This window comes from Cupressus sempervirens, chromosome 10 (assembly GCF_028749045.1).
Source record: "Cupressus sempervirens isolate cs-2001-9-10 chromosome 10, ASM2874904v1, whole genome shotgun sequence".
NCBI classification, from domain to species: Eukaryota; Viridiplantae; Streptophyta; class Pinopsida; order Cupressales; family Cupressaceae; genus Cupressus; species Cupressus sempervirens.
The window spans coordinates 103,952,798-104,024,886 of NC_143127.1; the positions used below are offsets into that span (position 1 = coordinate 103,952,798).

Consider the following 72,089-nt stretch of genomic DNA (forward strand, 5'->3'; position numbering starts at 1 on the left):
TTCTTAGATATATTTATAGCACTTTTGTTATCACATAATATAACAACAGGTTCAGTGATCTCTTCCTTCATTCCTTTCAATAATTGTTTGATCCACTCTATGATAGAACAATTAACTAATGATGCTACATATTCAACTTGTGTTGTAGATTGAGATATGTAGTTTTGTTTCTTGTTTTTCCATGAAACTAATCTCTTTCCTATAAATAAATCTTCACCACTTGTACTCTTTATTTCATCAACATTTCCAACCCAATATGCATCAATATGCACTTTTAGTTCAAACTTGTCATTTTTTTTGGAATACAGTCCATAGTCCTCTATTCCTTTCTAGTATCTCAGTATCCCTTTTACATCCATCATGTGGTTCTCCTTAGGATTTTCAAAAAATCTAGTAACAATCCCAATTGCTAATGCAATATGTGGTCTATTGTGAACAATATATCACAACTTTCCTATCATTGATCTATACGAGGTTTGATTCACATCTACAATGTCATCACTCTTTAAAAAATTTTGTCTAGTATCCATAGGTTTACTAACTAGTCTTGAGTCTTCCATTCCAAGGGCCTTCAATATCACCTTAATATACTTGGATTGTGTAATGTATATTCCCTTCTTTATTTGATATACTTGCAAACCAACAAAGAATTTGATCTCTCCAAACATAGACATCCCAAACTCTTTCTTCATTTCATTAGCAAATAATTTACACAATGAATCTTGTCCTCCAAATATGATATCATCCACAAATATCTTAGCTAAGCATATCCCTCTTCCAGATTCAATCTTCAAGTATAGATTACCATTATCATTAGTCCTTGCAAAACCAATATTTACCAAATATGTGTGCAACCTTTCATACCATGATTTAGGGCTTGTTTCAATCCATACAATGCTTTATGTAGCTTACATACCATATTACTCTTACGTGGATCAACAAATCCTTCAGGTTGTTTAATATAGACTTCTTCCTCCAGTATTCCATTCAGAAATATAGATTTGACATCCATTTGATACATTTTGAATCCTTTTTAAATAACGTATGCAAGAAAAGTGATCACTCCTTCTAACCTTACAAATGGGGAAATGTCTACCCATAGTCAATTCCTTCTTCTTGTGCATATCCCTTACAAACTATTCTTGCTTTGTTTCTTGTGACTTCACCTTTTTCATTCAACGTGTTTCTAAATACCCACTTTGTACCAATAAAGTTATTTTCCTTTGGTCTAGGTACCAATGTCCAAGTCCTCTTCTTCTCTATTTTCTCAATCTCTTCATTCATGGCTGCAATCAAATCTTCATTCTCAAGTGCATCCTTGACTAATCTAGGCTCATACTCACACAACAAGCATGTATCACTCCTCAGTCTTTTTCTTGTCATAACTCATAAATATTTGTTTCCAATGATTTGATCTCATGCATGATGTCTTCTTACATATTTTTCTAACATAGGTTCAACTCTCATTTCTTCTTGCACTAGTTCATTAGGTTCATCTTGTAAATTCATTTCAGGTAGCACTTCTTGTATCTCCTCTTCTTCTTCTAGTTGTTTAGCAATTACTTCCTAATGATTGGCTCCAACTACTTGATGCTTGGCAGTCTGCTATTGCAACTCGACATTCATTGTCTTTTGCTACTTGGAAGCTTTCTTTTTAGGCTTGAGTAGGGTACTAGGTTCTCCTTCATACACATATATGAAATTCTTGTCGCCTTTAGGTTCGTATTTTCATTCAACTTCATTTTCTGTACATATTCATCAACTCTAGCATTTGAATTTTCACAACTTTGTTAGTGTTAGAATTCAAATACTTAAATGCTTTTCTTTTAGTGGAATATCCTAGGAATAGGCCTTCATCACTTTTAGCGTCAAATTTTCCATGTCTATTGTCTTTTAGTATATAATATTTTCTTCCAAATACTTTGAAATACTTCACATTAGGTATATATCTATACCATAACTCAAATGGGTAACATGTATACCTCTCTTGACTTGTACTCAGCTCAAAGTAAATAGTTGTACTTACAACTTATCTCCAATACTTTTGTGAAATATTTTTCTCCATTATCAATGTCCTAGCACAGTCCATGACTGATCTATTTCTCCTTTCAGCTATACCATTCTATGGAGGGGTCCTTGGTGCTAACACTTTTCTTGTGATTCCTTTATAATTTTAGAATGTGTTGAATTCCTTAGAGATAAATTAACCTGCTCTATCAGATCTCAGAAACTTCAAGATTTTATATGTTTCCTTTTCAACACTAGCCAAATACTATTTAAATAATTTAAATGCATCATATTTTTCCTTAAGAAACATCACACTCATCATTCTAGAGTAATTATTAACAAATAGAATAAAATATTTGTCACCATAGTAGCTTTACATTCCAATAGGTCCACAAAGATCAATATGAACTAACTCCAATATATCATTAGATGAATATATCTTTCTCTTGAAACTAGACTTTATCATTTTACCCAATTGACATTGCTTACATATTACATTATCAAGTTTTTTCAATCTTGGTAGTCCTCTTACTCTTTTCATCATACTAATGCTTACCAAATTAGCAAAGTTGACATGACATAGCCTTTTATGCTATAACCAAACATCTTAATGTTGTGCAAATAAACATGTATCACTAGTTAGGTCTAGGTAGAACAAGTTACCTCTTGTTTGTTCTCCACTTCCAATAAGTTCTCCAGATCCATTATAGATCTTAGCCTTCTTGTGTTGAAACTCAACTTTGTAACCTAAATTGTTCAACTGTGCAACACTCAACAAATTTTAATTAAGTCTTACACCCAATAAGAATTATGATATCAGATCTTATCATTCAATCTTATCGATCCTTTACCTTTGACGAGACATAGTGCATCATTACCAAACTTAACACAGCTTCCTTTATAATGTTCTCAAACTTCAAACTTACTATCATCACCACTCATGTGATGTGATCAACCACTATAAACTATCCACCTATCACATTTTCTCACATATGAAATAAGTGCAATTTTTGCATCTTCCTCAAAATCATCTTTCATTGCAACATAAACAACTTATTCATCATGGCTACCAGAATCACTATCAGTTCCTTCTTCAGCAATGTAAAGATTTCTTAGCTTTTTCCTTGTAGTATTTGTATCCTTTGATGTCTCTTCTGTCTCTTCTTTCTTAGTACTTTTTGTCTTTATTTTCATCCTTGTCATCCTTGTCAAAACATCTTGCAACAATATGGCCAATTTTATTACATGAAAAATAAATTATAGGAAGTTTACCTTTGAATTTTCCTTTGCCTCGTAGTAACCTTCTAGCCATTAATGCTTCAAGATCCTCAAGATCATCATCAGATGATTCACTATCACTATCCTCATACTTTCCTTTCTTCTTCTTAGACTTATGTAGAAGCAATTATGACTTGAAAGTGGATTCAAATATTAGGGGTAGTAAAACTATCAAAATTTAAAAATTCAAAAGCAGCAAACCTTCCAATTAGACTATCCAAGGTCAGATTATTACCAAAATTACATCTTGATTCTTGTAAATAAAAAACTCTAATAGAAAAAATAGGAAGTATGGTTCTTAGTACCTTGCTTATCACAGTTTCATCATTGATTTTTCCTTCAACTCTTCTAATTGCATTCACCACTTCTTTGATTCAGCCATAGGATTATGAAATGTTCTCACCTTCTTTCATCTTCATGTCATCAAACTTGCCTCTCAAGCACTCTGACTTAGCTCTTAATACATTTTTATCTCCACCATGGATTTTTCCCAATTTCTTCCACATTTCTTTGTAGTAGTGCATTCCTTTATATCATCAAACTCTGAGTAACTTAGGAAAGATGCAATCTCCGACATTGCACGATTGTGTTCTTGTTTCTCCTTTATCTAATGGGTTTTCATAAGTGTTGATAGTACTACGTAGTTATACTCTAGGTAGTATACTATTGAACCTCCATTTCCAGAAATGTGTAGCTTCATTAGACTTTTTCGTGCAGGGAAGTTCTCCATGTTCATCTTGGGTACCACTTTTCTAAACATCTTGATCTTTAGCTTTAACTCCCTTCAAAATTTCCTTAAAATCACAACAAGCTCTGATACCAATTGTTAGAATGATTTTAGAATAATTGAGAGGGGGGGTGAATCAGTTATCCTCGGGTCTGAATGTCCCAAATAAACTTTTAACCACTTTTAACAACTCAGACTTATTCATTAGTCCACTCGATCTCTATATCAACTTATTAGTAGCATAAACTTGCAGTCCATTGTCCCAATATTAACCTACTTGCAGAACATAAAGCAATAAGAAATAAAATACACCAAATATCATTCACACAAGTATGACACCAAGATTTAACATGGAAACCCAATTTGGAAAAAACCATCAGTAACATGCTACCAATTTTTTACTCTTTTGAAGTGACCTCGGTTAAGAGCTAACCCTGTTAAAGGTTATAATACACATTATTAGGTGTGACCCTGTTAAAGGTTTAATCACCCTGTTAGGAGTGGTATGGTTCAAGGGATTAAGAACATCCCATTAGAATTTCACCTTTATTAAAGGATTTACAAATGACTATTAGGTCAAGCTTGAGTAAAGTATTTTAACTGATACAATGGTTAGAAAGTAACAACAGGTTGATTTGATAAGTACAACTCACTTTGCAAATACAGATCACAATGTAGCTCATCTACTAATCTACTGACTGGCTTTCATTAATATCTCCATTACTAATTTTCTTGGAAACCCTTCAAGCAATCACACTTCACCTCTACTCGACTCTTCACAGCTTTCTGTTCAAGTTCGCCAATCAACACAATCAACAATTTCTCCAACCTCTCTAGGTTATCCTTATGCCTCCTTAAATAGGTATCTTTGATCTTTTACCACTTAAACATCACTATTGATCTTAGGATTAGGTCAAATTCATCGAATCCTTCCATCATTTTGTTTCCTCCTTCTAGATACTTCTCAAAACTTATCTTTGAATCCATGTCTAAGAACACCCAAATACAATTTATCTTGCATTAAATGCTTTATCTCATCAATAATTATCTTTCACACACTTTGACCAATCCAAAAATTTGACTATGTTGGTTGGGAATCTAAATTCCTTCACAAACTATCAAATGTTGTCATGCGATCAACATTGGATTCCTTAGCCTCAGTCATCACTAGACAACTTGTTCAATACTAATTGTTTTGCTTGATATACTTTGTCTTTTCTCGGTCTAAATTTTCTAATATTTAGTCTTTTATTTATTCTTAATTGACACTATATTTTATCGGCTTGAACTATTCACTCAGTCGACACTAGCATAGCTCAACTTCAACTATAAGTTCCTTAATCTTCTGCTCTGTTACTTAGTTTAGCCTATGCATTTAGTCTTCCATTGATCATCACAACTAGACTTCAATTCAACTAACTTCTCCACTTAGTATAATGATTAAACAACACATTTTCTTGCCAATGTGCCAACCAATCAAGTGCCCATTGTAGTTCCACATAGCTCAACCTTTCCACTAGGTCTTCTTGTTATCTCTTCTTTTTAAATCCTCTTTGTCAATCATATGATATTGTACTCTACATAGGCAGCAAGTATCTCACCAGTACGGTTTAACATCAATGACAACATAACAATTGTTCCAATTATACTTTCCAAAAGTTACCTCATCTTGAGGTTATGCAAAGACATGTATCAACAAAGCTAAAGACTTGATCATTGCACATGGATTATCAATTGCAGATCACATGCTAGAACTTGTAGCCAAATTGAAAGTGGAGAAGAAAACACTTAAAATCCTAAAGAGAGAAGAAAACACCTAAAATCCTAAAGACCAACTAGGACACCACTATGATAGTTATGATGAAGAGTCACCAACAATTTCTTGATCATTTGGGCATGAGTTTTAAGTGGAAATTTCAAATTCCTGAAATTTTGTTTTTTGGCATAAATGTCAAAAAAGGGGGATAATTATGTATATGTTTTGATATAAGGAGTATATGAGTTTATATGCTATGTCAAGAGATATAAGGATATGAGGATTTAAATGTATAATCTTTGTACAAAATGAATTTTGAAAAACACATGCTATATTGAGTATCAAAACATGATGTGAAGGAAGTATATACTCAAGGGGCATGAAACTCATTTTCACTTAGTCAACTTTTGAGCTAGTATGTAGAAGGTTTTTCCACTAATGCCAAAGGGGGAGAATGTTACTCCTATATACATTCATTGTTGTCATTACTGCAAAATGGTCAGTCGGTGAATGAAGCTACCAAGTCACAGTATCAAACTAAGTCAAGGAAGAATATAAGCACAAGTATGAGATAGTTATAATTGATCTCTATGTACACTGAGAAGATACATGTTTATCAAGCACAAAGTTACCCAAGTGAGAAAAGATTAACTCAGTCATGAGGAAACCAAATGACAACATTACTACCTAGCTTGAACAAAGTATTGATCTAGTTACACAAGAAACACATAAAAGTTTGAAATGGTACAGATTACTATGTATTGGAATTCCACCAAGAAAGAAAAGATGTTTGTATAGATCAAGTAAACTATAAGTTAAGATTTATTGGGAATAGAAAAATAATTATTTATGATCCCAAGGTAGAATGGGGACCAATGAAACACAAGGAGGCCAATAATATGGAAAGGTTGATTCTAGATTGTTGGTTTAGATCAAGAGAAAATTTCAAAAAAATCCTAAACCCTAATTAGGTCAAGGTTCGAAAGAGGCAAAAAAAAATTTATTTAAGGACCTACAAGGAACAATTTAAGGTTGTTGAAAAAGTAGTTGATGTAATTACTACTAAAGTTGTTATTGTTGAAACTATGAAAGTGAGGACTGAGAATTTAGTTCTACTGCAAAGCAGAGTTACAAGTAGAAAAAGGAAGGATTTAATATATCAATCATTGGAGGTGATAGATCATTGAATAGAAAAGAGATTTGAGTAGCAAAGTAAGTTGCATCTAATCAAATCAAAGCTCATTGCTATTTTCCTACCATTGTAGCAGATAAATCCTTTAATAGGGTAGACTTAATAGTCTGATTGTAAATCTCTTAACCAAGTACACACATTGTATTGTGTTGTTAAATCCTTGAGAAAGGTAGATCTTTACAGATCTAATGTATTACTCCTAATAGAGTTAAGTCACCAAATGTGACAAACATTGTATCCATAACAAGGCAACCTCTTGTTGTAGTAGTGAAGGATTCATTGGTGCCATCCCCACCGTAGTTTTCCCTCTAACCAAGGGTTTCTATGTAACTAAATCATTGTGTCAGATGTTATGATGTTTTGAATTATATTTGCATGCATATGTTGAATTAGTTTAGTTATATTTACTTTCATTTTAGTGTTTGTGCATGTCTACCGAGCAGATAAAAGACAAAGGGATAATGAGATTTGAAAAGATATAAAAGTTTTAAAGGATGAGTTACCCCATCGGGTCCTCCTTTTTTGGGAAACCTAAAGATACTATTCCCTAGATAGTTGTTTTGATGTTATAGGAAGGAATACTATTCCAATTCTTGTTTGTCTACTCTTGTGGCATGATGTTGGCCCTTCCCATTAGAGCTTAGTCTTTGTTCTTGTGTTCTTCTTTTGTTGTCAATGTATGTTGTGCTAACTATGTGATGTTGATGACATGAAATTCTTCCTTCAGGTCAGGCCTTATCTATGTAAACTTCAAATCCCTCATTTGGTTTCTTAACTAATTAAAAAAAAAAAATTATTCCCTTCTTTTCAGTTGTATTTACACATCTTCTTGAATTAGTTTCCCTTCTTTAGTTTGAATTTTCAAATTGATAATTATTTTCTTTGATTCCTTTTTTATCTTATAAATCAATTATCATAATTTAGATTTATTTAAAATAATATTCATCATAGTTAGGCTTGATGCTTTCATCCTACTATGAGATTGATTGATTTATCACCATTTTCAGTAAACTTGATTGTGTTTCAAATGCCACAAAATGTGTTTCTTCTCTATAGCTACCCTATCTCTTTCATTGGATAATTCATCATCTCTATTAATAGAGATTCTCTAATTGTAGTCATAAAACTTCTTATTATTTTCATAAATGTGACTAAATGTGTTTTCCTTCCTCCTATAAGGTTCTTCTTTATTGTTGTCACTTTTTCTTAACTATGGACAAATTCTTAATTAATTATCCAACTTTTCTACAATTAAATTATTTAATCGGTAGCTTTCCCTTGTTCCTTTTACTTAACTTCTAAACAAAATAAGCTTCCTCATTAATTAGCTACTTCATAAAAACATATACTTGTAACCATTTCTTTGTCCTTTGATCTTCTTGTGGCTTTGAAGGTTGATTTTCCTTTTGATGATTTTTAGTCCTCATTCCATATGTTATAATGATTTCAAATAACTCATCCATGCTTAATTTATCCAATTTCCTCATTTTTCCTATAATAGAGAGTCTAGCATCGGATCTCACAAGAAGATATTTCAATATCTTTTGAACTATTGTTTATTCTTCAATTTGTTATCCAAGACTTCTTATGGAATTTAGTATCTCATCAACTCAAAGTAGATAGGCAATAATATTTTCTTCTTTGAACATCTTAAGGATTTCAAATTCCCCTCCATGGGTTTGAAGTTTTTCTTTATTCACTTTGTTGTCATCTTCATATATGTATCCCAACTTGTCGCATATGTGCATCGCACATTAATAATGCATCACTTTCACAAGTTTTTATCTTATCAACATAAAATTAAATTCTTTTATTTTTTGTATTATTTTCATTTGCCTTCTTCTCTGATGAATCTATTTGAGGATTTTATGGAGCTTTATACTTCCATTTTTCGTTGGTGCAATATTTAAAATCCTATGGCACTTATGTAAGCCTTCATCCTTAGGCTCCATAAAGAAAACTTTATTCCATCAAACAATGGAGTGTTGGTTTAGGATTTTGTGTTCTCCACTTGAGGGTGATTTTTAGATATTCCTTCTAATCGATTAGACTAATTTGAAGGAGTTGACTCTAATACCAATCGATAAGCAAATGGTTATACTGAGAAAAGGTGAAACAATGTAATAATATTTTTTAACCTTCTTAAAACTTATTTAATTCCTTTATGATTTAATTATAAATCAGGACATATAAGAAAACAATAGGAATCACAAAAACAAAATAGTTTGTTGAAATATTTGCAAAAGAAAACCAAGGAAATGTATTTCTTGTATTAATTTTCTTGTTACAAATTATAGAGGCATCCGCCCTTATTCATGTCACGGGCACTAACTCATTAAAAACCCCAATGTCTCACTCAAATTGTCATCACAAGAGCTACAACTCTTTTCTTCAATATACAATAATTTCGTTCTTAAATATGGTATAAACTAATCATAGATCTACCACAAAATGATTATAATCTCCTCTTGAAATTTCTCTTTAATATTATTCACTTCTTATGCTAATCTATATAGGTAAATCCATGATTTATTAAATAACTCCTCTTCATTTTTTATAAATTTTGGGAGTCAAAAATTAGTGAACAAAGTCTTTGTCAATGATATTTTAGTGTTAATGAAAACTTTTCAACAATTGGAATAACAGAGGTACCAACTTACAAGGTTTTCCTTGTGGTGTATGTAATCATTTTAAAAACTACTTATATTGGAATGGTTGTTAATGGGATTATGTTTATAAATGCTTCTTAGAGTGTTATGTTCCTTGAACATTGCACTAGCATTATCTTACTTGTTCAATATTTACTAGTGCAATCTTAGTTTTAGGCATGCTTAACAATGTAATTGGTACTAAAATTGTATATTGCATTTATATTAATATCACAATTTGATAGTCTTAGTAATACACTTCGATTCATGGATAAACTTTGTGTGTATGAGCACGTGTGTGTGTGTGTGTGGGTGTGAATCCTAATATTTGAACTAAGCAAAGAGTATTATAGCTATACCAAATTGTTGCATGACTAAATAGAAGGAAGCTATCAATTTAAGAAAACTAAATAAACCATTTGTAATCATTTTGTATGATATATCCTAATATATATTATTGACCATTAAGATCACAATTATATATAAGTGCTATGTGTAGATAACATATAGTCAAAGACTCATAAATATATTCAAATGTTAATTCAAAATAGGGCAACGATGACTCTAATCATTGGATAATTATATAAGGTGCTAGTTAAGTTTTCTGTGTATGAGAGAGAGAGAGAGAGAGAGTGTGTGTGTGTGTGTGTGTGTGTGCGCGCGTGCATGCGCGCAATTTGCAATCAATTTGTATGATATATCCTAATATATTATTATTGACCATTAAGATCACAATTATATATAAATGGTGTGTGCAGATAATATATAGTCAAAGACTCATAAATATTGATATTCAAATGTTAATTCTAAATAGTGCAATGTGTTGAGTTAATGAAAAACCAGCCCTACAGCTCCCAAGCATCACCTGCATGCAAACACCTATTATAAAAGAGAGAAGCAAAAAGCTATGGAGGCTGAAATTGCCAAATCCACAAATGAGACATTCTTGACGAGCAAAAAGATAAATTGCTATAATCAAAAGTGAACTGGTAAATAATTACAAAGAGAGATTGCCCTTATAAAGGATATCAAAACCCTAAAAAGGTCTAAACTAGGTTGCATCATAACAATTAATAAAAGAATTAATTATTAGATGCCTAAAGTTTAGCTTAAGCAAACTAGAGTTAATTAGGAAAAATCTAATTACTCTAATACAATGATGATTCTAATCATTGAATAATTCTATAAGGTGCTAGTGCATGTGTGTGGCATGTGTGTATTAAGTGTGTGAATCCTAATATTTGAACTAATACAAGAACTAAGCAAAGAGTATTATAGCTATACCAAATTGACTCAATAGAAGGAAGATATCAATTTAAGCAAACTACAAAACCAATTCTAATTATTTTGTATGATATATCCTAATATATTATTATTGACCATTAAGATCACTATTATAATATAAGTGGTGTGTGCAGATAATATATTGTCAAAGACTCATAAGTATTGATATTCAAATGTTAATTCAAAATAGTGCAATGATGATTATAATCATCAGATAATTCTATAAGGTGCTAGTTGAGTTCAGTTTTGCCAACCATTTCACCATGAAATTGGGTTTATGTGAATCAAGACAAAAAATAAATTGATTAATAAGCATAACCTTCTTTGTTGACAAGAGTAAGCTTAGAAAGGTCAATCTTACTTTAAAATAATAATGGTTAGAGTTTGATTTGAGACCATTTTTAGTCATTAATAATAAATGATGTATCTAGTGCATTCTATCAGAATTAACCATTTTACCATTGTTAGCCCATCTCATTCACAACACTTTGTTATATCAATCATTTGCAACAAAGAACTAGAATCCTAGAACTCGATGCTCCCTTGATATCACTTAGACCTATTTTTGTTCAAAATTCATAAAAAGATGGAGATCTTTAGACTTGCATTTATAAATCTTATAAACCTTAATTTTCCTTTATTACACAAGTAAAATTATAATTTGGTAATCCAACTTTAGAATTCAAATAAAAATCCAACCATTATTTTAGGAATCAAACTCAAAATTTAGAATTTATCATTTGAAAATTGTGGTTGTCTATTGCTACACTACCAAAATTTTCCAATTTAAGGAAACTCAAACAATGGTAGGGAGTGAGTTACTAGATGGAACTACCTTCCATGTAGTTGTGCACTACATATACATTGTCCTAGGGTGCATAAGTGATGAAATTTTATGCAAAATTTTACTTCACAATAATCATAAGTCACATAGTTTAGTGAAAATAAAAGGATATTGTAGGAATATCATTACGAGAGGGTGGTTTGTTGTCCTGAGAAGGGCATTTTCTAGTTGCCCTAAAATTGCATAGATCACACTTTATTGAAAAGATTTAAGGCATGAAAATGTGACTTCATACATTGAGGAGTGATGTGGATGCTAATGGCCTTTGAGGAGTAGACATTGGTTTTTATTCATTTCATTATTTTTGGACAACAATACTTGGATTATGCAACTCTTTTCAATGGCAGGTTGCACTATATGGTTTTCACATTTCTTTTGAATAAATTACTACATATGTCCTTGTATCTTTTTAACATCTTCACTTGGACTAGGAGGTGGTCAAGACTTCCTCTCATAAATATATGATGATAAGGTTCAAATGTGTGACCATTATGATCAATTGCAACTAGAAATGAGTTGTAACGAATTCAAGAGGTGGAATGATGTATTCACCATGAAATAGAACAAATAATTACTTGGCGACCTAGGCTAAATAATTTCACTAAAGGCACTTCAACTAGTTAGTAACGGCAGAGACCATTTCATTTAGTATCAAAGGTTTACATATATCAAGATTAATGGTTTTTAATGAGTTCTCTTATAAGCTGCCAAAAAATGCCTAAGTTAAATATGTTCTCAATGAAATCTATAAACAATGACCTAAGGTAAACAACATGTGTACAAGAAAAAAAGAGAAGGTTCTAAACTCCCAGTCAGTCTTGGGTACCATTCATCCAAATTACAATTTAATGCCCTCAACTTTGAGAAGAATGTAGTTAAATACAACATTCAATCTTATGAGATAAGATTTTCCTTTGATAGAAAGGAATTTTTCAGAAAAAAATTACGATTAGGTTTGGCTTTCCACTACACTCAACTTCTTAAAGATTATTATTTATTTACCTATGAGGTGAGGAGAAGGAGATGGATGAGGATGACACTCCCACAAATCGTCCTATTACAAGTTAAATTGGGATATCTTACATGTAGAGGACTGTGAATTAAACCTTATAGACACAACTTACATCAATGACATTCAATTACAAAAAAATGTAATCATAAGCTAGGACCTTAGGAAGCGAAAAGGATATTAAAATGAAAATTGGTAGTTACAATAACTCAAGGATCACTCACCAAAAAGAAAGTTGGATCTCCATCAAAGATGCAAACAAAAGGAGAGAGAAATATTGTATGCCAAAGTAACCATAGTAAAAATAGTAGATTCCTCAAGCATTGTATTTCTACCCAAAAGGTGATTGTACTAGCAGAAGATGGAGAAGAGCCTTCTAAAGGAAGAAAGGAACATTAAAAAAATGTGGGGATGGCCCACAAAAGAACAAGGAAAAAGAAACAAAAAAGGAGAACAAGGAAAAAGAAGCAAATTTAGAAGTTGAGATTGACTAGATAGCTCTTGATTCATCTAGGCCTCACCTTCCCAACTTGCTCCAAATGTAACTAATAAGTCAATTTTAAATAATAACTAGTCATCACTCTTCGCTTTTAATTTGTAAAACATTACTAAAGTGTATCTCTGAGGAAAGCTATGTAGTTCACATATACTAGTTCCCAATTAGTGACTAAAGTGGTAGATACTTCTTGACCTTCATGGTTGGAAAATACTCTTTCAAAGAAAAGAAAAATGGTTCCAATTAACTTGCATGATGCCAACATTGTGAGACAATTGCTACATATGACTCCTAAGTCTAAAAAGTTGAAAGCCACGTGTAGATCAATCAAAAATCATGACACCTAATGGCTTGTTTGTAGAAATAACACACCCTTCAACTCAAAAGGAACCCAGTCACATTACCTCTATTGATTTAATATAAGAAAGAATGACTTGGGACTGACATGCAAATATGGAGATGTTCGTAATTTTTAATTAAGAACTTTCATATTAGTAGAAAGTTTGAAAACGACAAGCAAGACAAGGTGATTTGAAAAGGGTTGTTCAACTCTTAAGGGATTGTTTGGAATTCCTAGTTGATGCTACTTGTTTGGAATTCCCAGTTGATGCTACTCCTCATCCAATAAGTGGAACAAATACATCCTTACACATAAGTTCAGCAATTGGAAAGAAAATGGTAAGCAAGGTGCAAAAAGATAAGTCTTATAAAAGGCTCACTCAAGAGTGGGTAAAGGGTTTAAAAACTAAAGCGGGACTTTTATCAAACAAATTGGAAAATATATGATGATTTGAATCTATTATAGAATGTTATAAATATAGAAATAGTGACCAAGCACGAAGTATCCTCATAGTTACAAGATGACCAAGAGTAGTAGGAGATGTTGAATGTGCATTTAGAAAGGCAACAATAGAATAGATTGTTGCAAGTGCAAATTATCTCTATGTTATTTTGGATTAGTCATTGTTCACCTAATTAAAAGAAGTGAAGGATTTCAATGGGCTATCTAAGATTTGATATGAGAACAATTGTATAGATAGTTGTCTTATTTTGAGGATAACAATAACCAAAGGTAACTAAGATTGTAAAGAAGTTAGTTAACATAACAATAAGATCACTAGGTGGCATGTATTATCACTAAGGTAAGCTATAACACATAAGTGACCAATATCAAGTGCTACCCAAAATTGTGAAGAAGATAGTTGACCACAACTAAGGTTACTAGGCCACTATTGCCTTTGTGATTCCTACATGAGCCACTTACTATGTATTTGTGGTGTAAGTCAAACATATTCACTATGCATTGATAAGGTGCTCTAGAGAAGTTGCTATATATTTGTGATGAATGCTAAAAAACTGTCATTGTGTACTTGTTAAGTATGAGGGAGCTAGTCATTGTACATTTGTGATGTATGAGAGAGCTAGTCCTTGTGCAATTGTGATGTATTTTGGCATCGATCACTATGTATTTGGGATTTTGGTGGAGCTACTCAACTTGTGATATACATGGTTGGTCTCATGTTTATACATTACATGCTCGAGACAATCACTGTGTGATCTAAAAATTATGGTGTTAGATGACCCCTTTGTATTTATGCATTTTGCATTTATGATTGTTAATATATTTTTTTGGACCCAACACTAATGGAAAATTCATTATCATATTATAATTGGACTAAATTGAAAGATTACACCGATAATCAATCACAATTTAAAGAGAGATCATAAATCTCAAACAAGAGAAAATGAAATCCACATTCTTTTTGCGGACACCATCTGGTGCTCCCCTGAACTGGTGTTTGCCCTTTGTACCGTTTCCAGTCTCTTAGACCCTCATTGGTCTCCTGTTGGACATTAATAAATTTATCTTATCTTATCTTAACATTTGTGGAAAAATCATAAAACATATATTTACCTTGAGGATGTAGGCAAAGTCATCACAAATGAAGACTTAAGGATTAGCTTTGGATTTTGGGATGACCCTAATAGTGAAAGGTTAAAGCTTTTGAGCATAAGCATGTACAAGGGATTATTGAGTTGTGGCCGTGTTGAATGTGAGACAATTAAAAATTAGTACATCTAACTTACATGAAAATGTTTGTTTGACTAAGTGAATTGTATCTACTTTCAAAAATGTAGTGATCAAGGTGCAGATTTTAAAACTGTCTAAATAGAAGCTTTGAACATGTTAAGGGACTAAATCATGGATGGACTCCAAAAAGGCTCAAATAAATTCATCTTCATCAAGCCCAAATTAACACTGAAAAGCTCAACATTTGCAAGGCTTAGTTATCTATGCATATCAAACAAGAACATCAAAAGTAGGAAACTATAGAAGAGACAAAAGTTGTGCACAAGAAAACTACTTTTATTATATTTTAATGATAAAGTATAGCAAACAGAAGTAATTGGGTATCTAGCAAGGATAGATCATTATTTAATAAATTCAATGAAAACTCTTATATCACGGTTAGAGTCAAAGACTTCGTATGAGAACTAAAAACATAACATCTTTCTCTTTCTCTTCTTGTTCGTGAGGATATTATTTGAGAAAAAACATTATTTATAATGTGAAATCTGGGAATACCATAAACTATTTACAACCAACCCCTTGAAAACCCATTCTTAGAAATAGGCCAGCTATAAATTTTTTTTTTTAAAGGGTAAGTAGGAGATAATTTCCACAGCAAGTCAAATTGTGATATTGCTATCAGGATTTAATTGTGATTTTGAGTCAAACTCATTGACCCATGTTTCATGAGTAGTGATTCAACAGGAATCCATCTCTCATGAGAATAAATGGAACACTTAGTTCTCATTGGATCTAGGTGATGCTCACAGGGGTGAAGCACCGAGACTTCCCAGAAGGTCACCCATCCCAATAATAATTGGAGTAAACTCCGTAGTTAAGCGCACTCAGGCTTAGTACTAGGATGGGTGACCTCTTGGGAAGTCTCAAGGCTTCACCCCTGTGAGCATCACCTAGATCCAATGAGCACTAAGTGTTCCCAGTACTACTCCAACTTGAGCGCGCTTAACTACAGAGTTTCCTCCATGGTTTAACCATGGAGCCAGCTTGAGTGCGCATAACTACGGAGTTTCCTCCATCGTTAGAGGAAACTCCGTAGTTAAGCACGCTCAAGCTGGAGTAGTACTAGGATGGGTGACCTCCTGGGAAGTCTCGAGGCTTCACCCTTGTGAGCATCACCTAGATCCAATGAGCACTAAGTGTTCGTTGAATCACAACACATGAAACATGGGTCAATGAGTTTGACTCAAAATCACACAGTTAAATCCTAATAGCAATATCACAAAAGGGTAAGTGCTCTCTGTTACTCGTGACTTGGAAGGTTTGCAGATTTTCCTAAATGAATTTTTTACTATTTTCAGCATAAAAGTAACATTTTTTATAATTATAAATCTAATTCAAGATAATGGCAGATTCCGGAGCAATTTCCAATCCCGATTCTAGGTTCCTAATGCTCTTTCTAACCCTGCCGATACATCTCTCCTATACCTCATTTGTTAATATTTCCATCATCCCAACGCTGTCCCCACTTCCTAAAGTTAGCCATATCTGTTTCAACTAAATGAGTTTCTTAAGTTTTATCTTGAACATTTATGTTGTTCAGTGGGACCGACTGTGAAGCCAATTTGCAACATAGCGGAAACAAGTGCTAAAGTACATCAAAATCCTTCATGAAGCATAACCTAAAATAAGCCTTCAATAGTCCCATAATATGTGGAAAAGAAATAGCACACCCTCTATCACGTGTGGTCCTATTTTAAAGTTCTTCCAGCTGATCAGTAACTTTAATTAAACACTAAATAGTCAGATAAAACATGCAAATAGGTAGGTGGAGGGGGCGAAAGGAGGTAAGGATAGCGCGGATGAAGGTTTGGCATGCACCCCCTACTCATTAAATGGATCCTAATTTACATTACTTCCCACTGACCCCTCCTATCAATATTATGGGCTGTAGTAATGCTCTTTTATCTCATCTTTTAATTCTCAACCTGTAAGAAGTTTGTTTCGATAATTAAAAAACTAATTAGCTTTGACCAAGTTTCTTGGCAAAAGCCACAGTTTTTACTTGGACTCATTATCCAGCAAAAATTGGCAGACTTAAAATATACTTAATCCATTAACTTGCTAGAAACTCGTCAAAACTTGGCATACGCAAATCAATAACCAAGCTTCTTGGCCTTCTTTGACTCATGAGTACTTATGATTCCTACATATTTTGATTTAACTTTTGAAACTATGATTAAAACAACCAAGTGACATTTTAGCCATTTCATGTTCACCTGATAACATAAGAATGCACATTTAAGATACCTTCCTTGTCAGCCCTTTCTTTCAGAAAAGTTTTTGTGAGTTTCCCTCGTGAATATTCTCCTAGTAACATATGTATAGTAATTTTAGGGAACAAACTTTCTCTCACAGGTAGAAAGAATTATTTAACTACACACATGAAATCTGCATGTGCAAATTTCATCGAGCAGAGAAGACTTCTTTCAACAAAACACTTCAAATTTATTATGGTGGGAACTTATTTACATACAACACATGATGCTACTGGTGCAATAAGTCTCTCTCAAGCTGAAAGAGAATCTAAAATAATACTGCATGTCATTCCTGAACCTGCTATTATAGGCTCCTTACAAGTGAGGAAGGCTGAAGCTCAGCTGCTATTTCTGTCTTGCAGAGACTTTGATGCTGTTATCACGCAGTTATTCTCTATATTTAGTCACTTTGTACTTCTATAGGAAGTTGATTAAGATTCGTACATGAATTAGAGCACATTATCTATGCTTCAGATTAGGGTACTAATCTAGATAGAAACCACAGAAATAACAGGTAGAACTAGCTATAATATTCAAAGCAATCCAAAATTCGTCTTATGTTCTAAATGGTTCAAATGAAGAGAAAAAGACAAAACCAAGCATATGCAAGTATTTGCACTGTACAAAGACTAGTATTAAGAGCATATACCATCATGTACTTCGTAGCTTTCAAGAATTAGTGACTAGGAAACTAATAGAAACATCTAAATTGCTTTAAATAGGATTCGAACCTAATTGATTTCTTTTAATAAAACCCAACATATAGCATGGACAGTTCATAAGAAAACGTAAGGGAAAACAATAACTAAATCTCGAACCAACATACAACTGATCGGAAGAAACTATAATCCAACATTCTTGTATACAATAGCTTCTCAAATGCATCCATAAGTCTCTTAAAGCACTTTTATTCACCTCATCCAACCATATAAATTAGTGGTAAAAACAAGACAACATTGCATGATCACCCTATGTGCCTGAGCCTTTAAAGAGCATTTTACTCCAGAAAATCTTATAATTACAAGTCCATTGTAAGAGAGAATAAAATCAAATTTGTATATTCCATTTCAGGTTCTAGAAGAGGAACTTGTTGAAAGCCTTTCTCTCCGAGCTTTTTCTGCTCTGTCCATGTAATCTTGATGGGACGCATGTTTTTTACCTGTCAAATGGATAAATAGATGAGTAGCGAATGCTAAGTTTACTTTTGTTGTTTGGCCATAAATGATCATTTCAGCAATTGGAGTCAACCTCATTATGAAGATTTTCATTAGTGATTTGTACTTGAATCAAGCAAGACAGCTTGAAAAGATCAAGATAATTACCCAAGAATCGAAAGGAATTTCAATAAGTACAATAAAATTGACAGACAGAGAATGAAATATTTTAAAACTCTATCAACTTTCAAGGCAACAATTTATCATGGTGCTCAACCTCTGGCATGTGAACATCATTATGAAATAGAGGGGAAATAGCATTGAGGTTTTGACTTCCCATGTTACAAAGGTTAAAATGCTATATAGTGACTATTTAATTTTTTTCCCCCTACAATAACAGGAATTCTATCAAGAGAAAGACTAAAACCAACACAGGTACCAATAAAGTTACAAATGGGCAACTCTGGTGTAAAGAAATGAAATTAACTTAGAAGCAGCACCTCCAAAATAGTCCAAGGCTGATCAGCGCTAATCATATAAGAAGGGGAATAAAGCCGATGACATTCACTCATACTGATATCCAACATTGTAAATATTCTACTTTATCGCAAATATCCACATGTAAAATACCTAATTAATGTGCATTTTGTATCCTCAACTCTTAAGCAATTTTGTATAATGATATCAAACCTTGTAAATATCCTCCCTCAAAAATACCTAATTAATGTGGATTTTGTATCCTCGGTTCTTCAGTAATTTGTATGTGCTGGGGAGCTTGCTAAGAGAAATAAGGCTTCTTTTATTTGAAAGTTTTTTGCTATGTACCCAAGGATACCTTCTCTTATTTGAAAGTTTTTTTGATATGTACCCAAGGATACCTCCCCTATATATTTTGGCCCATTCCCTATGGAAGACATTTGATGGATCTAGAGACAGTTGAAAAGCGTGTCCAAATCGTAACCAATTTCAAACACCAAAAAGGGAAGCATTTTGGGGATAGCTGACTTGAGGAAAATTTACTATGTTCCATTGAGTTTCTGTGAAGGGATTCACACAATAACATAACATTGATAAAATTGCAAATGTACTGAGTAAAACAGGAGAATAGAGTCAACATGAGTGATGAGAGTCAAAGAAATTAGTAGTGCTACAGCTACTTAATTGCTTCCATAATTCATGTCAAACAGTCCATCTGCATATGATAATAAAATAAAATGCCCAAAGGCTACAAGTTTGCACTCATATGTCAAAATGACAAAGTAACAAATGTCAAAAACACAGTAATAGAAAATACATGGCTGCCTCTAACGAACATCTGCCAACATTGCATCAAAATTCGACTTCAGAGTCCAAGTCACTGCCACTATGAGTATAAGAGACTGGCTCATCTAATGCCTCTTAAACTTAAGGTGCATCGACGATAGAGGGAGTGCACGGAAACATTCGTTCCTTGGGGCGCCAATGGTGGGGGCCAATTTTTTGTTTTTTAACAATTGAAAAGATGAAGCAAAAATGCATTTACAGGGCAAAATTATGACTTCTGTTTCTTTGAATACAGGAAAAAAGGGGATATCTGGCATCCCCAAATGTGTACTGGGGATGTCCAGCCATCCCATAGGTTTGCCTACAACGATTCCACCAATCGAGGCATCGCCTAAAGAAAAACAATTTTGGGAAATCAGGAAAACAGCGCCAACATCCCTTGTCCACAAAATGTCCCAGGGATGAGGACGGACAAGAAATTCTAGGGATGCATCCCCATCTACCCCTGTAAATTTAGTACCCATTTTTCATTTATTCAAATTCCTCATAGTTTTTTTAAAGTTCTAGACCTTCTAGAGGTGCTATTTCACTTGCAGCTGAATATACATTTTCAACACACGAAAATTAACCCAATTGAATGCTCTTCTAAACTCCCTCAAAACCTATTTAAAATGCCCATTTATTAAAATTTAAAAATATTACAACATGCAACAGGCATAGACAGAAACAAGAAAGAAGAAATTCAAGGGAAAGTAAGGATGCCGATATCATTTGTATAACAAAAACTATATGGGGCAGTTAACAAGAGATGGGCAAAAGGTTTGGGAAAAAATTCCCCTCCCTGAGAAGGCCAAAGTGATGAGGTTGTGCATACAAAGGGAGGTTGTAATCTCCCATTTTTGTCCACATTAAAAATAATACTTAATTCAATTATTGTTTGTTTTAAAGGCAATTATTATAATATAAAGTGATTTTTGAAATCAAAAATGAAAATATCATTAAAGTCACTTAATAAATATTCAATTGATTTAATTTAATTTTTATTAATTGAACAGTTACATAAATTAATAATTATAAAAGGTGGCAGAAGGGAAGATTATGCATACAGGAAATTATTTTATGAACTTTGGAAAACTTGGTCATAGATCAGGCCTCGAGGATGGAAAGCCTTGGAATTTTGGGAAGCGAACAAAAACCCATTCCTTACTGGATGTGCCAATAAGGTACTTCACAGTGAACTTACAGGGATTCAAATCTGCAGAAAAAGGTATTTTCAGGAATATTTCACTATTTCCAGAATAAAGATTTACGTAGTTTCACAATTAATTTATATGGTTGTTGGAGGAAAAGTTTGACATTAAGTGAATAAAAATTAAATATCTGATGGAACAAAATTCAATGCTGGAGAGAGAAATTATCATTTGGATAAATATCTCATGTCTGAAGATTGATATAAATCATGGATGGGCCCCTTGTTAGACAGTAAAGTCCACCAAGATAATTGAGAGGATCAGGGGAGCAGGGGATTGAATCAGTTACGCATTTAACACAACTCTCAATATCTTTATTAATTCTGAAACATGTAAACAGTAGATGCAACAACCACCGAAAGATAACCATGCACAATAAAACCAGATACGTTAACTAGGGAAACCTTTGATGAGAGGGAAAACCTCGGTGGGAATGATGCCCACAAGATGGTGTACTAATATAAAAGCTCCTTGTGGAAGGCTAGACCCTGTTAGGAGTAAATGAAATACAATCAGTACACATGAGTCCCTATTAGGAGTTGAAAGGAGGACAACTTAACCCACTGTCCAAATACCCTAAGAAACAGTCTTCACTAGACAATCTTCTAGATAAGCATATCCAAGATCTCAGAATTGACTAAAATACAACTCCTTTGCCAATACAGTTCCTTTAAAGCTCACAACACATCAAACCTCATCAATCTCCGCTCTGATCAAAAGATATTCGCATTCAAGTCCGCTTACACAAAAATTGATCTCAATGATCATACAATACAATGATACACACTCTACCACAAAGAAATGAGCTTTCCTTTATACCAAGTCCTAAAGCAAGTTATTGAGTCGGCCTTGAGGCTTTCCCACTTTACAATAAGAATATAGGACATCCTTAAGATACTACAATACATGTTATATTATGATTTTACGCTTGTCAAGATTAACAACAATTGTCGGCTCACAGTCTTCATAACTTTTTCACACAATGATCTAGTTATGCCCTCTTAACCAAGGCATCTCTGTCATGTCTTCAACCTCTGTCTCAGTCTGCTTAAGCCAATTCCATCCTTGTGAGGAGATAGAGTCAAAACAACAGTACCCACTTTCTAGAGACACTGTTTGAAAGTTGCCTTCAGTAAATCCTTCATAACTCGAACTAGTCTTCATATTTTCGTACGCGCTCATGGTTGTAGCATCTAGACACACTGATGAACATATCCTCAAGTGCGCATAATCTGATCTTCATTCCTCGAACCATGCTAAACACTACTTCATTTCTAACTCTGCCAATCTTCACTGAATAACAAGTATGTTGACATCAATGACAAACACTGTCATGAATGCAACACATAACCATTAAATCATGTCTCCAACAATGCTAATATACTCCTCCATAGGAATATCATCAGAATTCATGCTAACAATCTCCCCCTTTAGCATTGATGGCAACATAGATGAAAAACATCTAAGTACAATGAATAGAAAATATACTTCTTCCTCATCTGCCTATACTCCCCCATTCATGTTGCCCATGAATGTAAAGATACATCTCAGTCTCAGACACAAGGAAGGTTTTAATCTCCCCCATTCAAAAGCATCTATATTCTTTCCATTGACATCAATCAATATATCAGAAATAATGTTTTCATGTATACTACACTCTCCCCCATTGACATCAATGACAAAGGTATCATTATGTCAATTCTCCAAGTTCAATCCTTTCCAAAACAATCTGTTCAAGCTCAAGTGTCCAAAGATGCTGTTAAATTCCAATACCAAGAGTCCTCAATGACTCATCTCAAGCACAAATACTCCCCCATAGGATAAGAATCAAGCATCTAGTCTAGATAAACAAATAGTGCTCTGCTACTAGCTGGCCTAATGCAATCTCTGCATCAAATACTCTGAAGTAAGTTGGGGCATAACCCCAACCATACCTCTCAAGTACTCAAATGTGTCCTTAGCCAAAGGTTTTATAAATATGTCTATTATCTACTCCTTTGTGCTAACATATTCCAATCTGATTTCTTTATCTGCAATTTTTTCTCAAAAAGTGATACTTAATAGATATATGCTTAGTCTTTGAATGTAAAACTAGATTCTTTAGCATACTCACTATTGATGCATTGCTGCACTTTGGAATGTCTTTCGTGGATAAATTCAACACAAAAAGGCCTCATCAAAGGCTCAAACTCATCAAATTGGGGATCCGTGCACTTATCTTTCCCTTCTACTCTTTTTGTTGCAGGAACATACTTGGCTATAAGAGAATAGAACATTAAACACTCTTCTTGGTTTACCTTCACAGGGACAAGAATTAAGACAAACACTTATCATGCAACCAGCAAAACAAAGATCATAGTTCAAATATACAAAACCAATAGTGCAAAATCCTCAAACTCTTCAAGAACTTGGTGAATCAGCAAACTTCTTTAGTAACAATTACTTCACTCCTTCAATATTGCAAAAACATCAACAAATTTGTAGAATAAATCCACTGTCACAGTCACTCTTCAAACATACAAAATCAACTCATGGTTGTTTTGGCTGACTGGATAGTACCCCAATAAAACATCTGTAACTTTCGTTCCTGAACATATTTTTAAATTTCCTTCGATAGAAGTCTAGAGAATTAAGCTTACAATAACATATCCAAAAATCCAACGGTGGGTTAGGGAGAGATGATCCCTGTAACAGCACCCAATTTTCTATCAAAATATATTCAGAAAATTTGTTCTGGCTGACTGGATAGTACCCAAATAAAAACACCTGTAACTTTCATTCCTGAGCATATTTTTTAATTTCCTTCAGTGGAAGTCCAGAGAATTAGGTTTACAATAACATATTCGAAAATTGCAAAAATCCAACGGTGGGTTCGGGAGAGATGATCCCCGTAACAACACACAATTTTCTGTCAAAATACACTCAGAAAATTCACAATTGAACCAGCAATAGCATCAAATTTCTCACACACTATAACCATTCCATTCCAAATTGATATTAATGGAACCACATATCATGAAATGCAGATGATTGTCAAAAACACAATGGGTAGACACATAGAGATTTCACCCACTTAATTCTGCATGTCCATTTGATTCTCCTGCAACAAAAGTAATAATACAGCACTAGAAGAAAACATAAAATTATTAATGATCCTCCAACGGCTGACAGAGACCATCGAAGGATCTTCAAAAACCCTCCATGTGAAGACCACTCTCACAAGAAAAAGAGAGTTCTGAAATGCTAAAGATGAAATGAAAATGAATCTAAGCTACAGAGATTTGGAACTCAACGACTATCAAATGAACTACAAAGCATGATAGAAAACATGCATGCAAAACCCTACACAAAGACAACCAAGAAATGTTGTATGAATGCTGAAAACTCAATAGGTTGCAGGAAAAACCAAGAAAACTTTAAACTATTCTCTTCTCCAACTGGTTACAAGATGATTCCATTCCTCTTTTTGAAGAATGACCCATTCTGTAACTTCCAAGAAGCCGTCGAATTCCTTCCTGCAATTACATTCAAATACCAACTATTTCTAAAGATTGTTCATGTTATTTTGGCATTCTTTTCCCTACCTAACAATTAAATTGGAAGCTTTTAGATTTTTCCCCCACACACTTAAAATAAAACACAAATTAAAACAGTCGAAGCATAAAAAAGAAACTAAAGCCTAAGTCCCAAGTGGCTAATGTCTGGATGGCTTATATGGGATGCCACCATGGCATTGGCACCACATAGAAAATGGACTTTTATTGAAAACTTTGAAACACACACACACACACAAATTTAAAACTATTTAATCTTCCTAATAATTACTTTGTGCCCCTGCACCATACTCCCCAATAGGTTTGATCTCGAGTCCACTTGAGATGAGTTGCTCCAATGAAGCACCATGCTTCTTAATCTGTTTTTTATCCATCCAAATGACCTCCGATGCTGGCTTATCTTTCCATCTGATCCAATACTAGTTATACTGTTTCCTCCTTGTCTTCTTTATTTTGGTATCCAAGATGCACTCAATCTGAGGTGATTTTGGTTTGGATAAGTCATGCAAGTCTGTTGATACTTCTTTTTCCTGCAAGGACTGATACGAGGTTGCTGCCCCTTTGTAAGTAGTAAGATCACATATGTTAAGAACTAGAGAGATACCAAAATCTGAAGGTAGTTCTATCTTGTATGCATTCTACACATACTTAGCCAATACTTGGTGGCAAGGTCCTACCTTCTTTGGTAATAGTTTGGTGTGTTTGGACTGAGGTAATCTTTCCTTTCTCAAGTAAGCCCATACTAAATCACCAACCTTGTAACTCTCTTCTTTTCTGATCAGCAAGTTGTTTGTATTTCTGATTTGTTTTCTCTAGCTGCTTCTTGAGTTGGTCTTGTACTTATTTGATAGCTTCAGCAAAACTCTCTCCATCAGCACTAATTGGGGTTGAATTTAAAAGATTGCTAAATTCAAAAACTCCCCTGGGATGTATACCATACACAATCTGAAATGGAGACTTTCTTGTGCTCCTATTGACTGTGTCTGTCATATCTCCATTTTAAGATAGAATTTTTATAATAATTAGATAATACAATGTTATTAAATAAATAATAAAGGTGTATTAAAACTAATACTAAAATATAAAACAAGGAAATAATATTTATTTAATCTATATTATTAATAAAATAATATTTAGTATGATATTGTAAATAATTAAAAAATAATAAAGTTTCAATGAGTAAATAAAAAAAGAAAATTAAATACAAGAGACAATATTGCAGAAAGTATGTTAACTTTATAAATAGAATTTAATAATAATTAAAATAAACATAAATAATTAGGTAAATAAATAATATAACATATAATAATATAAATTAATTAAATCTAATGAAAAGTCAAGATATTTAACAAAGAGACATGACTCCTTAAAATTAAGATATAAAAGGGAGGAGAGTTTATTTTAGAGAGGAGAAAAAGAGGAAGAGGAGAAGATAGGAGTTCAAAAAGGAAAAATGAAAGAGGAATATAATATGAAAAAAATAAGAAAGTGGCTTTTTGAAAGGTATTAATGATATTGAAAGGATGTGAACCTTCGAAAGGGTCATAATTATGAATGGTTGTGACTATTCAAGAATATTTTAATTATAAACTATTTGGACTTTTCTAGAGGATCTTGATTATGAAGTGTTGCAACTTTTCGAAAGGATTATAACTATGAAGTGTTGTGACTTCTCACAATATTTCTATTATGAAAGGTCGTGACTCTTGAGAAAGAAGAAACAAAAATGGCTAAATAAGGATCCAAATGGACTACGCAAAGAGGAAGGTTATGAATCATATTTTCTTAATTATAGTTATGAATTTATTTATATTAATTAGTTTGAAATGGATAACACACATGACTTAATATTTAAAGATTTAAGATCAAGAGAGTCCCTTTTGAGGGAAGAGAGGGATCTTAATATGGTTAATTGTTTAAGATCAAGAGAGTCCTTTTGAGAAGAGAGTGATCTTAATAGCTTAAGATCAAGAGAGTCCCATTAGGAAGAGAGTGATCTTAATTCAATTATAAGGCCAGAATATTCCGTAGATGTTAACATATGCATATGTGTCAAGGGCCCTGGATAGAGAATGTCTCTTCTAGGAAGAACTTTAAAGGGAGCACTTCATAGAAGACGAAGAAGTAACTAGGGATCCAACAATCCTCAAGAGGGTTATTGATCTCGACGTGGAGACGCCTTTAAGGTTGGGTTAGGATAGAGGGTAGAATAGTTAAATATATTTTATTATTGTATAAATTCTAACATTGGTTTTGCACATATTATTGTCCTTGCTAGTGGGGACATTACAGTGTCATTGTAAGAAAACTCAGATTGTGCTAGTATGTTGTCCCACTTCTCTCCATGTTGCTTTGTAAGACATCTTAGCAAGTTGCCAAGTGACCTATTAACAACCTCTGTTTGACCATCTGTTTGAGGATGGTATACAGATGAAAAAGATAAATTTGTACCAAGTTTCCTCTATAAAGTTCTCCAAAAGTGACCTATGAACTTAACATCTCTGTCAAAAACAATGCTCAAAGGTAATCTATGTATTCTAACTATTTCATTGAAAAATAAATCTGCAATATGAGAGGCATCGTTTGTAGATTTACATGGCAAGAAATGTGTCATTTTGCTTAACCGATCTACAACAACATAAACACTAGCATACCCCTTTTGAGTTCTTGGTAATCCCATGACAAAATCCATACTAATGCATTCCCATGGTCTTGAAGGAATGGGTAGGGGCTCATATAATCCTACATTTGTACTCTGCCCTTTGCCCTTTTGACTAATAGTACATTCTTCCACAAACTTTCTTACATTTGCCTGTAGCTTGGGCCAAAAATAATGCCTTCTAACCAGCTCTAAAGTTTTATCTAGTCCCAAATGACCAGATCTTTTTCCTATATAATGTTGGCTCTCATTGAGCACTTAGGAATGCAAAGGTGTCCACCTTTGAATAGTAGTCCTTCTTGAACCAGAAAATCAGAATATTCATGATTGTACCTATCATCCAGGTTAGTACATGCTTGATAAATATCTTTAAAATCATTGTCATCAGCATAAATATTCAAGCCTGAAATAAAAGACTGGTAAAGCTCCTCTACTTAGGGCCTCTGCAACCTTGTCAGCAATTCCTTTTTTATACCTTATGGAAAAGGTAAAAGCTTGTAATGTCTCCACCCATTTAATGTGCCTATGACTGAGTTTTTCTTGACTATTTATGAAGCTAAGGGCCTGGTTATCCGTGTATACAACGAATTCTTTGGGCAGTAAGTAGTGTATCCACTCCTTGAGGGATTGGACAAGGGCATACATTTCCAAATCATATGAAGAATACCTCTGTATAGCTTCATTGAATTTTTGGCTAAAGAAAGCTATAGGTCTGCCCTCTTGGCTAAGTACACCTCCTATTGCTATATGGCTGGCATCACATTCTATTTGGAACACTTTGTTAAAATCTGGAAAAGTGAGGACTGGCTGTTGTGAAACCTTCTTCTTAAGAAGTTCAAAAGCTTCATTTGCTTCTAGTGTCTATACAAACTTACATTTTTGCCCCCCTTTTATAGTATTCAATATAGGTGCACATATCAAGCTAAAGTTCCTTATAAACTTCTTGTACAATGTTGTTAAACCATGAAAACTTCTAACTGCTGCAATAGTTCTAGGAGTTGGCCAAGAAAGAATAGCACTTATCTTGATCCATTTTGAGGGTCCCTTTGGAAATCACAAAGCCAAGGTATGTAAGTTCTTCCTTCATGAAGGTACACTTTGCCAAGTTGATCATTAGCTCCTCCTCATGCAATCTTTTCAGCACCATATCTAAATGTTTCAAATGTTCATCCTTAGTGTTACTAAAACTAGTATGTCATCCAAATACACAATGACAAACTTGCCTATAAACTCTTTAAGGACCTCATTCATAAGTCTCATAAAAGTACTTGGTACATTGGATAATTTGAATGGCATCACCTTCCACTCATATAGTCCTTCATTTGTTTTGAATGTTGTCTTCCATTCATCCCCTGGCCTAATCCTTATCTGATGGTATCCACTTTTTAAATCTATCTTTGAAAAATACTTGGCACCTCCTAAACAGTCAAGTAAATCTTCAATTCTGGGCATGGGAAATTAGTACCTTACAGTGATTTTGTTGAGGGCTCTAGAATCCGTGCAAAGTCTCCATCTTCCTTCTTTCTTAGGTGCTAGTACTGCAGGTACTGCACAAGGGCTTAGACTCTTTCCAATCAGACCAGCTTCAAGCAATTCTTGAATTTGTTTTAGCATTTCCTCATTTTGTTGTGGTGTTAGCTTATATGCAGCTTTGTTGGGCAATGTTGATCCTGGTATAAGATCTATACAATGACTGATTTCTCTCACGGGAGGTAGACTCCTAGGCTTTTCATCAGTGACTATGCCTTCATAGTTACCAAGTATTGATTTTACTTTTTCATTTAAGTTGGTTCATTCTTTCCTCTAGCTTCTACCTTAAGGCTAAAATATTCATTTTCTGATTTATTATCCTCCCTCACACTCTCCTATGCTTTGGCTTTCAAAACAGGTACTAGTGCAAAAAGTGGGCACTTGTTCCCCTTAATCTCCTTGAAGAGTTCTCATATCCATCACCATAATCTTGGATTCTTTGGGTCTGATTTCTTCTTGACTAAATTCAATCAATGGCAGCAATTCAATGGTCTTTCCATTCTTAGTGATTGTATAAGTGTTCTTGACCCCATCACGGAGTGCCTTGAAGTCATATTGCCATGGCCTACCAAAAAGTAGATGGCAAGCGTCAATGTTAACAACATCAAATAACAACTTATCTTTGTATGCTCCAATCTGAAATTCAATCCATGCCTGTTCTTCTACTACTGTTTGCTGCCCCTTGTTGAGCTATGACACTTTGTATGGGTATGGATGAGTTATTCTTGGTATTTTCAGCTTCTCCACCATCTCAAAAGACACAAAATTCTCTGTAGAACCAAAATCAATGAGTACCTTACAAAACTTTCCTCTAGATTTACAATTAGATTGCTTTCCTTTGTGTGGGCTCTGATTTTGTAGGCATTTTCAGAAGAACTCTTTTCATCATTTAAGATTCCCCTTTCTTTGGATAACCAATAGAATCAGCCTCGTGTTGTGAATCAACTTCTTATGTTAAATGTACTCTCCTTTCCCTTGAGAGCTAGAGCTTTCCCTTCCTGGACACTTGTGAGCCATGTGACCTTGCTTGCAATTATAACATCTTATTGACCCATTTGATCTCCCTAGTGATCTTCCTCTAAAACTTGGTCTTCTACCTCTGAAGTTAGGGTCCATTTGGTTCATCGAAATGTAGAAATCAAGATTTCTGCAAATCTTAGTTTAGCCAAATCAAGGTTTTGCAAATCTTCATTCCTATTTGTGGGATTTCGCTTGAACCATTTGTTTCACTTGGAAGATGAGTGGGAAGATAATTTTTTATGGGTAAGCTTGGAGTTGTAGGAAGACTCCAAAAAATTGTCCAATCTATTATTTTTACACTCCTAAAAAATCGTAACCAAGTTTTGATTTTCAATTCCTAGTTGTTAGTCAAAAGTCTGATAACCTGGTTTTGAAACAAAATTAAAAGTCTGGTATTCTAATTCCATTTTGTCAATTTTGAAACAAATGCAAAAAAATTCATATCCAAATTATGACAAAGCCAATTCTCATCATCTTCCACGAATCAAATGGATCCTAAGGGCCCGTTTGGTTGCTGGAATAGGAATAGAAAATTTGGAATACATTTTCTATTTTCCTTTTGGTTCATCAATTGGAATAGGGAATAGGAATGCATATTCCCATTTTGCCTCTAAAATGAGCTTATACCCATTTCAAAAAATAGTTGTTATTGGAATAAACATTCATATTCCCAATATGCATTCCTATTCCCCATTCCTATGCCTACAACCAAACAGACCCTAAAGGAATCAGATTTATTCCCTTCTTGACTTACTTCTGGTTGTGACAGAAAATTGGGACTCCTTCCCCTAAATGAACCTCTTCCTCTATAGGGCTGCCTACCCCTACTCCTATTGTTGCTTTCTTGTCTTCTTTTAATCTTCTCCTCCACCTTTAAGGCAATCTGATAACACTTTGCTACTGTATTGGGACATAGTAGTTGAAGCTCTTCTTAAATGTTCATCCTCAATCCATGTAAATATCTTGCTACCTTGACACATTCTGGTTCTTGGATTTTGGATCTAAGGCTCAGTTTCTGAAATTCTTTTGTATATGTACTGATATCCATATCTCTTTGTCTCAAATTCTGCCTTCTCTGATGTAGTTGGACTTCATAATCCTCAAGAATATAAGTTTCCCTAATCAAACTAACCATCTTCTTCCAAGAAACAATCTTTTTCTTGTTTTCTTTGACTCTCTCTTCCTGAACAAAATTCTACCTGGTAAGGGCTACACCATTCATTTTGGACTTAGCCAGCTTAACTTGTTGCGCTTCTGAAATCTTTTCGCATTCGAAGAAATTTTCTAATGCTTCAATCCATTCTAAGACTGCTTCAACATCCATCTTTCCTATAAACATAGGCAACTCATTAGATTTTCCTCCCAAAGCCTTCAAAGCTTTAATGAATGGCCTCTCATGTTCAAGCACTGTGTACTCTTCATCCTTAGGAACTTCTTACTTATCTTCTTCTTTCACTTTTTTCTTTTCTTCTTTCTTCTCAACCACACTTTCCATTTGTTCTAGCTTATTTGCCAATTCTACCAACTTCTCCTTCAATTCCTTATTCTCTCACTGATAAAACTCATCTGGATCTTCAACCTTTTTAGCTAATTTCGCATTGGTCACCATCTTATTTGACGCCACTGAAGACTCTTGGTCAAGTACAAACAACATATATATTCCAAACAATCTGCACTTTAGGCTTTGATACCAAAAATGATGCAGAGCTGCTCTTTGGAATGCCTTTTGTGGATAAATTTAATACAAAAAGGCCTCATCAAAGGCGCAAACTCATCAAGTTGGGGATCCATGCACTTATCTTTCCCTTCTACTCTTTTGTTGTAGGAACATACTTGGCTATAGGAGACTAGAACATTAAACACTCTTCTTGGTTTACCTTCACAGCGACAGGAATTAAGACAAACACTTATAATGCAACCAACAATACAAAGATCATAGTTCAAATATACAAAACCAATAGTGCAAAATTCTCAAACTCTTCAAGGGATTGGTGAATCAGCAAGCTTCTTTAGTAACAATTACTTCACTCTTTCAATATTGCAAAAACATCCACAAATCTGTAGAATAAATCAACAGTCACAGTCACTCTTCAAACATGCAAAATCAACTCATGGTTGTTCTAGCTTACTGGATAGTACCCAAATAAAACACCTGTAACTTTTGTTCCTGAGCATATTTTTAAATTTTCTTCAGTGGAAGTCTAGAGAATTAGGTTTACAATAACATATCCAAAAATTGCAAAAAATCCAATGGCGGGTTAGGGAGAGATGATCCCCATAACAGCACCCAATTTTCTATCAAAATACACTCAGAACATTCACAGTCAAACCAGCAATGGCATCAAATTTCTCTCACACACCATAACCATTCCATTCCAATTTGATATTAATGGAACCATATATCATGAAATGCAGATAATTGTTCAATAAACAATGGGTAGACACATAGAGATGTCACCCAATTAATTATGCATGTCCATTTGGTTCTCCTGCAACAAAAGTAATAATACAGCACTAGAAGAAAACATAAAATTATCATTGATCCTCCAATGGCCAACAGAGACCATTGGAGGATCTTCAAAAACCCTCCATGTGAAGACCATTCTCACAAGAAAAAGAGAGTTCCGACCTGCAAAAGATGAAATGAAAATGAATCTAAGCTACAGAGATTTGGAACTTGATGACACACAAATGAACTACAAAGCATAACAAAAAACATGCATGCAAAACCTTACACAAAGACAACCAAGAAATGTCGTATGAATGTTGAAAACTCAAGAAGTTGCAGGAAAACCAAGAAAATTTAAATCTATTCTCTTCTCCAACTATTTACAAGATGAATCCATTCCTCTTTTTTGAAGAATTACCATTCTGTAACTTCCAAGAAGCCATCAAATTCCTTCCTGCAATTACATTCGAATACCAATTGTTTCTAAAGATTTCTCATGCTATTGTGGCATCTTTTCCCTACCTAAAATTAATTGGAAGCTTTTAGATTTTTCCCACACACACTTTAGGAAAATAAAACTCAAATTAAAACACTCAAAGCATAAAAAAAAACTAAAGCCTAAGTCCTAAGTGGCTAATGTCTGAATACTTTACATGGGATGCCACCATGGCATTGCCACCACATAGAAAATGGACTTTTATTGAAAACTTTGAAAAACACACACACATATTTAAACTTAAAATTTAAAACTATTTAATCTTGTTGATAAGTACTTTGTGCCCCTGTACCAACTGTACTTGTGTTATCACAATGTATGATAATAGGCTCAATAAACTTTATTCCAATGTCCTTCAACATCTCCTTCATCCAAATAATTTGATTACAATTATTTGCTGCTACTACATACTTTTCTTTTGTCATACTCTGTGAAATTCAATCTTGTTTCTTGCAAAGCCAAGAAACCAATCTTCCTCCCAAGAAGAATGCTCCACCATTGGTGATCTTTCTATCATCTATACTTCCTAGCCAATCAACATCAGTGTATGGACACAAAGTGAAATCATGTGATTTGTGGTACCATAAACCATAATCAGGTGTGCCTTTCAAATATCTGAAAATTATTTTTACTATTGCATAATATGTCTCTTTAAGATCTGCCTAAAATCTTGCCACAATTCCAACTGCATTAGCTATATCAGGTCTAGTATGTATCAAATATTGCAATCCCCCAATCATGGATTTGTACCTGTTTTGTTCAACACTTGGGGATTCATCTTTGCTAGACAGTTTACAACCAGTTATCATTGGTGTTCTAATAGTTTTACAACCTTCCAATCCAAATCTTTTCAACAAATCTCTAAAATACTTAGCTTGTGATATGAAAATTCCATCTATGTTTTGTACAATCTGCAATCCTAAGAAGTATTTCATCTCTCCAATCGTGCTCATCTCAAATTCCTTCTCCATTTCTTCTATAAATATCTTGCTTCATCATACCTCCAAAAATAATCTCATCCAAGAAAACTTCAACAATTAGTAAGTCAATATCATTCTTTCTCAGATACAAGTTATTATCAACATTACCTTTCACAAATCTCAAACTTGTCAAATATTTATCCAATCTTGCATACCAGGCTCTAGGTGCGTGTTTTAGTCCATACAGTGCCTTTTTCAATCTGCAAACCATATCCTTTTTATCTGTCAAAGGAAAACCATTATGTTATTCAATGTATACCTCTTCTTCAAGTTATCCATTTAAAAAAGCTGACTTGACATCCATTTTTGATAAACTATAAAGTTCTTGTTAGCTACATATGCCAAAAACATTCTCATTGCTTCTAATCTAGCAATAGGTGCAAAAGTTTCTTCAAAATCAATTCCTTCTTGTTGTGAATAACCTTTACATACCAGCCTTGTTTTGTTTCTCACACCTTCACTTTGTTCTTCATTTTGTTTCTAAATACCCACTTAATTCCAATAACATTTTTATCTTTAGCTCTAGGAACCAATTCCCAAGTCTTGTTCTTTTCAATATGCTCTAGTTCTTCTTTCATAACTTTAATCCAATAATCATCTTTACAAGCTTCATCAGCACTCTTAGGCTCAACTTGAGAAATCAAACACAATTCTTCACTTACCTTGTTCCTTGTTATAACTCCTTTGTTAACACTGCCAATTATCTGTTGAATAGGATGATTCTTTGCTACATTTTTGTTAGGTGTCACATGTTCAATTTTGATTTCTGCTCTAGGCTCAGATCCAGGTTATTCTCTGTGTATTTCTCCTTGTAATTCAATTTGCAAATCAGTGTCAATATCATAAAACAATTCATGCTCAGCATTCTTATTGTTAGTCCTTTGATTATTCTCGCCATCAAAATCATAGTGAATTACCCTTTCCTGAATTCTAAACTTTTCATCAACTCTTACATTAGCTCTTTCAACAATAGTCCTTGATCTTTGATTAAAGCATCTGTACACTTTGTTTTTCAATGAATAACCAAGAAACATTCCTTCATCACTTGTTAAATCAAACTTTCCAATATCATCATCTCTTTTAATACAGCATTTACCTCCAAAGATGCTAAAGTACTTCCCAAAGGGTGCATGTCCAAATCAAAGTTCATAAGGTGTCTTACCAGTGCCTTGTCTAATCAATACTCTATTCATAGTGTATATTGTTGTGTTCATTGCTTCTCTCCAAAATACATGTGATACATTGTTCTCAAACATCATTGCTCTCGTTACCTCTATCACTGATTCGTTCCGTCTTTCTCCTACTTCATTTTGTTGTGGTGTTTTAGGGGCTGAAAGTTGTCTCTTTACACCATTATCTTCACAAAAATTGTTAAACTCATTTGAAATAAATTTTTCCCTATTAGATCTCAAGCATTTAATTTTCAAACCAAATTTATTCTCAACTCTACAATTGAATATGTTGAGTTTCTCAAAAGCTTCAGATTTATCTCTAAGAAATGCAACCCACATCATTCTAGTGAAATCATCAATAAGAAGCATAAAATACCTTTCACCATAAAATGCTCTTGTTCTTGTAGGACCACTCAGATCCGTGTATAAAATCTCCAATTTTTCTTATGTAGTAGATGTCTTGCTTGGAAATAAACTTTTCTTCTGCTTTGCCAATATACATTCTTTGCACATCATGTTAGTAGGTTTCACAATCTTAGGCAAATCTCTAACTGCAAATGTAGTAGTGACCTTCACAATATTATCAAAGTTGATATGACAAAATCTCTTATGCCATAACTGTCATCCACTTTTGCAACTAAACATGACATTTCAAAAAGGTTCAACTGAAATACATTACCTCTTGTCCTTGTACCAATACCAATCAATTTACCATCTTTATCCTTGATAATGCAAGTATTCTCTATAAACTATAACCGATATCCCTTGTCAACTAGTTGTCCAACACTCAAAAGGTTATGTTTCAAACCATCCACAAAGTAAACATTTTCAATGTTAGTTTTTCCATCAAGTGTAATAGATCATTTTCCTCTTATGTGACATGTTGCATTATTTCCAACTCTAACTACTCCTCCATCATAACTATTGAATTTAACAAATTTATTCATATCTCCAATCATATGATGGGAACAACCACTATTTATAATCCAATCAGACTTTTTCTTTTCAATTTGTAATACTAGTGCTTTTTCTTCTCTTATTTCTTCTTTTTCAAGGCTTTATTCCTTAATAGCAACAATTCCAATCTCAACATCCTCATCATCACTATCTTCTAAGAAATTTATCATCTTAAAATCAACTTCACCATCCTCATCAACATTGAAACAATCCTTAGGTACTTTTGAGTTGTAAGGCTTTCTAGGCTTATAATTCATTACTCTTTTAGCAAATTTAGAAGAATAATGACCAAGTTCTTTAAATGTCCAACAAACAAGAATTTGGTTACCTTTAGGTTCTCTCTTCATAAGCACGGCAAGTTCTTCTTCAATCTTCTTGTCGTCTTCATCTTTTGCTCGGCTGGTACTAGCATAATCTCCACTTGTACCTACAGTTCTTGTCAATGTAGGTCTATCTCTTTGTACCTGAAAGCAATTTTTATTCTAGGCAGCTCTCCATTTTGTTTCATCCACATTTCAAATGTCTATAATCTCGCAAGAAGAATTTTTCTTGTAAAATAAGGTGTGCAAGGAATAACTTATTCAATCATCTGTGCTCTTTGATGATAAACAAGTGTTAAAGTCTTCAAGATTTTCCACACTACATCTTCCTGTCGTTGTACCTCCACAACTTATAATTCCTGTAACAATCTATAATATTCTAGCAAAATAGCCTCATAGTTTCATCTTCCAACATCTTAGCATCTTGAAATAAACATATCCAACTTTACAATCTAGCCTTCTTAGCATATTCATCACCTTCAAATATTCTTTGTAAAGCAAGCTAAATCTCATTAGCAAGTTTCAAAGTTTTTACTTGTCCATATTCTGCTTCAGGAAGGGTCGTTAGTAGTGCTTCTCTAGCAAGCATATTCTACATGAATAGATCTTTCTGAGCTTCTTCACGAGAGTCAAGTTTTGTCTTCTTCAATCACACTCTTCTTATTTATAGTAACCTACCAAAATTTCGGACCCATGCATAGAAAATGTGTCTTCATCGTTTCCTTCCAACTATCATAGTTAGCTCCATCAAACTTCAAACTTTCTTTTCTAAAATGTGCTGTAGGTCTCCTCAAGTTGTTAAACTTTTCCTTAAGGACTTGATGCTATAATAACAATTATTAGAAAGTAAAGTCCACCAAGATAACTGAGAGGGGAGGGGGAGGTGAATTAGTATGCATTTAAAACAACTCTCAATATCTTTATTAATTTTGAAACATGTAAACAGTAGATGCAACAACCACAAAAAGATAATCATGCACAATAACACCAACTATGTTAACTAGTGAAACATTTAATCAGAGGAAATAAAACCCGGTGGGAATGATGCCCACAAGATGATGTACTAATATAAAAGTTCCTAGTGAAAAGATAGACCTTGTTAGGAGTCAATGAAATACAATCAGTACATATGAGTCCCTGTTAAGAGACTTTGAATCCTTGTTAGGAGTTGAAAGGAGGACTACTAAACCCATAATCCAAATTGCCTCAGAAACAATCTTCACTAGACAATCCTCCGGATAAGCATATCCAAGCTCTCTGAATGAACTAAACAACTCCTTTGCCAATACAGTTCCTTTGAAGCTCACAATACATCAAACCTCATCAATCTCTGCTCTGATCAAAAGATATTCGCATTCAAATTCGCTTACACAAAAATTGATCTCAGTGATCATACAATACAGTGATACACACTCTACCACAAGGAAATGAACTTTCCTTTGTACCAAGTCCTAAAGCAAGTTATTGAGTCGGCCCTAAGGCTTTCCCAATTTACAATAAGAATATAGGACATCCTTAAGATACTACAATACATGTTACATTATGATTTTATACATTTCTAGATTACCAACAAACTGTCGACTCATAGTCTTCATAACTTTTCACCCAATGATCTTCTAATTATGCACTCTTAACCAAGGCATCTCTGTCATGTCTTCAACCTTTGTCTTAGTCCGCTTAAGCCAATTCCATCCCTATGAGAAGGTAGAATCAAAAAAACAATACTTGCTTTCTAAAAAAGTTGTCTGAAAGTTGCCTTGAGCAAATCCTTCATAACTCGAACCAATCTTCATATTTTTGTACACACTCATAGCTATAGCATCTAGACATACTGCTGAACATATCCTTAAGTGTGCAAAAACTGATCTTCACTCCTCAAAGAGCGCTAAACACTTGTGCCTTTGTAACTCTGTCAATCTTCACAAAATAACAATGACATCAATGACAAAAACTATCATGAATGCAACACATAACCACTGAATCATGTTTCCAACAATGTTAATATACTCCCCCATAGGAATATTGTTAAAATGGTAGTTTCATTCAAATTGAAATCATCAAATTTAATATAATTATATATGCAATTGAGAAATTATAATACACGCGCGCACGCACTCACACATATATATAAATTTACATATATAAATTGTATTAGTTTAAATGTTCTTCTAATGAAATTGCATGTCTTTCATAACAATCGGTTTTCATCTAAACAGTGATTATGGTTATTAGTAAAGTCACGGAGGGCCATGACTCTCTATGGCTTATGTCACGGGAGAGTCATGTCCCTCTGTGGACTTTGACCTTTTGTTGTGTATTTAGATCCCTTTGCCACCAGTGACTGGAGATAACAAGGCATTATAGGTTACTCCAATCACTATCTTCTCCATCAATATACAGTTTGATCTGAACGTAGACCAAGTTTGTAGTAAAATAAATACTTTGAAACTTCTCTATAACGATCCATTTCCTTATTAAATATCATCAGCATTCATGCTAACACCTCGTTGCTTTCAATACATCATTAATGCCTGCAATTTATCAAGGGAAATCAAGCTATATACAAGTTGGCCAAATTATATCCAAACATTGTATGCAAACTTCATTCTTTTTAATTCATCATTGTTGGCATGGATCCCTTATTGTGGGTAAACAAGTAAATATTAGAGCAGAATAAAGTAAATAATCATGCGATTATTGCAGTGTATAATGTTTAGACTTCAGAAAAACAACTCAATTTCCTTGATCTCATTGGAGGTTGTAGCAAGCTTGAAAGCTAGTTGGGTGTGCCACTTGGCCAATACATCAGCAATAAACTCCTTATTTGTGGTGACATCTCTTCCAGATGTGTCTCCCCATTATTCTTGGCTGATTCATTGCATGATTCCTTGGCATGGGTTCATCCTTTCATAGCTTGACCCTAACATTTACAAACACATGAGATACAAAGCACTTAACCATAAGTTATGAATGGTACAATCCATTTTTGGAGGTATTGGCTCCTGATTTAACAAAGATTTTAACTACCAGGTAGCCAAGACAAGGTTGCATCTAAGGGCAGCTATCTCCTATGATGGAGACAATTTGTATGGAACCCGAGCCAACTAAAAAGCTAAACTCCTTCTACACTTCAGGCTCTGCAAGACCTAAGCGGGTAGACCTCAGATTCATCTATATGGTACCAGTTCCTAAAACATAAATCTGAATCTGTATTAAGCAAATGAAAACCCCAAAACCTTTTATGCTCATGCAATGACAAAGACATGAAATAGCTAATAACACGATCTATGAGACTCACAAGCTAAGTGCAAGTATCCTTTTCAACTCTACAATATGAAAGGGGAAATGATTTTGATTAATTGATTGATATCAGCATAACACACATATGAAACAACAATATACTTGTAGATCCTTTTACTGATCAGTGCCCTATCCATTGGGTATTCCACAAATCACAACTTACATCAGGTATTAGATCTATCCCTTCACTTTGTGAATCAAACATCTATGTTCAAACTGAATCTCATACTCATACTATCCTTCTCATGAAATTTGCAACCCTGCCAAGATATATCAAGCATTTACATGATTCTTTGAATCAAAAGCAAAACACATCAAGACATACAACCCAAAATAAGATGCAACTGGATCTATGTTATTTGCCCATAAACCACAAAAGATTGTAAATAGCAGAGACAGGAGACGAGAATCAAAATGGAACTAGATTATCTGTTACTCTTTGTATTCATTCCTTTGAAATAAGTACATTCAAGATGTATGAAAAGACTCATAAAACACACAATAGACCAGAACTATACACTAAAACTCCATTAATGTTGTTCATACAAAGAGAATATACTGAGAGAATGGTGGAATCACAGCTATAGCTCTGCTCAATAGACTGGAACCAACAACATCCAATGTTAAAGAAAGAAAAAAAAAGAGAATAAGAAGAAGAGGAAGAATTCCAGGATCTAATTTGATGATGCCATTTGTCCACTTGAAATTCTTCCATCTGTTGAAGCCAAGCCTCTCTCTTCTCTCTTTAACTGAAATTTGGATCAAATCTCATCATTGTGCATAACCAACTCTAAAAATATCTCCAAGAATGATGAGAAAACCCCTTTTGATAAACTATCAGATCTGGTACCAAAATGTTGCCAAAATGTTCACTAAACTGACTGATTTGAAGGCAAAATAATACTGCTAACAAGACTCTCCAAGTTTGGCACATATCCATTTCACTGTTTGGCCACAAACTGAATCTGAACTACCCATACCAAAACGCAATTGAAAATAAAGTACCTTAGACAAATCTGCAAATATCTACTACCCACTAATACCTATGCAAAAACTTATGGCAAATCTGGAAAGTAGACTCCGAGAGCTTTCCGATGATATACAATAGTCATATATTTGCTTAAAAACTAGATCCATGGCGTCCATTTGAAGTCCAGGTTCAAAACTGATTCAAAGACCCTTTTATTTTTGCAAATATTTCCCATTTTACAAATTTTGAACCATATTGAATAAAACCGAGTTTTATTTAAAAAGGTTTGCATGTTCAAACTAAGAAAATGAATTAAAAAGTATGTTCTTGCAACTTTGCATTTTTTCCCTCCATTTTCACTTTGGGTCAAACTTGGGTTGACCGTCCTTGACACGTGGCATCATCCCATTGGTCTACTCCAATCCAATCACCACTCAGTCAACAACCTATCAGCACCCCTGGATGACCCGCCGCTTCAGGGCCACGTGGCACGCTCTGATTGGTGCTCGAATGCTTGTCACCTCGCTACATCTCATCTCTGCAGCTCTAGCTTGAGAGTCAACGAGATTTCGCCATTTGTCATTTGCTAACGTTACTGTTTCTACCTCTGAATGCCACATGTCATCTCTGGATTCGCCAACGTCGCCATGTCACCGACTACCTGGACGCCACATCACCTTCTGCCTTCTCGACGGCCTAGGCCTGCCGCAACACATGACGCAATTTCGCTTCTTCACAACTCTACGGCTTCCTTTGACGAGAACACAAGATCGCACCATGTGGTGCCTCCATCTCTATCACCTTGTCGGGGGTCCCATCACCGCGTATCACCATATCACCTTCTCGTAGCTCTGACACCCTCCTTCAACGAGTAGGCGTGATTTCACCAAGTGTCATGTTTGTCCATCTTGTTTACCTCGCTATGTGTGCCACCTATCGCACTCTCATTTGTCATTAGTTTGCCACATCATCTCTGATCTCCTATCATTGTCGATCAAAATTTACCTTTAGCACCATTTGACTGGGATCCACATAACTCGACCTCCATTTGTTTAAAAGGCCACACCTTCAATACATTTAATGTTTATGCATGTACACATAAAAACATTAGAATAACCATCTACATACTCAATGTGGGATTAAATGTTACTGTGTTTCTATAATAAAACGATTCCACCAATGCTTGAATGTATTTTGACTCTAGATCTGCAAAGGAATGCACACAGTCGAGTCCAATGTGTTATCAAATTGGTCTTCACTGCCATGAAATGAAATGCTTGCACCTCCTTTAGCGATTTATCTCTTTGCATCAAAGTAACAAGAATTGGAATCGGATCGAAATCGGCAAGGCCGAATCAAATCGTGAATCGGCCATGAATCGGAATCGAATCGGCCATGAATCGGAAAATTTAAAAAACCCTTGAAATTTAGTTAGTAACTTATTTCATAAACCCTTTATCGCTGATTCGATTCACCGATTCACAAAAAATCGTTTGGCTTGAATCGAATCGCCGAATCGCGTGAATCGCATGAATCGCCGTGATTCTTGGAACTATGCTTTGCATGATGAAAACAAGTGGTCTATGACCAATGTAGGTCTAAATGCAATCTGCCCTAGTGTGCATTACACTGCCACCTATCAATTATGCATTTGCACCATTATGATGAAGCCTCACATCTTGGACCTAGTGATGGAGCTCAGAAGTTATTGACCTCCATTTGAGAGATAATGTTGGCGACTTGGTGGATTAGTCATTGATATCATGACTCAAAGGGAACTCTTGTAAAAATAATAGTCAAGCATGAACAACATTAATCTATAAGGCGGTGATTTAGTAACATAGACTAGTTTGTGCCTTGAATCATCACATTGATGGTGATTGTATATTTCAAATAATTGCATGAAGATTATGCCTATGTTGGAAAATTTTGGCATGATCTGGATAGCTGACCAAAACTTCAAAACATAGAAACTTGGGTTCAAATTTGAAGAATCGTATCCACCAGTAGTACAATCTCTAGAAATTTCAGAAGAGGCAAATGTCATATCTGTTAGACAATTTCCTGATGTAGATAAAAGCTCCTTTAGGAAAAATTAAGATGAAACGTATAAACACAATGAAGATGCACTGCACTCTTCCATCAAGTACAATGACGGAGTTGTAATTGATTATCTGTGCAAATTGAATCAGGTTCGAAGAGAAGGTCTACCCGCCTAGGTGTAGTGGAGCCTAAAGTGCAGGGGAATCAAGAAGTATTCTCATTCGTTGGCCAAAACTGATTGTGAAATTCTATCGAAGAAGTGGTAGGTTTTTGGATTTCCAATCTACAGTTTTGGGAACCAACAAATTAGCGACTCCGCTGGGGAGAGTTGCTCACAAGTGTTGTGCAGTTACCCAATGTTTCAGATTTTGCAAACCAGAATTAGAAATTAGTTGTATCAGTTTGTTTAGGAGTGTACTCTGTTGGAGGTGAGAACCCAGAAGATCAACAAATTAATACAATCCTCGAAAGAGGTAGCCACTCTATTCAATAAAATTTCAGTTGGTAACTCTGCTAAGGGAGAAGACTCAGAAGGAAGTGATTTGATTGTGTACTATGGAGAATATGTACTATAATCAGGAAGCGGATCTATGTTACACCATGGAGGAAGTACACATACAACCACTTGATTCCTTTTTCAATCTACAAAGATATGAAGGTGAGACATCAGCACATTTGTTTATAAGGATGTTGAATATTTTTCAGGAGGTAACTTCAGACATTATGCCTCCACGCAAGGAATTGATATGAAAATTTCATCAGTTGGGAATCTCACCAAGAGATCTTGATTTGATGCTTCTCTTCCAAATATTGGATGAAAGTTCGAATTATATATCTCCTTTGGATGCATATTTGAATTTAGATAAGCAAGAAGATGAATCTACAACACAATTCTTCACGAGAATGTTTAATGCTTATCAAGAAATACCTTCAAAATACAGACCTCCATCATCTGATCTTCTCTACAGTATGTGGGAATTAGGCCTCTTATATGATCATCAATTTCTTAACCTTCTCAAACTTATGGATAATGAACTAGTCGCAAAGGAGAATGAATTCAAGACTGAAGTAACATATGAGTCTAATGATATTTCAGAATTAAATGGAGAAGAAATTTGTGGACAATCTAAGGAGGAATCCAATTATGATGATACTTATATGCCTTCAAATGACAGTGAAGGTGAAAATGAGGAAGAAAATTGTCTAAGCATGGAAGAAATTTCAGCCTTGTTAGATCTGGAATATCAGAAACATATTGAAAGAAATGGTCCAAATTTTTTCTCATTTCGCAATGGTGAGCAAGTTGATGAATCAGTGCATTCTCAAGGGGCATTGGATGAAAGAGATGATCATTCTAAGGAATCATATAGTCAGGATGAAGTAGAACTGCATACAATTTATGAACATGGGGAAGTTTCAGAAGATAATGTTGATGAAGACATTAGTCTTGTTGATGACACACTTGATGATCCGGATGAAAGCTCTCATCATAGTATGGCTGAATTCTCTATATTCTTGAACCCATTGTTTGAAGAATAAGTAATAGAAGATAGATCTAAATTTTCTATGTTCTTGAATCCTTTATTTGAGGAAGATCTTCCATGCAGCCAAATCCATCAGCACCATGATTAAGATAGAAAGCCTGATCACAGCTTTGACGATGATGAAACTCAAGATATGAATAAGGATGTGTATTTAGCAAATGAGCCATGCACTAGTTCATCCTATGAAGGGTTGTTTCGAACATGTAAAGGAGATACAAAATCAGATATGTGTGAAGAGGAGATTGCATTGAAGCATGGTGCTGAAAATTTCCAAAGTATCCTTGCTGATCAAACTCTTGGTGAAAGGGAAAATGTACTTCTAGAAGATAAGCCATTCTCAAAGCCTTGTTGTGAAGAGAAACAATATTTGAAGTATGGGGCGGATTGTGTAGAGAAGGGCATTCAAAACGATGTTTGTGCAATTGATCAAATACATGAATATGGGGATCTTCTATTCAGCAAAGACCACATTGCACCTCATGATCTCTCAAAGGCAAGTAAGACAGATACGAAAGACTTTATTGATGAAATGGGGCCAATGAATATTCTTTATGAGGATGGCACACCTACTACAAGTTTGATGTTTGGGCAGCAGACTGAAATGGTGAAAGGAAAGTATATCATACTGAATATAGGTTCTTCACCTATGTTCATTTTTGGGGGGCCTAGGGCCACCCAATCTCACCTTGCATCATGTAAAGCATGGATGCTCGGTCTGCTCCTCCAGAGATAGCTAGGATGCTTATTATGCCCGCAAGGGGCATATGTCCCCAACAAGAGCCACTGATAGAGCTCAGAAGTTATTGGCCTACATTTGAGAGATAATGCTGGTGACTCGGTGGAGTAATCATTGATACTGTAACTCAAAGGGAACTCTTGTAAAAATAATAATCAAGCATGAACAACATTAATCTATAAGGCGGTGATTTAGTAACATAGACTAGTTTGTGCCTTGAATCATCACATTGATGGTGATTGTACATTTCAAATAATTGCATGAAGATTATGCCTATGTTGGAAAATTTTGGCATGATCTAAATAGGTGACCAAAACTTCAGAACATAGAAACTTGGGTTCAAATTTGAAGAATCTTATCCGCCAGTAGTACAATCTCTAGAAATTTAAGAAGGGGCAAATGACATATCTATTAGACAATTTCCTAATGTAGATAAAAGCTCCTTCAGGAAGAATGAAGAAGATGAAACGTATAAACACAATGAAGATGTACTGCACTCTTCCATCAAGAACAATGACAGAGTTGTAATTGATTATCTGTGTGAATTGAATCAAGTTCGAAGAGAAGGTCTACCCGCCTAGGTGTAGTGGAGCCTAAAGTGCAAGGGAATCGAGAAGTATTCTCGTTCGTTGGCCAAAACTGATTACGGAATCCTATCAGAGAAGTGACAAGCTCCTAGATTTCCAATCTACGGTTTTGGGAACCAACCCTTGGAGAACAAATTTGTTTCCTCAATACATTATGCCCAGAGTGGAAGAAAAGATAATGATGAAGATTTCATTACAGAATCTGCCCTTGAAATGAATTCCCTTTGTGTTATTTATCTGCATTCTCTGGATTAGGCTGTGTGGGTATCAGGTTCATTAGAACCGTTCAATACTTTCTTGTATGCGTGATCAAGCTTGGGAAATGAGTTTAACTAGAGATTCTCAATCCCAATTAAAGTCAAGATGTAAGCCAAACACATCTACATCTTTGTCAAATGGCATTACCCACTTTGATAAGTAACCATATTGACTTTTACCCGTGTCTTTCTGCAAATGTTTCCTCATTCCTACCCTTCTACTTCTCAACAGTAGCAGACCATGTCACTACTTCTAATTTATATGAACAATGATCATATTGGCCAGGACGAACCATCGATGGAACCTTCCCAATCTTTTGCATCCACAGCTCCAAAGCTACAAAGGGGTCTTCTTGTTTGAAATCTGCCTCTGCAACTGTATATGCAATCTTCATCCAGCCTCAACGTGCTCTTAACATACAGTAAACATCATTTGTATTATCGGCCAAACAGTCTGATTGTGCTCGGGTCTTATCTTTGACCTGCAACACATCCATACCTCTCCACATTTCTCCATACACCAGCTTCCTGTGTATTTCTGCAACTTATTTGAGCAGATTTGAGATAAGGATTTCAAGAATTGAAGGTATCGATTTGTTTTACAATCATCAATGGAATTTAACATCAAAACTCAGTCCCATCTTGCTTGGTCAACACTTGCAAATACCATCTTATTTGATGAAACTTGTAGCTTCAAACTCTCATTACAAATCCCCAAGGTTCAAACAACATCCCACTTATGACAGGCAATAAAAACTTATGGTATTCATGATCTCTGCAGACTTGTGCGTCTTTCTTTGATCTGATGCTAACAAAACTCAACACCCTTCCCTTTCAAAATGTCCTATTTGAAATGCAAGCTCATTGATGCAAAGAAATAGCTGCCACTCAGATACTTGCACTGTCATATGCTAGCATTATGGATTGACAATAATACCACAAAAGTGCTGACAGCTTCCATCGAGGCTCAATGATGAATTCGGAGAAAACAAGGGAGAACAATTAACATCTTATTGTTGGATGTTCACAATTCATCATTGCAACCATTTTGGGCGTCTGTTGCTTTACATTGCTTTGGCTTCAAGGAGTATTGCAGCTCACTTTGAGAATTGATTCAGTGTTAACCATTATTGAATCATTTAAAAACAAAATGCGACCATTTGAAATCAACCAAAGGAAAACACTTGTTGTATCCTTCTGTAACATGAGACATTACCCCTCCCATATTATCTAGGATAACTTACCATATTAATCATCAATAATCAATATGGTTGCAATCTTTTGAAAAATCTCTAGTCCCAAAGCATCTCATCAATCTGATGAAAATAATCGGGCCCCAAAAGTGGGTCTAGCTAAAAACAATTCAAACTCAAAACACCGACCTTTCAAATTGATCCATTGAGCTCCTCATATTGATTAAATTCAAAATCAACCATCTTTTGAACCTTTAAAACTCATATTTAACCCTTTCTGAGAACTATTTATTTTCTGCCAAGAGGCCTCTGAGCCGGCTTTTAAAAACTAATATAATCAAACAACCGGGCCCTAAAACCTTACATTCATGTTCTTTGGTACACGCTCTTTCAATCTACAAATTCTCGCCCCATGACGATTGTTCAGTCAAAAGATATTGACCGTCAAAGACGTGCACTTCAAACTTCCATGCAATTAAACATGTTAGAAAACAATAAAATGAATCTGATTTTGACTTTGAAAACAGGTCAAATGACCACTTGGAGATATGAGACCTGGAACATTAGCAGCCTTTCATATGAAGAATGCAAATGTGCAATTTGGGTTTAAGACAAATGACTAGGCACATTTGGCAAGCGTGCAAAGTGGGCTTCTGGGAATTGAAGAACTGGACAACTTGACCAAACTGAAATTTTTGCATCTAGAATGGCTTTAGGAAAGTGTGCAAACGGATTCATGAAAACTTGCAAACTGGCATACTAGAAGTATTTTCAGTGTGGAATATAGTGGTACAATTAGTTTGGTCTCATCTATCAGGTTTTCAAAATCATAACATCTTGAACAAGGCTACCAATCAATTTGCATATTTTGTTCCCATTGACACTCTAAAAATTGCATTTGGAATCGCATTTGAAAACTAATCAAACGGATTAGTCATAAGCTAGATTTGAAACATAGCAAGTCTTTGACCCCTAGAATACAACAGTGGAAGAATTTTCTCATTTCGGTCAACTAGGTCAAAGTTATAACTAATCAAATAGGGCTACCCAAAATTCTAATCAATGTGCATCAGCATGACAACAATGAACAATCAACTTCGAAGGATACAAAACCTTGTCAAACGACTTGAAATCTGAAACATAGGCTCTCTGATACGCATACTAGACATTCCCAAAGTGGTGAGTCATGAAACCTTACCGAGTGTCAGATATTCAAATGCAAACTAGGCTTCCTGTCACTGTTTGACACATAGGCAAAAATGCAGATTTGACAAATGTTTAGAATGACATTTCACTAAATGACTTGGAATAGCAACTTATCACCATGAAACACATGCATGTACTGAATGAAAGGTGTTAAACACATGAAACACATCATAGGCCTCGAAATGACGACCGGGTACTCATGCATGCAAAGCTCTTATAGGGGCTTGATTCGACTCAATTCTCAAATAGAGTACTCAATCAGTGCTTCAATTTTGACTCCCAACAGGAGGCATAAAGATTTCTTTCCCTGGAATATTTGCAGAGGAAAATATATTTGTGTTAGCATAATTTTTGATGATATTCCTATGGGGGAGTATGTTAGCATTGTTGGAGACATGATTGAGTGCTTTTGTGTTGCATTTATGACAGTGTTTCTCATTGATGTCAACATATACACTGTTCTATGAAGATTATTAGAGTCGCAGAGGAAGATTCGTTCAGCAGAATTAGAGGATTATGAATTGAATTTCGCACACTTAAACAGATATTCAGAGATGTCTACAGATGCTACAGTTAATTGCACAGAAAGAGATGTGAAGACATGACTGAGTTATGCAATGTTTTCTTGAGGTAGCTTTTAGAGAGAGTTTCTGGAAAGCAGTACTAGTAAATCAGTTGTATCTTTAGTAGAGATGGAATTGTGTTCAATGCATTTAGAAGATCGTCAGAGACATGCTCAAGAGCTATGTTCAAGATAGCAAAATCAAATATGTAGTTTGAGTCGACTTATGAAGTCTATTCAGTGTGTTGATTGCTATGAGCTAATGATTGATAAAATTATTATGGGAATTGTTAATTGTAATGTAACGTGTAATTGTAATGTCTTAATGATGTCTTATAATATTCATTGTAACTCGAGAAAGCCCCAAGGCCGACTCAAAACTTGTTTTAAGACTTGGTATAAAGGAAAGGTCATTTCCTTGTGGTAAAGTGTGCATGTGATCCAGTTCAAATGGTTATTGCATATGCAACCTTGAATGTGAAGTTGTTTAGTCTGTTTAGAACTTGGATAGATTATCCTAAAAATTGTTTACTGAAGACAATCTGAGGCTATTTGAACAGTGGATTTAGTTGTCCTCCTTTCAACTCCTAACAGTGTTGGAATCTTCTAACAAGGTTCAAAATCTCCTAACAGGGACTAATATGTACTAATTGTATTTCATTGCCTCCTAAGAGAGTCAATCCTTTCACAAGGAACTTTTGTTAGAAAATCATCTTAGGCATCATTCCCACTGGAGCTTTCCCTCTGACCAAGGGTTTCGCTAGTTAACATATCTGGCATTATTGTGCATGGCTAACTTTCTATGGTTGTTGCATCTATTGTTTACATGTTTCTGAATTATTAAAGATATTGACAGTTGTTTTAAATGCATAACTGATTCACACCCCATGCCCTGCCCCTCAGTTATCTTGGTGGACTTACTTTCTAACAATATGATGTCTTCATCAACCTGCCTTCTATCAATCCATGTGATTTTTAATCGGTTGCTAGTCAGCCCATACAGTTAATACAAAAAGGCAAAGAGGAGAATAGTAGGCATCACCAATGAATAAGGAAGCATGATCAAACATAAACATGGGTGTTTTTGCAGATCACCCCATAGTAGGAATGGTCACTTGAACTGCAGACATTTTTTTTGAATTGAGCCTTCGTGGTGTGGGGCTGCCTTGGAGTTCAGGATTGTCACTGTTATTCTATTCATTCCAGCGAGGGGAAGGAATCATCCTTCGGACCTGTGCTTGAATTTCAACAAATTGATTGCTGCAACTTAATAGTCAGATTGGTAGTTCTGAGCAATAAGTAATCTTTCAGGCCGAGCTTTAGTTCTACTTTAGTTTTTGGCATATGAGGACGATCAGAGATTGAAGATTGCAAATGTGTAGGTAGTGGACTTCTATCTTTGTTTCTGTTTAATTCTGAGTCTTGTGTATAAGCAGTGCACCTCTTTCTTGCCCCTTATTCAGTTTACTGATCATTTCATGAGGAAACATTTAGAGTTAATGCATGTAGTTTTCCCAAGGCATTCCAAATTGAATTCAGGTCATAAAATCTACTCATGCTTAATTCGGATTTCTACCATCTTAACAGCAGTTGAAGCTCAATTAATATTCTGAAAATCAGATGTTCTCAGTTTTTCAACATTGACTTTTGTCATAGTTTCATTGTCATTATGATATAATCTTTATATGCAAGCTTGGAAATCTAAATGCATTAAATTAAACCATAACACATGAAAGACAACTCTGCGAGTTCTTCACTGTGAGTGGTTAAAGAGTTAGTAATTGATAGAAGTGTCTAAAGCAAATTGGAAAAATAGGTGAGGGTTTTTACAGAGGAAAGAAATTTAAAAATGTCAATACAAACTATGCAACCAAGTATGTCATTGCATACAAAAACCACAGACATAGTGTTACCACAGAGAAAGGGTTCTATATAGGAACAGAAAAGGGTACTAGCATGCATTAAGTAGGCTTGTTGGTGGAGGATACTTACAAGTAAATATTCAGGAACATGTGTTTTATGTGCCACACAACAATTTAAAGACATTGGCAAGATTGGGTAAACGCAATGGTGGCAAAAGCTACAGAAACAAAAGTGTTCATATACAAGTTACAGCATTCACATCTCGCTTTGTATAGAACATTAATACAAAATATACTGACAATGATTGGTGGTCAAAATGAGGGTAAAAATTTGTTAATTTATTAATAAATTCTTAAAAAAGTTATTTTAGCAATGTTTTTAATTCATAAATTATTTTCATCTTAGTCTGGGTGGTGTTGAAGTCTAATGACAGCATTTAGCATCTGCCCAGTGTATGCACCCAATGATCACTAGGAGAAAGATGAGCAGCACAAAAAATATCCTTTGTATAATGGCAGGCGACTTTAATATGGTTGAGTATCCACAAGATAAGGACGGAGGTTCTAAGTTTGAATCGAAAGGAAATGAGAAATACTTTTCGACCAGGATGGTCAGAAAATCTTTTTATCCCCTTGCTAGTCAGAAAGCAGAGTATAAGGGCATATGGCATACTTGATCAAACTTCCAAAAAGAGGACAAGAGGATATACTGCAGGCTGGACAGGATTTTATGTCAATAAAGATTCCTATAGTTTCAAAATGGAACAAAGTTAAGTGAGTGTCAAGATCATTTTGTTGGCAAGTGATCAGAGATGAAGGCAGTGTTTTCATTGATGGCAACATAATCAGTTGCTAATACATTCAATTCTGCTTTTTAAACTTGCATAGTATCAAAGCAGGAGTCAGTCTGGGTATGACTCCCTTATGGGAGTGTTTTAATAAAAAAATCCTCAAAAATTATTTGATAGGTTTAATTATTTTTCAACTTTAAAAAATTGTTTAGTTTTGATCAAATTTTCACCTCAAAATTTGCATTTGGTTTTGATCAAATTTCCACCTCAAAAATTGTGTTTGGTTTTGATCGATTTTCAAAGAAAAGGGTAAAAAGTCAAAGTCCAGTCAATCAGGAAGTGAAGAAATGGATCATCACAAGAAAGTTCAGACAGTGATCTTGGTTGTTGGAAGTCCTGCTTGCAAGGAAGTATTCCAAAGGCAGAGCAAAGTACAAAGGTAAAGTTCTTCTGATATGCTTTTCTTGTGAAGAAATTGGTCACATTGCTACTAGGTGTCCAAACAAAGAAATCAAGAATGAGAAGAAAAGTAACAAGCATAAAGGCAAGAAGGACTCCAAGAACTACAAGAGCTTCAAGGAAAAAGGTAAGAAATCTTCTTTTATAGCTAAAGATTCTGATAACAGTGAAGATGAAATGGTATTTATTGTTGTGAAAGATGAATCTGATGATGAAGGAGATAAGATGGCACTTATCTCTCATGTTAGCAAAAATGATATATGGATTATTGACAGTGGTTGCTCACATCATATGACTAGTGACAAAACAAAATTTGAGCATATGGAATATTATGATGGAGGTAGTGTAAGATTTGGAAACAATGAACTTTGTAATATAAAAGAAAAAGGATGTATCTTGTTGACTAAAGAACTTGTATGTGACAATGCCTATTGGGTTGAAGGATTAAAGCATAATCTACTAGGTGTGGCACAACTGAATAACATTGGATTCAAGGTAGAATTCATGAATGGACAGGCCAAATTGCTGGATGGGAAAGAAAATTTGGTTGGATCTGGCAAGCAAACAAAACGTAATCTATTTTATCTTAATCTCAATGATTGTTCCTGTTTTATTGCTCAAGTAGAAGAAAGCTGGTTATGGCACAAAAGGCTATGTCATGTGAATTTTGATAATTTGGTTAAGATAAGCAAGCATAGAAGAGTAAGAGGTATTCCTAGCTTGAAGAAACCTAACATGGGTCTATGCAAGAATTGCCAAATTGGTAAGATAGGAAAAACAAGCTTCAAAAGCAAAGACTATCAATCAGAAGAAGTCTTGGAAATTGTTCATACAGACTTATGTGGACCTATTGAAATAGAGAATTATAGTGGAGAAAAGTTTTTTATTTTTTTTGTTGATAACTACTCTAGAATGATGACAGTAATGTACCTAAAAGAAAAATCAGAAGCCTTTCAAAAATTCAAGTGGTATCTGGCAAGAGTAGAAAAAGAAACTGGAAAGAGGTTGAAACGCTTAAGATCAGACAAAGGTGATGAATTCATCTCCCATGAATTCAATAGTTTCTGCATCGAAAGAGGAATTAAAAGACAAGTATCAACCCCTAGTACACCACAGCATAATGGGATAGCTAAAAGAAGAAATAGATCTATTATGGACTATGCAAGAACACTAATGATTGAAAAGAATGTTGCTCTCAAATAATGGAAGGAAGCTATCAATATTGCAATTCATACCTTGAACAAAGTTCAGTTAAAGAAAGATTCAAACAAAACACCTTATCAGCTATGGTACAGCTACAAACGTAATGTAAGTTACTTGAAAGTATTTGGCAGCAAATGTCACATATTGAAAGAATCTAGAAAAGGAAAATTTGATGTAAAAGGTGATGAAGGCATATTTCTAGGATACTCTTACAAAAGTAAAGCATACGAATGTTTGAATTTGTCTTCTCACAAAATCATAGAAAGTGCACATATTAGAATTGATGAATATGCAAAAAAGAGTGAAGAAGAAAGCAACAAGGAACTTGAAGACTACAGAAGATTTTTTTACTATAAACCTGATACCCTGCCAAATCTATCTGAGAGAAAAGAAGCTTCATCTCCCAAGTCCCCAAAAATTCCAATAGTTACCGAGTTGCAAATAGTGCAATCCAAGCTACAAAGACCCAAGTCACAATCAAAGGCTACTGAGCTAGTTCAAACCGAGCCCGATGGACCCGAGTCACAGACAGAAGGACCCGAGCTTGAAACTGAAATTCAAGAAGAAGACGGTGGAACTCATTCAAAAACCAAGGAGCTTATATTAGCAAGATATGTCAGAAGACATCATGCACTTGATCAAATCATTGGAAACAAATCAAATGAAACAATGACAAGAAGCAAATTAAAAAGTACATGTTTACTTGTTGAATTTGAACTTAGAAGTGTTAAGGATGCTTTGGAAAATGAAAGTTAGATTGAAGCAATGAATGAAGAAATAGAATAGATAGAAAAGAACAAAGCTTGGACTCTTGTTTCTAGACCCAAGGATAAAAATGTAATTGGTACAAAATGAGTATTTAAAAATAAGTTGAATGAAGATGGAAAAGTATCAAGAAACAAAACAAGATTAGTGTGCAAAGGTTATTCTCAAGAAGAAGGTATTGACTATGGTGAGACTTTTGCTCCACCTTTACTAGCATATGCAGCTCATAGAGGTTTGAAAATATATCAAATGGATGTCAAATCTGCATTCTTGAATGGAATTCTTAATGAAGAAGCCTACATTGAACAACCAAAATGTTTTGTAGATCCTAGCAAAAGAGACATGGTTTGCAAACTACACAAAGCATTATATGGTCTCAAGCAACCTCCCAGAGCTTGGTATGAAAGACTACATACTACACAAAACATTATATGGTCTCAAGCAACCTCCCAGAGCTTGGTATGAAAGACTACATAATTACTTAGTACAAATTGGTTTTCAAAGGACTAATGATAACAGTAGTCTGTATATCAAATAAGGACCAGATAAGAAGATTTTGTTGGCAGAAATATTTGTTGATGATACTCTATTTACAGGAAACAATGACTTATGTAAAGCATTCTCAAAAGAAATGAGTAAAGAATTTGAGATGTCCATGTTTGGTGAAATAAAATTCTTTGTTGGATTGCAGATACAGCAAAACAAGAATGGTATCTACGTCACTCAATCTAAATATATCAAAGAGATATTGAAAAAATTTGGAATGGAAGATTCAAGACCAGTTGGAACACCTATGTCTACTGGACATAAGCTTTCCAAAAATGATGATTTAAAAGAAGTAGATAAGACCACTTACAGATCAATGATTGGAAAATTACAGTATGTAGTACACACAAGGCCTGATATTGCTCTAGCAGCTGGAATTGTGGCAAAATTCTCAACAAATCCTAAAGAAAATCACATGATGGCAATCAAGAGAATCATGAGATATCTGAAAGGTACTGAAAACTATGGTTCATGGTACAAACTTGGAGGCAATTTGGACTTGAAAGCATTTACTAATGTTGATTGGGCAGTAAGTCTTGATGACTAAAAAAGCACTAGTGGTGGAGCTTTCTTTCTTGGTAAATGACTAATATCTTGAACAAGCAAGAAGCAAAATTGTACATCTTAATCCACAGAAGAGGCAAAATATGTAGCATCAACAGTCAATTGTTCTAACATTGTTTGGTTCAAACAACTATTGGAAGGAATGAAGGTAGAGATCAAAGATCCAGTTGTCATATATTGTGATAACACCAGTGCAATCAATATATCAAAGAATCCAATAATGCACTCCAAAACAAAGCATATTGCTATAAAATATCACTTCTTAAGAGAGTTAATGCAAGATAAAGAAGTCAGACTAGAATATGTGAATACAAAGGTACAGATTGCAGACATATTCACCAAGCAATTACCCAAGGATGCATTTCTATATCTAAGAGGTAAGCTAGGGGTCATTCCCCTATCTGAAATTCAATAAATGAAGTTTAATGAATGTATCAACCAGAAGCTGTTGAAGATCAATCAGTTGGTGCAAAATTGGCAAGAGCATATTGCAAATGAATTAGTACTTGAGGTACATTGGTATTTATAGAGTTATTGTCTTTGGCATGTGTTGTCAAAGAGGGAGAAGTTTACTGTCATATTTCTGAGAAATTTTTGGAACCAAAATAAAGTAAGAAACCAAAGAGGGAGAAGTTTTCCAGAGAAAAAGTATGCTGAAAGAGAAAGAATGTTCTGAATGAACTTGGTAACAGCTGTTGCAAACAGAATCTAGTAAAAGGAAGAGCTCATACTGATAGAAGGAGTTCTTAAAGCCAAATCCAAAATTTCATTGTGCTATAACATGTTGTGTTTCCATCAATGCCAAAGAGGGAGATTGTTGGATACAATTGGTTAATTGTATGATGTCTTTGATGTTACACAAATGTCATATCATTATCAATTAGTATATGTCGAGCTCACTCGAGTAGTGAAGACAGTTCTCAATGTCTACCAAGTGTTTTTGTGTTTGCCTAGTTGTGAAGGCAGTATTTACCAAATTCACTCGGTCATCAAAAGAAAAGTTGCAGAGAGTGAGTGTTAACCAAGCTCACTCGGGAAACAAAGGAAAGTTGGATGGAACCAGTGCTAACCGAGTTCACTCGGTTGCCAAAGGATTTCCGTAAGTTTGCAGTGTTAACTGAGCTTCTATTGGTTAACAAAGGAAATCGTTTTTTAGTTAGTTTCTACCGAGTTGGGTCGGCCAGCGAAGGATTTTCTTATTTTGTTGTATTAAGCTTAATTGATTTATCTATTGATTCCAACCGACTAAGGTGATGAATATTTATTATTCTAAGTTGTATTTGAGCCGACTTGACAAAGTGGAAGATATAAGTATATGGTCAAGTTGTGATTTCAAAATATGTGTGAATGTGTAAAAGATAATGATGTGATTGAAGATCTAATGATAAGCAGAGGAAGCGAATTTGCAAGATAAGCAAAATATCCTTGTAGCGCAAAAAAGATATATTCGATCAGGAAGGATCAAGTACAAGCCAAAACAAAGATTTGTAATCAGCAATTCAGTTGCATTCAAATCAGGTCATCTCATTGTTACTCTCTAACCATTGGAGCAATGATCTAAATCTCCTAACAGAGTTGGTTTAACAGCTATTTGCAAATCCTCTAACAAGGTGGCAATTCCATTGAATTGTTCTCAAGACCTCTAACAAGGCCACTCCTAACAGGGTGATTAAATCTTTTAACAAGGTCACACATAATAGTGTGTTTTGTAACTTTTAACAGGGTTGGCTCCTAACAGGGCTCACTTCAAAAGAGTAAAAATCAGTAACTAGTTGCTATTGGTGGTTTTTCTCAAATTGGGTTTCCACGTTAAATCCTGGTGTCAAATGTGTTCATGCTATTTTCTTTTATGTGTTTGCAACTAAGTTAAAGTAATGGTAATCACAGAGAACATCTAAAGGTTTATATGTTAATCATTTACCGAGCTAATCCAATTATTACCGAGTTACAGCATTCTGTGTGTTTACTGAGCATCAGCAGTATTCAATTATCTGTTTGCATTTTGTACTGACATCTAAGGGATCTGGGATTTATTTTTGTAGTAACTGATTCACCCCTCCCCTCTTAGTTACTCCTCTTATATTTCCAACACATTCTTGTTTTAACTGGTAATGAGGCTTAAAATCCTCCTTCGCCATTTTATCTCTTCAAGCTCCTTTGTCAAAAGGCCTGCCTAGAAGGGGATTCACTTTCAACCCTTCTTGTTATGAAAGAACCAGTTCAGATCTAGGGTACTTTTGTTGTTAAAAGAATCTAGGAGCCTGGGACGTTGTCAAGCCATGGCTCTGTTGGGCTAGTGATGGCTTTTGTGATGGACTTTCTACATGAACTGGCAGAATCTTTGGTGGTCTCCTCTATTTTATGTTCAAGGTTTTCCTCTTGCCAAAACTCAAGGAGTCAATACTCTTTGTTTCCATAAACATGAGATTTGGACGCCCAAGGATTTGTTCTCAAGGCCACCATGAATCTTCAATCCTAGGAGGATTCGCAAGTCCAATTTCGTTTTTCTTGCCCAAATTGGCAAACTTTTGACTTACTGGTTTCTACTTTGTCTCTTCACTTGATGCACAAGTTGAGCATCTCTTCTATTAAGCCCTGATGGAAGGACTAGAAATGGTATCCTTGTACTCCTCTTTCCAACTACCCGTCCAAGATGGGTTATCATTGGTTGGTCACTATTCCCAACTAGCATTTGCACTTGCAGTCTTCTCAAAAGACCTAGTGTCTTTGATTCCTTTCTGTGTGGTCTACAACCACGAAACCTACATTTAGACAAGTGTGCGCTTTACTAGGGCTTGCCCTTGGGATCAAGGCTCAGGTATTTGAAAATTCTTGATCCTAGATGCCCTTTTTGTGGCCAGCCTGAGACTTTTTTGTACCTTTTCTAGTATGATCAAAGAGCTCAACATTTTTGGAGCTAGATTCCAACTTTTTCATACCTTCCAAACCAAAGCCTTTCTCTTAGCATATGGCTTTGTCGGAGGACTCTTCCAAGCCTCCTCATAAATATTCTCAAATTTGGCATGCTTTTAGGATGGAAATCCTTGTTACGCTATTTAAAGATAGAAATGTTCTTTTCACATACAATTTTCTTGATATCAATGTGTCTATGTACACTAAAGCTTGCATTTGTAGTAATGTTCTCATGGAGATACAAGTATAAGCAAATAAGGTAGCTCTTGATGTGGCCCACCTCCAAGAGACCTTACAGCATTCGGGTAACATCCCATGTACAATGGCCAAAGTGTTGCCAAAATTTGATTCTACTAAACACACTTTGCCCCATGGATGACGTCGTGGTCGCAACTCCTCTGCTCGCCACTTTCAAACCCCAAGGTTCCAAGGCCCTCGCCACTCCTAAGTTGGAGTTCGAGATGGGTGGTAGCGCCACTCTACCTCTCCTCCTCGTGGCTCTAGTTGGTCCCTTGTTGGTCCCGCTACTTCTACTTCTGGGTGGCCCTCTACCACCAATGACAAATGGTTTCCTCATTTGGCCTTGGCTATATTGCGACACAAAAGAGAGGAGGGAGAAGATAACGAATATAGTGAAGATGATGATTGGTTTGTCCCTAACCCTCCTCCTAACCCCACTAATGTATGAGGTTGTGATGATCGTCAGGATCCACCTCCCTCAATTGGCATGGCATTAGCCACCTAAGGTGGCTTATTTTTTTTTTTTAAATTAATAGTTATAGTTTTTGGCCTTAAGGCCGTGTGAACTTTCACGGGGTGATCTTGTATCCCCCGGCATTGTTTTTGTGAATATGAACTTTAATATTAATACTTAATAGTAAAGGGAAAAGTGTAGACGAAAGTTGACTCAAATGAGATGAAATTTAAAGCATGCAAACAATAATATTGTGAAAATAATTTTTTCTAACAATCAAGTCAACGGAAAACACAGTTGGTTAAAAATGCAATCCCACTGGAGGGGTTTCGCTCCCATTTTATAATGAAGACAGTTCCATGAAATTTAAATGCATCTATAGGAATGAAACGAATCTTTTCTATAAAATAAAATTCCCAAACATTGAGTAAACGTTAAGCTGGTGCTGAGCAAAGGCCGGGAAAGTTTTCTCACCAAGTTAGAGGCTTCCATTGACAGCTAGCATGACATCTAGAATTGGACCATTTATATGCATCAGATTGTATAATTTTTCATCTAAAATTTGTCACTAGCATCCAAAATATCACAGCAACCTTCTCTATTTTTTCTGCAGTGATATGATTACAAAGAGTTATGCTAACTTATTAGGTAAAGAAACCTTCTTTGCAAAACCCAGACGGATGGAGGGAGAGGAAGGGGGGGGGAGAGAGAGAGAGAAATCCCTCTCGTAACGAACTATTAACCCACCAAAAGTTATATACATTGTTCGTTTCTAATTTTAGCAGTATTAAATAGCAACGAAGGGTTTATATATGCATAAAAAATGATTGACAAAACGTGTCAATGGGGATTCTCAATTTTCCTTGCAAAATATTACCTTTTCACATCCAATGAATCGCAGAAGTAAAATAACTCACCTCTGTTCATGTAGATCCAGGAAACGCCGAAAAAAGCAGCAAATATCGCAACCCCGACAGCTACATGTTTTTTGTCCCCGCTGTACATGTAGTAATGTAAACGAGCTTTAAAGCCTTTTCCTCTCAAATCTTCTGCTGCTCCATTTTCGGTAACCATCGTGTTATCGCGCTGTGATGAACAATCGAAAACCAAAGTCCTCACACGTAGAAGCTCAAAACCCCTCAACCTCGGCAGGACTGGGGCTGCCCTGATTTTTCCCTTCTGACAATTTTTAAAAAGAATTTGCCGATTTAAGATCAAGTTATGTCAAGCTCCTAAACAAAGCTTGGAAATTGAGGTTTCCAGAGGAAAATATCTAATTTTATTCGTGATGTTAAAATTGTGATTAAGTCGATGCTTTTGTGTACCTTCAATAACATTAGGACTGGAAGTATTTCCCAAGATTGTTTTTTAAATAAAAAATAAAATATGTTACTAATTATTTGCAATTCTATTGACCAAAATTGAGGTGGTATAAGTCTATTATTGAGTGTAAGGGACACTTTTCCAACAAGTGGCTACATAATGGCTAAGTACTTGCTTATTAGTATTAGTATTAGTATTATAGATAAATAATAAATATAAAATATAAAATAATTTTTGTTAAAGCTAAATATAAGTTATATAATTTATTTTAAAATTTTAAAATATTTTTTATATTATAAATAAATAAACTTATTGTAATATCATTCAATTGTGTATAATATCATTTTCTAATATTTTATTATTTTAATTTTATTATTTTATTATTAAAAATATAGACTACTAAATTGAATGATTATAGTTAGAAACTAATTAAAATAATATTTAATATCAATCCTTAGAAATCGAATTAATAAAATTAACAAATAAAATTAAATAATAAATAATGCACAAAATTATTTTTTTATGTTCAAAAGAATATAAAATATTCGATAAATAAATCAATAGAATGTAATAAATATTTAAAAATTAATAATAGTTATAGATATAATATTCTTCACATCTAAAAATACAATTTAATAAATTAATTTTAAATAAATATTCAATATTGCATTATAATAGTTTGCATAAAAATATGGTACTATTGCATAACAATACAATTTAATAAATTAATTTGAAATAAACATTCACATTGCATTATAATAGTTAGTTTTTAAAAATCTGGTAACAAAAGTGTTAGTTTTTTGATATTCTAAAGTTTTCTCATATAAGAGTAAAACTTTCATAAACAATCACATAATCAATAAGGGGCACATGCGCCAAAGTTCCTGCCTTCGTGTTTTTATGGTTGACTGAAGTAGTATTGCATGAATGGGAAATTAAATTAGTTACAATTTTTAGCAAATACTTGAACACTTCAATCATATATAGATTTATAGATAGGAAGGAAAATATAGATTTATAGATAGAAAGGAAGTATACGAAGAGAGAGCTAAAAGAAAGAATGATATGTTATTATAAGGACAAGTAAAGGTAGAATAATAGAGAGAGTTGAAGAGAATTTGAAAAATATTAATTATTTTATTATTTTAAGAAATATATAAATAACAATAAAAATTATATTATATGAATGAACTACGCATTTCTACCAATTCAACTATAAGTTGAAATATTTAATTAAAAAAAAATTGTTGATTACTTAAATCAAAGTACCAAAATATTTAGTAAGTTTGAGGGGTAGTATTAATGGTACAAAAAAAAATGGAGCAAAATTGTAAAATAGTAGATAGTAAAACATAGTGTAAACTTTAAAAAATAACATTTTACAATTATCAAAAATAAACATCAATGTAAAACTAATAAAAAATATATAAAAAGTAAGAAATAAAAAACATTTAACTCTTTATTTGAACTTTGTAAGATAGCTCGTAAAATATAGTGTAAACTTAAAGAAATAACATTTTACAAATTAATAGGCAAGAGCCTACAACACAATGGTAAATTGTGAGTCTCTTATCGAAGAGGTCTTGGGTCCAAATCTATCCATGCTTAATAAAATAATAATTAATAATAGTACATAATAATTAATCTTGGCTTCAACCTCTTATCAATAAATTTAAAAAAAAACATAAATTACAAATTACAAAAATAAACATCAATGTAAAACTAATAAGAAATATATTTAAAATAAGAAATATAAAACATTTAACTCTATATTTGATTAACATATCTAAATTGTACAACTTAAAAAACATTTAACTTTATAAATTCATATGACTTCTTCTTCATAAACTATCTTAGCTATCAAGGAAAGGAAAGGTTTTGAAATTAGCTATCATATTAGTGCACATTGATTTCTTGGGTGATTTGGAAATAGTTTTAGTTGCAACTTAGTTGGGTATTAATATCCCAAGACTTAGTGATATTCCTTATTTTCTAAATTAGGGTGATTTAGTGATTTAGCATCCCTTCATAGAAATCGCTCAATATACTACAACATTTTAGTTGTGCTTTTGAGGAATGCTCTTTTTTTTTAAGTATTTCAAAAAGAAGGTAGCAAAGGAACAGAGACAGAGGCCTATAACAAGGATGACTAGTACAAAGAAGAGGAATGGCATTTGGTCGTTTGGTTTCATCTCTATCTTATTTTGTTCTAACCTTTTTTAGTTGAATGTACGTAGGACATAATACTCCTTTACAATGTTCTTAGCTCCAATATATATTGAATTTCTAATAAATAAAGGAGCTTTTGGGCATGAAATGTATAAATATTTTTCTATGGTTAATTTTGGCTTACAAGACTAACAACCCATTTTCAATATCCTTTATATTAATAACAAACCTCCACTTATCTATTAAAATAGAAATTAGCAAGTATGCTTGGACAAATCATTATATAAACTTTCATTTTTATTTGATCAAACTGTCTTTGTAAATATTATAAACTTTTTACGAATCTTTTGAGTATTTTTTTTTTTTTTTTTAAATAGTAGTGTTCAACTAGAAATAGATAAACACTATGAAACATGGATAAATTAATTAGACTCAAAAATTACATAATAATTAGACAAAAAAATTACTACTCTTTCACAATAAGATAATAACAAACTAAGTGTTTTTACTCTAAAAAAGACTCCATAATTAAAATTAGCAAGTATGCTTTGACAAGTCATTATATAAACTTCCATTTTTATTTAATCAAATAGTCTTTGTAAATATTATATACTTTTCACAAATCTTTTGACTATTCTTTTAAGAAAAAATATTAGTGTTCAACTACAAATAGATAAACACTATGAAACATGAATAAATTAATTTGACTAAAAAATTACATAATAATTAAACATTTTTTTTTACTACTCTTTCATAATAAGATGACAAACTAAGCACTTCTAATCTTAAAAAGACTTCATAATTGAAATGTACCGAGTCCAAGTAGAAAAAAAGAAATAAGATGTGCTACATCTAGAAAAATGTCAATACCTCTCTTTTTCCTATATATATTAATCATACGAAATAGACAAATATATATTGAAAAATGATGAATGATAGCACCTATAGTCTAGTTGTAGATATTTACGTACGTACAAACAAGAATTAAAAAAATTTATCCACCGCTAGTTGGAAAAGCCAAGACGGTCAAATCCTGGAAATTGTTTTTGTTTTAAAATTCTTGATAAGAACGAATGCCAATTTGTAGTTGTGGTTTTCGACTATGGTCCCTTTGCAGCGGAAGCAATTTTGGGCTACGGTCAGATTTCCAAAATGAACGGTGCTTTTAAAGTTTCGTTGCCTTAGTATATGTAAAATAAATTGTGATGAAAATATCAAAGAGTATTTAAAGCGATGGTGACATTTTTTTGGAATTAAAGTTGGAGAATATTATTTTTCTCATTGCTATTTTCTATGAGAACCAATAGGATTGTAAATAATTTGTATTAAAATTCTGATAAATATATGAAAATTATCAAACTATATCATATGCAAATATGTTTAAAAATCCTGAAATTTGATTGGACAAAAAGAAATACAAGTGCATTCAACGAAAACAATAGTTACCTGCCGAAGGCAGGAACTAATAAATAAATTTCACAATTTATTAACTTAAAAAGTGTGCATGTAAACTATAAAAATATATTATTTTTAAAACATGTTTAATTTTAATTGGTAAAGATTGGTTGGAAGAGAATTGTGATATTGCTATCAGGATTTAATTGTGTGATTTTTGAGTCAAACTCATTGACCCATGTTTCATGAGTAGTGATTCAACATGAATCCATCTCTCGTGAGAATAAATGGAACACTTAGCACTCATTGGATATAGGTGATGCTCACAGGGGTGATGCTCTCAAGGGAAAAGAATTATTTAATATCTAGTTAGTAGTAAGGATTTAAAAAGTGATGCAATAGTACTTAGCCTATCGGCAAGTGCTAACAATAAAAAAAAATGTTAGAAAGCGAATGCAATGAGCAAATCTTTTATAAGAGAAATTAAATCTAAAATACAACAGTAGTCATTGTAATGTGGTATAGAATAATAGTACTTGCTTGCCTTTTTTTTCAACTTGTTATATTTACACATGAGCACCAAATAGCTTGTGTGAATTGCATTATGTATTTGTGCCACAATCTCTTATTCTTGATATTATCAATTATTTTGTCAAATTTTTGTTGTGTTTTGTAGTGCATGCCCTAGCTTTCATTTCTGTTATCATTGTCAAACTATTTTAGGCCAGTTTTATGCTTAATGTTTAGTAGCATTACTTTCAAATTCAATCGTTGTATGATGAGATTACTTGGTACACTATACTTCATGTATGCACGATGATTATTACAGTATTTTCAGTTATTGATGGTGATTAGTTAGATGGATTATGATATGTGTTTTCTTATGGATACCCCATATTGCATGTGTATGGTGTGCGTGTTTGTTTTCTTTATGTATGACGTTTCTGATGTGGTTAAGGAAGGAAGTCGTAGTCACCTGCTAGTCAGGATCTACACAATGCACCACTTCCTATCATTGTTGTTTAGCATAGAATATTGTGTTTGTACATGTGTGAGTTTTATGCAGGTTGCAGGTATCGAGTATCGACTTACCTGAATTACCAAGATGAGCGTACCCTATTGCATTATCTCAATGGTAAGAGAGGGGAGATAAATTCTTAAGTCCAAATCCTAAACCTTTAGGCCATTCATCCTAATTGAAAATTAGGACAAGTATCTAAGTTGAGTACCCTTCGAATGCGTCGAATGACATTAATTCGTGATTATAACCCTTTAGTTTGATTTTGTATGTGTTTTGTTATGATTGATTTTCGTATTTTGCTTTATGAGTCTTTGGTGAATTTTCTATTAATTAAGTCAAATTAAATAATTAAATTAATGATTTAATTTAATGGAAAATTAATATGATATTTTAATATTTAATTATGTTTAATTAATTTAGAAATTAATTAAATAAAAAGAATTAAATTTGATAAAAGTTATAAAAATAATTTTAGAAAGTGATAATATTTATTTAATTTAATAATAATATATTTAAAATTTATTTTTAAATAAATGCTAAATAATATTATTATTTAAGCTAATAAATATTTTATCAATTAAGTTTCAAAAATAAATTTAAAAGTGAATATATATTAATTTATTAAAAGTTGTTAGATCGCATGATGTATGCATGAGATGAAAATATGAGAAATTAATTAAAAAGATAAAACAAGTGAATTTAATAAAGATGTTTTAATTGCATAAAGTGTGTGCATGAGATTAAATTTAATAAATTGATTTCAAAGAAGTCAAGTGAAAATTAAATAAAGTAATTTAATAATTTAATAAACGTGCATGGAAAAGATAAAGAAAGATTAAGAAAAGATAATAAAGAGTTGAAGTTTGGTGAGCATGAAGTTCTCCCAGGTGAACGCACAATTAGTGCCTTGATTTGAGGAGAGAACTATTTATCACAATTTTAGGGTTCATTTTTGGGAGATGTAAATTTTGACCGTGAATTTTGAAGAAGGAAGAAATTTTCGAAAGAGAGAAAAAATTTTCTCTCACAAATCTTCTAGGTGTTGGCAATTTAACATCAGAATCTAGGTAGATTCTTGTGTTTTAAATTCTCACAATAAATTACATTTTCTATTTTTCCTATCTTCTTTGTGACTGTGAATTGTTATCTAATTTTATTTGTGAAGAATATTTCAATTGAAATTACTAGTATGCATGTTGATTTCCTCTGCATACGTGGAGATTAAAATATCATTGGAATCTTGTTTTCAGTAATTTTATAATTGGAATTTAACCTAGAGGGGTTCTAAATTTAGAAATGGAAATTTGGAATTGGAAATTTGAATGGTTGAATATATTTTTCCTATCAGACTAAAATTGCAAATGTTTTTAAAAATATATGTAATTAAAAATTGAGTTTTGGGTGGGGGGGTAAATTGTTTTGAATGATTTTTTTTTATAAATTTAAATAAAAATAAAATATTTTAAAAATGAGGTGGGCAAGGGCCACCAATCCCCCACACCCTCCTTCTTACCTCACCCTTCCACAGCCATGGTTGTCGTAGGCCCTACAGCGGCAGGGGACCGCATGGCTGTCGTTAAGGCAAGGCCGGCAAGCCTTTATAAATGCGGGTGCATTTAATTAATTTGGTTAATTTTATTAAAGTTCAAAATATGTGTTTTGTTCAGAATTAATTTTATATGAAAATTTATTAATTAATATTATTTTTATTAAAGGTTATGTAATATATTAAATGTAAATTAATATATATAATTATTAATAAGTCTTAATAAATTATTATTATTTATTCTTTTATTAATAAATTAATAATTGTTTAATGATAATTTAATATAAATTATTTTAAAATAAAAAATTATTATGAGATCCAATAATATTTAATTATTATTGTTAATTAAGTTATTATTAAAGTAATTTAGAATCATAAATTGTGAATTGTTATGAATATTTTATATATTAATTATTTAATTAAAATTAATTAATAATGGAAGTTATTCGATTAAGTTTTAGATTTATTTAATTATTACAATATTGATTTTAATAAAACCATAGATTATTTTATTTGAAAATCAACAAGTATTATTTAATATTTTAAATAAATAAATTTATCTTGGAATATTTTAGAAAATTGACTTAAAAACCAATATATTGGGTGACTATGTAATTATTTAAATGAAAGAATGGGTTTAAGGTAGGGGTAAACGATGAATTGTATTTACTTGAAACATACATTAAACTGGACACTGAAACCTTACTTTTAACTCAATGGTATGTTCTAAAATCAAACTAAACTATGAAACCTACTTTGTTGTCTATATGCTATTTGTGTTTTGGGTTTGGGTTGACTAGAGTGTTGACCAATCCTAGGATGTTACCAGAGGCTTGGGGGTTATGTGATTGTGACAATATGTTGATTTGATCTCGATCTTTTTTTAAACCCAACCATGGTAATGTGATGGCATGCTTTATGACATGTTTGTATTTACTGTTCGTTATTGCTTTCTAGTGTTCTTTTGTGAAGCTGAGGTGATTGTTATAAAATATTTGACTTAACCATTTTTAATCCTCGATCAGTTATATTTGGGTTGTTTTCCAGTTGCTTTGATAGGACTGAAGTGTTTGCTTTGTTCTTGGTGACGTCAAGTTGTGACATGTTTGACTTAACCATTATGAGTTGTTGATCAGTATTATTGGGATACTTTCTAGTTACTCATTGAGAACCGATGGGTATTGTGATATATCTTGGGATACTTTCTAGTTGCTCATAGAGAGCTGATGTGATTTTTGTGGATTATCTTTTGACGTTTTTCAGTCGCTTGTGTATGACTGAGGTGATTTTTATATGATTATTGGTTTGTACTTTTATGAGCCTAGGGTAGGTTATCTATATTTAGTGTCAGAAAGTGGCTTGCAATGGGGGCCAAGGCCCTGAGTGGTTCCTAGGGTAACTCACTATAAGTTGTTTAATAAGTGAAAACATTACACTAAATGGGATTAAAATGAACCTAATAAGAGTCTTTGTATGTTCTCGGCCATGCCTCAACTGCTAGTATAGACTAGGATGGGAGTAGAGAGAATGCTTGATTGCAACCTTGCATTTTGTAGTATGCCTTGTTAGTACGAGAGGATACTAGTGGCCACATAGGGATCCTAGGGACTTAGGGGTCTTAAGAGACTACCAGGGTAACTCTAGCGTAATTCATGTGATGACACTTGCCCGCTTACATAGTAGGTTTCCTACATGTCTTTGTGTGCCTCTAGGTCTAGATGTTGATCTATGTTGGAACCCTTGAGTTAGAATAATTTTAGGATTTTCTGGACTTAGAGAGTACTTTTGTTATGTGATTTAATATCTTGTTTGGGACTTGAGACTATCTCCTCAGTGCAGTGGGAGTCGACCATTTAGGTTCCACACTGTCGTGGTAGTGTTTTTTACTCTTACCATTGAGATCCGTCTATAGTCACCATGGCTAGAGCTTCCTTGTCCACATTTCCTTTCATTCTATATGCGTATCTTTACTATGGATAGTTGTGTTTTATGATGGATAGTTGTGTTTTATATTGGATGGATGTATCATGTATGGTGGATGGTTTCATTTATTTTATTGTATTTGTATCATGGATCTGAAGAGGATGATGTATTTCTATTTCTACATATATTCTTTTAGCCTTTCATACCCTATGACATGTAAGCAAATGATTGAGCATTTTGAATTTCATTTGCCAAGAGGCATTCAGAATAAATGTATATTATTTAAATGGACTTTGGACTTTTTAATTATTCTTTCATTTGGATGCGGTATTTATTAGACTTAGTATTAATTAAATTTAAATGTAATTCAACGTCATGGGATCCTTAAGGAGTGTAACTTGTTATGTATGCTTTTAGTTGATTGTATGTTATTGCTTTCACTACTATGTTTCTGATGTGTATGTTATTCTTCTTGTCATAAAAAAATGTTTGGCAACCTTAGTAAAACTTTAGGTTAATTCTTTTGGATCCCTTGGTAGGGTGTTACATTTGGTATCAAAGCCCGAGTTTCTATATTTTGAGCTCTGGATACATTGGAATGCCACTAGTGCTAACTAGTTGAACAAAAATGAAAAACTTTAAACTGTTATATTTACCTATATCAGCTAAACTTGAACTAGTTGAATTGAAACAAAAATTAAACTTTTAGTTGTATATTTTTCATACTTCAACGCTTAAACTTCAAAACTAAAATTATACTTAAACCTAAGAATAGGCAAACTGAAAATTGAACTTAAATTGTTTTCAAAACATGTATCTTTTATCTATGCTTTAAGGTAGTATGCCTTTGATTGTCTTTGCGAGCATTATGTTATTCATTTTTAGACTGTTTAGGGGGGTCTATTTCAATATTTGTTAAAAGAATGAATGTTGGATCAAATATGGTTTTTAGTTTACTATTAAACTAGAATCATAATGCTCTAAGTGATTAAAAGTAGTATGTTTTATTGTTATTATAGCATCTTTCATCTTGGATATCATTGTTGTAGTATTCTTAGAAGAGTCATATCCTTCTACAGCGGAAAGGGTCTAATGGGACTTGCAGTGTGAGCTCCTTAGTTTTCCCATTCTTGTAGGCTTCCAAGAGTAAGCCTAAGTCTAGGGGGTGGATGTAGTGTTTGCCCTAGCTTGTATTTTTGTTATCATTGCTGAACTCTTTCAGGCCAGTTTTATGCTTAATGTTTAGTAGCATTGCTTTCAGATTTAGTTGTTATATGATGAGATTACTTAGTACTCTATACTTCATGTATGCATGATGGATTATCACATGTGTTTTCTAATGGATACTTACCCCATACTGCATGTGTATGGTGTGTGTGTTTGTTTTCTTTATTATGGCATTTCTGATGTGGTTAAGGAAGGGAGTCATAGTCACCTGCTAGTCGAGATCTACACGATACACCACTTCCTGCCATTGCTTGTTTAGCTTAGAATATTGTGTTTGTACATGCATGGGTTTTATGCAAGTTACAGGTACCGGGTATCGACTTCACTTAATTGCCGAGATGAGCGTACCCTATCGCATTATCTCAATGGTAAGAGAGGGGAGATAAATTCTTAAGTCCAAATCCTAAACTTTTAGGTCGTTTGTCCTAATTGAAAATTAGGACAAGTATCTGAGTTGAGTACCCTCCAAATGCATCAAATAACATTAATTCATGATTATAACACTTTAGTTTGATTTTGTATGTGTTTTATTATGATGGGTTTTCATGTTTGGCTTTATGAGTCTTTGGTGAATTTTCTATTAATTAAGCTAAATTAAATAATTAAATTAATGATTAAATTTAATCAAAAATTATTATGATATTTTAATATTTAATTATGTTTAATTAATTTGAAAATTAATTAAATAAAAATAATTAAATTTGATAAAAGTTATAAGAATAATTTTAGAACGTGATAATATTTATTTTATTTAATAATATATTTAGAGTTCATTTTTAAATAAATGCTAAATAATATTATTATTTAAGTTAATAAATATTTTATCAATTAAGTTTTGAAAATAAATTTAAAAGTGAATATATATTAATTTATTAAAAGTTGTTAGATCACATGATGTATGCATGAGATGAAAATATAAGAAATTAATTAAAAAGATAAAACAAGTGAATTTAATAAAGATATTTTAATTGCATAAAGTGCATGCATGAGATTAAATTTAATAAATTAATTTAAAAGAAGTCAAGTGAAAATTAAATAAAGTAATTTAATAATTTAATAAATGTGCATGGAAAGGATAAAGAAAGATTAAGAAAAGATAATAAAGAGTTGAAGTCTAGTGAGCATGGAGTTCTCCCAGGTGAACACACAATTAGTGCCCCGATTTAAGGAGAGAACTCTTTATCACAATTTGAGGGTTCATTTTTGGGCGACGTGAATTTTGACCATGAATTTTGGAGAAGAAAGAAATTTTCGGAAGAGAGAAGGTTTGGAGAGGAGAAATTTTCTCTCACAAATCTTATGGGTGTTCACGATTTAGCATCAGAATCTAGGTAGATTCTTGTGTTATTAATAGGAATTACAATCAAATACTCATTTATTCATGAAAATTATAAACAATTTGACTTTCAAGCTAGCTTATTTAATTTTTAACGATTAAGAAGATATGTTCTTGCACATTCCTCTTTGTATGTGGATATTAGTGATATTCCTATGATTCATAGTTTAAAATTTTACCTTTTTCATAAGCTTGCAAATTCTAGATTTTCTTGAAAATTCAATCATTAGTTTAGTGAAGATGTTTGTTTGTATGCCCTCGTAAGGGTTTCACTTTTGGGCTTTACATTTTGTGTAGATGTATTCATGTAGCATTTGTAATTCCAAACTATGTGGCAAAAGCTACCTTTGTTTTTCATAGCCTGTAAGCTCTTTCTATTTTTTATGTTATCGATTGTGATGATAATCATTTGATTTCCCAAAAGGGTGATTTTCTATATTTGCACAAGTATTTGTATTATTGACCCTCATAATTTTTCTCCAAAAATTTGCTACACTAGGCCTACTAAAAACTTATGATGCAAAGGTCTTCAACCTTGTCATCCTAAAATTCAAATTTCTATTATATTTTCTTATCCACAAGTGCAAAAAGAATTGCCTAATTGGTGAAAATGATGATTTTTATGTCCCTAGAAGGGCTTGTAGTGTAACTTGTATGATTGGTCATCAAATTCCTAGAGGGACATGGGGTGTGAGTGTTAGAGATCGCTTTTAATGCTAGTTATAGGAAGTTTCCATTCATAAATGATAGTTCTAAGTTACTCTTAAACTTTAATTTGAATGTATTGCTTAGCCAAATTGTAAACATGATATTAAATGTGCCCTAAAACATCTACCACTAACACTAACCCCAAAATGTGTACTAAATATTATTAGGATCATAAATGATGTTGAATAACCTAGCTAAATTTCTTTAGATTTACAAAAAGATGTCTCGAGCTTAAAGACATCGAAAAAAAATATGATTGCCTTGTTTCAAGCCTGATACGTGGAATGCTTATCAAATCTATGAGGGATTTATTGAAAGAGATGAAGAGTGGTGGCCATAACATATTTTTATAGACTTCAATGATAGTGATCATAAGCCTCACATTACCACTAGGATCAATCAAGCCTTTGAATTTTTTGAAGAAGCCTTGAATTTTAAATGTACCCTATTTGTTACAAAGAATTTTTTATTTTTTTGATTGAGCAAGGCTTTGTGGGATCCCTAGAGTTTTCCAAATATCAATTTTGCAAATATGTGAGTATGTATTCTTATTCATTTAATGTGTTATTGGAGATCATTTTACAGTGTTGGGGATGTGAAGGAGTTATACAAGGCTCTAAACTTGATGAAGAATTACAAGTGTAGGCCTAATGAAGTGACAAATAATACAATTATTGTTGGAACTATTGCTAGAAATATTCTTTAAGGCTAAGTTACTGAGAGGGGACGGGTGAATCAACAACTTCTAAAACTTTTAAAACTTTAATCCAATTAACAATTAATCCAATATTGATCTATGCATGAGAAAATGAAAATATCAAAGCATTCATAACACTTTAACACAAAGATTTGGT

At 33.6% G+C, this 72,089-nt stretch overlaps 1 protein-coding gene across 1 annotated transcript; it reads right to left on the reverse strand.

Moving 5' to 3' along the window:
* Nucleotides 1-18,297: 18,297 nt before the first annotated feature.
* On the reverse strand, nucleotides 18,298-59,832 carry LOC149532807 (uncharacterized). The gene is made up of 2 exons (XM_089804950.1): nucleotides 59,505-59,832; nucleotides 18,298-18,747 (listed from the first exon to the last, which is right to left on the reverse strand). The coding sequence occupies exons 1-2, from the start codon at nucleotides 59,659-59,661 to the stop codon at nucleotides 18,656-18,658; spliced, it is 249 nt and encodes an 82-aa protein (XP_089661076.1). The 5' UTR covers nucleotides 59,662-59,832; the 3' UTR covers nucleotides 18,298-18,655.
* Between the last annotated feature and the right edge of the window lie 12,257 nt (nucleotides 59,833-72,089).

Coding starts and splice junctions, on each gene's coding strand:
- LOC149532807 (XM_089804950.1), bottom strand. CDS start 59,661: ATGGTTACCGAAAATGGAGCAGCAGAAGATTTGAGAGGAAAAGGCTTT. Junction 18,748..59,504: donor CTGGATCTACATGAACAGAG/GTGAGTTATTTT, acceptor TCCATTTGACAG/GTAAAAAACATGCGTCCCAT.